Source organism: Leiobunum rupestre, chromosome 10 (genome assembly GCF_980474605.1).
Source record: "Leiobunum rupestre chromosome 10, qqLeiRupe1.1.hap1, whole genome shotgun sequence".
NCBI classification, from domain to species: Eukaryota; Metazoa; Arthropoda; class Arachnida; order Opiliones; family Sclerosomatidae; genus Leiobunum; species Leiobunum rupestre.
This window is the reverse complement of record NC_143393.1, coordinates 34,210,742-34,282,830: the sequence shown is the minus strand read 5'-3', so window position 1 is coordinate 34,282,830 and position 72,089 is coordinate 34,210,742. Positions and strand designations below refer to the sequence as shown.

Genomic DNA, 72,089 nt, shown 5'->3' with positions numbered 1-72,089 from the left:
TTTTGTTATGTGGTCGAACCCTAATGAAGAGATATATTTTTTCGTTTGTGTTCTTGAGTTCCAGAGTGCAATACGATAGTTGAAGGAATACGCCACTATTCCAATCGAGAGAATTGAGTTCCCGAGTGCTATACGATAGTTGAAGGAATACGCCACTATTCCAACCGAGAGAATTATTTCGTGGATTCTTTCGAATTATCTGGCCCCCACAGTCGCATGGGTTTCTTTTGTTATGTGGTCGAACCCTAATGAAGAGATATATTTTTTCGTTTGTGTTCTTGAGTTCCAGAGTGCAATACGATAGTTGAAGGAATACGCCACTATTCCAACCGAGAGAATTATTTCGTGGATTTTTTCGAATTATCTGGCCCCCACAGTCGCATGGGTTTCTTTTGTTATGTGGTCGAACCCTAATGAAGAGATATATTTTTTCGTTTGTGTTCTTGAGTTCCAGAGTGCAATACGATAGTTGAAGGAATACGCCACTATTCCAATCGAGAGAATTGAGTTCCCGAGTGCAATACGATAGTTGAAGGAATACGCCACTATTCCAACCGAGAGAATTATTTCGTGGATTCTTTCGAATTATCTGGCCCCCACAGTCGCATGGGTTTCTTTTGTTATGTGGTCGAACCCTAATGAAGATATATATTTTTTCGTTTGTGTTCTTGAGTTCCAGAGTGCAATACGATAGTTGAAGGAATACGCCACTATTCCAATCGAGAGAATTGAGTTCCCGAGTGCAATACGATAGTTGAAGGAATACGCCACTATTCCAACCGAGAGAATTATTTCGTGGATTCTTTCGAATTATCTGGCCCCCACAGTCGCATGGGTTTCTTTTGTTATGTGGTCGAACCCTAATGAAGAGATATATTTTTTCGTTTGTGTTCTTGAGTTCCAGAGTGCAATACGATAGTTGAAGGAATACGCCACTATTCCAATCGAGAGAATTGAGTTCCCGAGTGCAATACGATAGTTGAAGGAATACGCCACTATTCCAACCGAGAGAATTATTTCGTGGATTCTTTCGAATTATCTGGCCCCCACAGTCGCATGGGTTTCTTTTGTTATGTGGTCGAACCCTAATGAAGAGATATATTTTTTCGTTTGTGTTCTTGAGTTCCAGAGTGCAATACGATAGTTGAAGGAATACGCCACTATTCCAACCGAGAGAATTATTTCGTGGATTTTTTCGAATTATCTGGCCCCCACAGTCGCATGGGTTTCTTTTGTTATGTGGTCGAACCCTAATGAAGAGATATATTTTTTCGTTTGTGTTCTTGAGTTCCAGAGTGCAATACGATAGTTGAAGGAATACGCCACTATTCCAATCGAGAGAATTGAGTTCCCGAGTGCTATACGATAGTTGAAGGAATACGCCACTATTCCAACCGAGAGAATTATTTCGTGGATTCTTTCGAATTATCTGGCCCCCACAGTCGCATGGGTTTCTTTTGTTATGTGGTCGAACCCTAATGAAGAGATATATTTTTTCGTTTGTGTTCTTGAGTTCCAGAGTGCAATACGATAGTTGAAGGAATACGCCACTATTCCAATCGAGAGAATTGAGTTCCCGAGTGCTATACGATAGTTGAAGGAATACGCCACTATTCCAACCGAGAGAATTATTTCGTGGATTCTTTCGAATTATCTGGCCCCCACAGTCGCATGGGTTTCTTTTGTTATGTGGTCGAACCCTAATGGATAGATATATTTTTTCGTTTGTGTTCTTGAGTTCCAGAGTGCAATACGATAGTTGAAGGAATACGCCACTATTCCAACCGAGAGAATTATTTCGTGGATTTTTTCGAATTATCTGGCCCCCACAGTCGCATGGGTTTCTTTTGTTATGTGGTCGAACCCTAATGAAGAGATATATTTTTTCGTTTGTGTTCTTGAGTTCCAGAGTGCAATACGATAGTTGAAGGAATACGCCACTATTCCAATCGAGATAATTGAGTTCCCGAGTGCTATACGATAGTTGAAGGAATACGCCACTATTCCAATCGAGAGAATTGAGTTCCCGAGTGCTATACGATAGTTGAAGGAATACGCCACTATTCCAATCGAGAGAATTGAGTTCCCGAGTGCTATACGATAGTTGAAGGAATACGCCACTATTCAAACCGAGATAATTATTTCGTGGATTCTTTCGAATTATCTGGCCCCCACAGTCGCATGGGTTTCTTTTGTTATGTGGTCGAACCCTAATGAAGAGATATATTTTTTCGTTTGTGTTCTTGAGTTCCAGAGTGCAATACGATAGTTGAAGGAATACGCCACTATTCCAATCGAGAGAATTGAGTTTCCGAGTGCTATACGATAGTTGAAGGAATACGCCACTATTCCAACCGAGAGAATTATTTCGTGGATACTTTCGAATTATCTGGCCCCCACAGTCGCATGGGTTTCTTTTGTTATGTGGTCGAACCCTAATGAAGAGATATATTTTTTCGTTTGTGTTCTTGAGTTCCAGAGTGCAATACGATAGTTGAAGGAATACGCCACTATTCCAATCGAGAGAATTATTTCGTGGATTTTTTCGAATTATCTGGCCCCACAGTCGCATGGGTTTCTTTTGTTATGTGGTCGAACCCTAATGAAGAGATATATTTTTTCGTTTGTGTTCTTGAGTTCCAGAGTGCAATACGATAGTTGAAGGAATACGCCACTATTCCAATCGAGAGAATTGAGTTCCCGAGTGCTATACGATAGTTGAAGGAATACGCCACTATTCCAACCGAGAGAATTATTTCGTGGATTCTTTCGAATTATCTGGCCCCCACAGTCGCATGGGTTTCTTTTGTTATGTGGTCGAACCCTAATGAAGAGATATATTTTTTCGTTTGTGTTCTTGAGTTCCAGAGTGCAATACGATAGTTGAAGGAATACGCCACTATTCCAACCGAGAGAATTATTTCGTGGATTTTGTCGAATTATCTGGCCCCCACAGTCGCATGGGTTTCTTTTGTTATGTGGTCGAACCCTAATGAAGAGATATATTTTTTCGTTTGTGTTCTTGAGTTCCAGAGTGCAATACGATAGTTAAAGGAATACGCCACTATTCCAATCGAGAGAATTGAGTTCCCGAGTGCAATACGATAGTTGAAGGAATACGCCACTATTCCAACCGAGAGAATTATTTCGTGGATTCTTTCGAATTATCTGGCCCCCACAGTCGCATGGGTTTCTTTTGTTATGTGGTCGAACCCCAATGAAGATATATATTTTTTCGTTTGTGTTCTTGAGTTCCAGAGTGCAATACGATAGTTGAAGGAATACGCCACTATTCCAATCGAGAGAATTGAGTTCCCGAGTGCAATACGATAGTTGAAGGAATACGCCACTATTCCAACCGAGAGAATTATTTCGGGGATTCTTTCGAATTATCTGGCCCCCACAGTCGCATGGGTTTCTTTTGTTATGTGGTCGAACCCTAATGAAGAGATATATTTTTTCGTTTGTGTTCTTGAGTTCCAGAGTGCAATACGATAGTTGAAGGAATACGCCACTATTCCAATCGAGAGAATTGAGTTCCCGAGTGCAATACGATAGTTGAAGGAATACGCCACTATTCCAACCGAGAGAATTATTTCGTGGATTCTTTCGAATTATCTGGCCCCCACAGTCGCATGGGTTTCTTTTGTTATGTGGTCGAACCCTAATGAAGATATATATTTTTTCGTTTGTGTTCTTGAGTTCCAGAGTGCAATACGATAGTTGAAGGAATACGCCACTATTCCAATCGAGAGAATTGAGTTCCCGAGTGCAATACGATAGTTGAAGGAATACGCCACTATTCCAACCGAGAGAATTATTTCGTGGATTCTTTCGAATTATCTGGCCCCCACAGTCGCATGGGTTTCTTTTGTTATGTGGTCGAACCCTAATGAAGAGATATATTTTTTCGTTTGTGTTCTTGAGTTCCAGAGTGCAATACGATAGTTGAAGGAATACGCCACTATTCCAACCGAGAGAATTATTTCGTGGATTCTTTCGAATTATCTGGCCCCCACAGTCGCATGGGTTTCTTTTGTTATGTAGTCGAACCCTAATGAAGAGATATATTTTTTCGTTTGTGTTCTTGAATTCCAGAGTGCAATACGATAGTTGAAGGAATACGCCACTATTCCAACCGAGAGGATTATTTCGTGGATTCTTTCGAATTATCTGGCCCCCACAGTCGCATGGGTTTCTTTTGTTATGTGGTCGAACCCTAATGAAGAGATATATTTTTTCGTTTGTGTTCTTGAGTTCCAGAGTGCAATACGATAGTTGAAGGAATACGCCACTATTCCAATCGAGAGAATTGAGTTCCCGAGTGCTATACGATAGTTGAAGGAATACGCCACTATTCCAACCGAGAGAATTATTTCGTGGATTCTTTCGAATTATCTGGCCCCCACAGTCGCATGGGTTTCTTTTGTTATGTGGTCGAACCCTAATGAAGAGATATATTTTTTCGTTTGTGTTCTTGAGTTCCAGAGTGCAATACGATAGTTGAAGGAATACGCCACTATTCCAACCGAGAGAATTATTTCGTGGATTTTTTCGAATTATCTGGCCCCCACAGTCGCATGGGTTTCTTTTGTTATGTGGTCGAACCCTAATGAAGAGATATATTTTTTCGTTTGTGTTCTTGAGTTCCAGAGTGCAATACGATAGTTGAAGGAATACGCCACTATTCCAATCGAGAGAATTGAGTTCCCGAGTGCAATACGATAGTTGAAGGAATACGCCACTATTCCAACCGAGAGAATTATTTCGTGGATTCTTTCGAATTATCTGGCCCCCACAGTCGCATGGGTTTCTTTTGTTATGTGGTCGAACCCTAATGAAGATATATATTTTTTCGTTTGTGTTCTTGAGTTCCAGAGTGCAATACGATAGTTGAAGGAATACGCCACTATTCCAATCGAGAGAATTGAGTTCCCGAGTGCAATACGATAGTTGAAGGAATACGCCACTATTCCAACCGAGAGAATTATTTCGTGGATTCTTTCGAATTATCTGGCCCCCACAGTCGCATGGGTTTCTTTTGTTATGTGGTCGAACCCTAATGAAGAGATATATTTTTTCGTTTGTGTTCTTGAGTTCCAGAGTGCAATACGATAGTTGAAGGAATACGCCACTATTCCAATCGAGAGAATTGAGTTCCCGAGTGCAATACGATAGTTGAAGGAATACGCCACTATTCCAACCGAGAGAATTATTTCGTGGATTCTTTCGAATTATCTGGCCCCCACAGTCGCATGGGTTTCTTTTGTTATGTGGTCGAACCCTAATGAAGAGATATATTTTTTCGTTTGTGTTCTTGAGTTCCAGAGTGCAATACGATAGTTGAAGGAATACGCCACTATTCCAACCGAGAGAATTATTTCGTGGATTTTTTCGAATTATCTGGCCCCCACAGTCGCATGGGTTTCTTTTGTTATGTGGTCGAACCCTAATGAAGAGATATATTTTTTCGTTTGTGTTCTTGAGTTCCAGAGTGCAATACGATAGTTGAAGGAATACGCCACTATTCCAATCGAGAGAATTGAGTTCCCGAGTGCTATACGATAGTTGAAGGAATACGCCACTATTCCAACCGAGAGAATTATTTCGTGGATTCTTTCGAATTATCTGGCCCCCACAGTCGCATGGGTTTCTTTTGTTATGTGGTCGAACCCTAATGAAGAGATATATTTTTTCGTTTGTGTTCTTGAGTTCCAGAGTGCAATACGATAGTTGAAGGAATACGCCACTATTCCAATCGAGAGAATTGAGTTCCCGAGTGCTATACGATAGTTGAAGGAATACGCCACTATTCCAACCGAGAGAATTATTTCGTGGATTCTTTCGAATTATCTGGCCCCCACAGTCGCATGGGTTTCTTTTGTTATGTGGTCGAACCCTAATGAAGAGATATATTTTTTCGTTTGTGTTCTTGAGTTCCAGAGTGCAATACGATAGTTGAAGGAATACGCCACTATTCCAACCGAGAGAATTATTTCGTGGATTTTTTCGAATTATCTGGTTCCCACAGTCGCATGGGTTTCTTTTGTTATGTGGTCGAACCCTAATGAAGAGATATATTTTTTCGTTTGTGTTCTTGAGTTCCAGAGTGCAATACGATAGTTGAAGGAATACGCCACTATTCCAATCGAGATAATTGAGTTCCCGAGTGCTATACGATAGTTGAAGGAATACGCCACTATTCCAATCGAGAGAATTGAGTTCCCGAGTGCTTTACGATAGTTGAAGGAATACGCCACTATTCCAATCGAGAGAATTGAGTTCCCGAGTGCTATACGATAGTTGAAGGAATACGCCACTATTCAAACCGAGATAATTATTTCGTGGATTCTTTCGAATTATCTGGCCCCCACAGTCGCATGGGTTTCTTTTGTTATGTGGTCGAACCCTAATGAAGAGATATATTTTTTCGTTTGTGTTCTTGAGTTCCAGAGTGCAATACGATAGTTGAAGGAATACGCCACTATTCCAATCGAGAGAATTGAGTTTCCGAGTGCTATACGATAGTTGAAGGAATACGCCACTATTCCAACCGAGAGAATTATTTCGTGGATACTTTCGAATTATCTGGCCCCCACAGTCGCATGGGTTTCTTTTGTTATGTGGTCGAACCCTAATGAAGAGATATATTTTTTCGTTTGTGTTCTTGAGTTCCAGAGTGCAATACGATAGTTGAAGGAATACGCCACTATTCCAATCAAGAGAATTGAGTTCCCGAGTGCTATACGATAGTAGAAGGAATACGCCACTATTCCAACCGAGAGAATTATTTCGTGGATTCTTTCGAATTATCTGGCCCCCACAGTCGCATGGGTTTCTTTTGTTATGTGGTCGAACCCTAATGAAGAGATATATTTTTTCGTTTGTGTTCTTGAGTTCCAGAGTTCAATACGATAGTTGAAGGAATACGCCACTATTCCAATCGAGAGAATTGAGTTCCCGAGTGCTATACGATATTTGAAGGAATACGCCACTATTCCAACCGAGAGAATTATTTCGTGGATTCTTTCGAATTATCTGGCCCCCACAGTCGCATGGGTTTCTTTTGTTATGTGGTCGAACCCTAATGAAGAGATATATTTTTTCGTTTGTGTTCTTGAGTTCCAGAGTGCAATACGATAGTTGAAGGAATACGCCACTATTCCAATCGAGAGAATTGAGTTCCCGAGTGCTATACGATAGTTGAAGGAATACGCCACTATTCCAACCGAGATAATTATTTCGTGGATTCTTTCGAATTATCTGGCCCCCACAGTCGCATGGGTTTCTTTTGTTATGTGGTCGAACCCTAATGAAGAGATATATTTTTTCGTTTGTGTTCTTGAGTTCCAGAGTGCAATACGATAGTTGAAGGAATACGCCACTATTCCAATCGAGAGAATTGAGTTCCCGAGTGCAATACGATAGTTGAAGGAATACGCCACTATTCCAACCGAGAGAATTATTTCGTGGATTCTTTCGAATTATCTGGCCCCCACAGTCGCATGGGTTTCTTTTGTTATGTGGTCGAACCCTAATGAAGAGATATATTTTTTCGTTTGTGTTCTTGAGTTCCAGAGTGCAATACGATAGTTGAAGGAATACGCCACTATTCCAACCGAGAGAATTATTTCGTGGATTTTTTCGAATTATCTGGCCCCCACAGTCGCATGGGTTTCTTTTGTTATGTGGTCGAACCCTAATGAAGAGATATATTTTTTCGTTTGTGTTCTTGAGTTCCAGAGTGCAATACGATAGTTGAAGGAATACGCCACTATTCCAATCGAGATAATTGAGTTCCCGAGTGCTATACGATAGTTGAAGGAATACGCCACTATTCCAATCGAGAGAATTGAGTTCCCGAGTGCTATACGATAGTTGAAGAAATACGCCACTATTCCAATCGAGAGAATTGAGTTCCCGAGTGCTATACGATAGTTGAAGGAATACGCCACTATTCCAACCGAGATAATTATTTCGTGGATTCTTTCGAATTATCTGGCCCCCACAGTCGCATGGGTTTCTTTTGTTATGTGGTCGAACCCTAATGAAGAGATATATTTTTTCGTTTGTGTTCTTGAGTTCCAGAGTGCAATACGATAGTTGAAGGAATACGCCACTATTCCAATCGAGAGAATTGAGTTTCCGAGTGCTATACGATAGTTGAAGGAATACGCCACTATTCCAACCGAGAGAATTATTTCGTGGATTCTTTCGAATTATCTGGCCCCCACAGTCGCATGGGTTTCTTTTGTTATGTGGTCGAACCCTAATGAAGAGATATATTTTTTCGTTTGTGTTCTTGAGTTCCAGAGTGCAATACGATAGTTGAAGGAATACGCCACTATTCCAATCAAGAGAATTGAGTTCCCGAGTGCTATACGATAGTAGAAGGAATACGCCACTATTCCAACCGAGAGAATTATTTCGTGGATTCTTTCGAATTATCTGGCCCCCACAGTCGCATGGGTTTCTTTTGTTATGTGGTCGAACCCTAATGAAGAGATATATTTTTTCGTTTGTGTTCTTGAGTTCCAGAGTTCAATACGATAGTTGAAGGAATACGCCACTATTCCAATCGAGAGAATTGAGTTCCCGAGTGCTATACGATATTTGAAGGAATACGCCACTATTCCAACCGAGAGAATTATTTCGTGGATTCTTTCGAATTATCTGGCCCCCACAGTCGCATGGGTTTCTTTTGTTATGTGGTCGAACCCTAATGAAGAGATATATTTTTTCGTTTGTGTTCTTGAGTTCCAGAGTGCAATACGATAGTTGAAGGAATACGCCACTATTCCAATCGAGAGAATTGAGTTCCCGAGTGCTATACGATAGTTGAAGGAATACGCCACTATTCCAACCGAGATAATTATTTCGTGGATTCTTTCGAATTATCTGGCCCCCACAGTCGCATGGGTTTCTTTTGTTATGTGGTCGAACCCTAATGAAGAGATATATTTTTTCGTTTGTGTTCTTGAGTTCCAGAGTGCAATACGATAGTTGAAGGAATACGCCACTATTCCAATCGAGAGAATTGAGTTCCCGAGTGCAATACGATAGTTGAAGGAATACGCCACTATTCCAACCGAGAGAATTATTTCGTGGATTCTTTCGAATTATCTGGCCCCCACAGTCGCATGGGTTTCTTTTGTTATGTGGTCGAACCCTAATGAAGAGATATATTTTTTCGTTTGTGTTCTTGAGTTCCAGAGTGCAATACGATAGTTGAAGGAATACGCCACTATTCCAACCGAGAGAATTATTTCGTGGATTTTTTCGAATTATCTGGCCCCCACAGTCGCATGGGTTTCTTTTGTTATGTGGTCGAACCCTAATGAAGAGATATATTTTTTCGTTTGTGTTCTTGAGTTCCAGAGTGCAATACGATAGTTGAAGGAATACGCCACTATTCCAATCGAGATAATTGAGTTCCCGAGTGCTATACGATAGTTGAAGGAATACGCCACTATTCCAATCGAGAGAATTGAGTTCCCGAGTGCTATACGATAGTTGAAGAAATACGCCACTATTCCAATCGAGAGAATTGAGTTCCCGAGTGCTATACGATAGTTGAAGGAATACGCCACTATTCCAACCGAGATAATTATTTCGTGGATTCTTTCGAATTATCTGGCCCCCACAGTCGCATGGGTTTCTTTTGTTATGTGGTCGAACCCTAATGAAGAGATATATTTTTTCGTTTGTGTTCTTGAGTTCCAGAGTGCAATACGATAGTTGAAGGAATACGCCACTATTCCAATCGAGAGAATTGAGTTCCCGAGTGCAATACGATAGTTGAAGGAATACGCCACTATTCCAACCGAGAGAATTATTTCGTGGATTCTTTCGAATTATCTGGCCCCCACAGTCGCATGGGTTTCTTTTGTTATGTGGTCGAACCCTAATGAAGAGATATATTTTTTCGTTTGTGTTCTTGAGTTCCAGAGTGCAATACGATAGTTGAAGGAATACGCCACTATTCCAACCGAGAGAATTATTTCGTGGATTTTTTCGAATTATCTGGCCCCCACAGTCGCATGGGTTTCTTTTGTTATGTGGTCGAACCCTAATGAAGAGATATATTTTTTCGTTTGTGTTCTTGAGTTCCAGAGTGCAATACGATAGTTGAAGGAATACGCCACTATTCCAATCGAGATAATTGAGTTCCCGAGTGCTATACGATAGTTGAAGGAATACGCCACTATTCCAATCGAGAGAATTGAGTTCCCGAGTGCTATACGATAGTTGAAGAAATACGCCACTATTCCAATCGAGAGAATTGAGTTCCCGAGTGCTATACGATAGTTGAAGGAATACGCCACTATTCCAACCGAGATAATTATTTCGTGGATTCTTTCGAATTATCTGGCCCCCACAGTCGCATGGGTTTCTTTTGTTATGTGGTCGAACCCTAATGAAGAGATATATTTTTTCGTTTGTGTTCTTGAGTTCCAGAGTGCAATACGATAGTTGAAGGAATACGCCACTATTCCAATCGAGAGAATTGAGTTTCCGAGTGCTATACGATAGTTGAAGGAATACGCCACTATTCCAACCGAGAGAATTATTTCGTGGATTCTTTCGAATTATCTGGCCCCCACAGTCGCATGGGTTTCTTTTGTTATGTGGTCGAACCCTAATGAATAGATATATTTTTTCGTTTGTGTTCTTGAGTTCCAGAGTGCAATACGATAGTTGAAGGAATACGCCACTATTCCAATCAAGAGAATTGAGTTCCCGAGTGCTATACGATAGTAGAAGGAATACGCCACTATTCCAACCGAGATAATTATTTCGTGGATTCTTTCGAATTATCTGGCCCCCACAGTCGCATGGGTTTCTTTTGTTATGTGGTCGAACCCTAATGAAGAGATATATTTTTTCGTTTGTGTTCTTGAGTTCCAGAGTTCAATACGATAGTTGAAGGAATACGCCACTATTCCAATCGAGAGAATTGAGTTCCCGAGTGCTATACGATATTTGAAGGAATACGCCACTATTCCAACCGAGAGAATTATTTCGTGGATTCTTTCGAATTATCTGGCCCCCACAGTCGCATGGGTTTCTTTTGTTATGTGGTCGAAAACTAATGAAGAGATATATTTTTTCGTTTGTGTTCTTGAGTTCCAGAGTGCAATACGATAGTTGAAGGAATACGCCACTATTCCAATCGAGAGAATTGAGTTCCCGAGTGCTATACGATAGTTGAAGGAATACGCCACTATTCCAACCGAGATAATTATTTCGTGGATTCTTTCGAATTATCTGGCCCCCACAGTCGCATGGGTTTCTTTTGTTATGTGGTCGAACCCTAATGAAGAGATATATTTTTTCGTTTGTGTTCTTGAGTTCCAGAGTGCAATACGATAGTTGAAGGAATACGCCACTATTCCAATCGAGAGAATTGAGTTCCCGAGTGCTATACGATAGTTGAAGGAATACGCCACTATTCCAACCGAGATAATTATTTCGTGGATTCTTTCGAATTATCTGGCCCCCACAGTCGCATGGGTTTCTTTTGTTATGTGGTCGAACCCTAATGAAGAGATATATTTTTTCGTTTGTGTTCTTGATTTCCAGAGTGCAATACGATAGTTGAAGGAATACGCCACTATTTTAACCGAGAGAATTATTTCGTGGATTCTTTCGAATTATCTGGCCCCCACAGTCGAATGGGTTTCTTTTGTTATGAGGTCGAACCCTAATGAAGAGATATATTTTTTCGTTTGTGTTCTTGAGTTCTAGAGTGCAATACGATAGTTGAAGGAATACGCCACTATTCCAATCGAGAGAATTGAGTTCCCGAGTGCTATACGATAGTTGAAGGAATACGCCACTATTCCAACCGAGAGAATTATTTCGTGGATTCTTTCGAATTATCTGGCCCCCACAGTCGCATGGGTTTCTTTTGTTATGTGGTCGAACCCTAATGAAGAGATATATTTTTTCGTTTGTGTTCTTGAGTTCCAGAGTGCAATACGATAGTTGAAGGAATACGCCACTATTCCAATCGAGATAATTGAGTTCCCGAGTGCTATACGATAGTTGAAGGAATACGCCACTATTCCAACCGAGAGAATTATTTCGTGGATTCTTTCGAATTATCTGGCCCCCACAGTCGCATGGGTTTCTTTTGTTATGTGGTCGAACCCTAATGAAGAGATATATTTTTTCGTTTGTGTTCTTGAGTTCCAGAGTGCAATACGATAGTTGAAGGAATACGCCACTATTCCAACCGAGAGAATTATTTCGTGGATTCTTTTGAATTATCTGGCCCCCACAGTCGCATGGGTTTCTTTTGTTATGTGGTCGAACCCTAATGAAGAGATATATTTTTTCGTTTGTGTTCTTGAGTTCCAGAGTGCAATACGATAGTTGAAGGAATACGCCACTATTCCAATCGAGAGAATTGAGTTCCAGAGTGCTATACGATAGTTGAAGGAATACGCCACTATTCCAACCGAGAGAATTATTTCGTGGATTCTTTCGAATTATCTGGCCCCCACAGTTGCATGGGTTTCTTTTGTTATGTGGTCGAACCCTAATGAAGAGATATATTTTTTCGTTTGTGTTCTTGAGTTCCAGAGTGCAATACGATAGTTGAAGGAATACGCCACTATTCCAATCGAGATAATTGAGTTTCCGAGTGCTATACGATAGTTGAAGGAATACGCCACTATTCCAACCGAGAGAATTATTTCGTGGATTCTTTCGAATTATCTGACCCCCACAGTCGCATGGGTTTCTTTTGTTATGTGGTCGAACCCTAATGAAGAGATATATTTTTTCGTTTGTGTTCTTGAGTTCCAGAGTGCAATACGATAGTTGAAGGAATACGCCACTATTCCAACCGAGAGAATTATTTCGTGGATTCTTTCGAATTATCTGGCCCCCACAGTCGCATGGGTTTCTTTTGTTATGTGGTCGAACCCTAATGAAGAGATATATTTTTTCGTTTGTGTTCTTGAGTTCCAGAGTGCAATACGATAGTTGAAGGAATACGCCACTATTCCAATCGAGAGAATTGAGTTCCCGAGTGCTATACGATAAATGAAGGAATACGCCACTATTCCAACCGAGAGAATTATTTCGTGGATTCTTTCGAATTATCTGGCCCCCACAGTCGCATGGGTTACTTTTGTTATGTGGTCGAACCCTAATGAAGAGATATATTTTTTCGTTTGTGTTCTTGAGTTCCAGAGTGCAATACGATAGTTGAAGGAATACGCCACTATTCCAATCGAGAGAATTGAGTTCCCGAGTGCTATACGATAATTGAAGGAATACGCCACTATTCCAACCGAGAGAATTATTTCGTAGATTCTTTCGAATTATCTGGCCCCCACAGTCGCATGGGTTTCTTTTGTTATGTGGTCGAACCCTAATGAAGAGATATATTTTTTCGTTTGTGTTCTTGAGTTCCAGAGTGCAATACGATAGTTGAAGGAATACGCCACTATTCCAATCGAGAGAATTGAGTTCCCGAGTGCTATACGATAGTTGAAGGAATACGCCACTATTCCAACCGAGAGAATTATTTCGTGGATTCTTTCGAATTATCTGGCCCCCACAGTCGCATGGGTTACTTTTGTTATGTGGTCGAACCCTAATGAAGAGATATATTTTTTCGTTTGTGTTCTTGAGTTCCAGAGTGCAATACGATAGTTGAAGGAATACGCCACTATTCCAATCGAGAGAGTTGAGTTCCCGAGTGCTATACGATAATTGAAGGAATACGCCACTATTCCAACCGAGAGAATTATTTCGTAGATTCTTTCGAATTATCTGGCCCCCACAGTCGCATGGGTTTCTTTTGTTATGTGGTCGAACCCTAATGAAGAGATATATTTTTTCGTTTGTGTTCTTGAGTTCCAGAGTGCAATACGATAGTTGAAGGAATACGCCACTATTCCAATCGAGAGAATTGAGTTCCCGAGTGCTATACGATAGTTGAAGGAATACGCCACTATTCCAACCGAGATAATTATTTCGTGGATTCTTTCGAATTATCTGGCCCCCACAGTCGCATGGGTTTCTTTTGTTATGTGGTCGAACCCTAATGAAGAGATATATTTTTTCGTTTGTGTTCTTGAGTTCCAGAGTGCAATACGATAGTTGAAGGAATACGCCACTATTTTAACCGAGAGAATTATTTCGTGGATTCTTTCGAATTATCTGGCCCCCACAGTCGCATGGGTTTCTTTTGTTATGAGGTCGAACCCTAATGAAGAGATATATTTTTTCGTTTGTGTTCTTGAGTTCCAGAGTGCAATACGATAGTTGAAGGAATACGCCACTATTCCAATCGAGAGAATTATTTCGTGGATTCTTTCGAATTATCTACCCCCACAGTCGCATGGGTTTCTTTTGTTATGTGGTCGAACCCTAATGAAGAGATATATTTTTTCGTTTGTGTTCTTGAGTTCCAGAGTGCAATACGATAGTTGAAGGAATACGCCACTATTCCAACCGAGAGAATTATTTCGTGGATTCTTTCGAATTATCTGGCCCCCACAGTCGCATGGGTTTCTTTTGTTATGTGGTCGAACCCTAATGAAGAGATATATTTTTTCGTTTGTGTTCTTGAGTTCCAGAGTGCAATACGATAGTTGAAGGAATACGCCACTATTCCAATCGAGAGAATTGAGTTCCCGAGTGCTATACGATAAATGAAGGAATACGCCACTATTCCAACCGAGAGAATTATTTCGTGGATTCTTTCGAATTATCTGGCCCCCACGGTCGCATGGGTTACTTTTGTTATGTGGTCGAACCCTAATGAAGAGATATATTTTTTCGTTTGTGTTCTTGAGTTCCAGAGTGCAATACGATAGTTGAAGGAATACGCCACTATTCCAATCGAGAGAATTGAGTTCCCGAGTGCTATACGATAATTGAAGGAATACGCCACTATTCCAACCGAGAGAATTATTTCGTAGATTCTTTCGAATTATCTGGCCCCCACAGTCGCATGGGTTTCTTTTGTTATGTGGTCGAACCCTAATGAAGAGATATATTTTTTCGTTTGTGTTCTTGAGTTCCAGAGTGCAATACGATAGTTGAAGGAATACGCCACTATTCCAATCGAGAGAATTGAGTTCCCGAGTGCTATACGATAGTTGAAGGAATACGCCACTATTCCAACCGAGAGAATTATTTCGTGGATTCTTTCGAATTATCTGGCCCCCACAGTCGCATGGGTTACTTTTGTTATGTGGTCGAACCCTAATGAAGATATATATTTTTTCGTTTGTGTTCTTGAGTTCCAGAGTGCAATACGATAGTTGAAGGAATACGCCACTATTCCAATCGAGAGAATTGAGTTCCCGAGTGCTATTCGATAAGTGAAGGAATACGCCACTATTCCAACCGAGAGAATTATTTCGTAGATTCTTTCGAATTATCTGGCCCCCACAGTCGCATGGGTTTCTTTTGTTATGTGGTCGAACCCTAATGAAGAGATATATTTTTTCGTTTGTGTTCTTGAGTTCCAGAGTGCAATACGATAGTTGAAGGAATACGCCACTATTCCAATCGAGAGAATTGAGTTCCCGAGTGCTATACGATAGTTGAAGGAATACGCCACTATTCCAACCGAGATAATTATTTCGTGGATTCTTTCGAATTATCTGGCCCCCACAGTCGCATGGGTTTCTTTTGTTATGTGGTCGAACCCTAATGAAGAGATATATTTTTTCGTTTGTGTTCTTGAGTTCCAGAGTGCAATACGATAGTTGAAGGAATACGCCACTATTTTAACCGAGAGAATTATTTCGTGGATTCTTTCGAATTATCTGGCCCCCACAGTCGCATGGGTTTCTTTTGTTATGAGGTCGAACCCTAATGAAGAGATATATTTTTTCGTTTGTGTTCTTGAATTCCAGAGTGCAATACGATAGTTGAAGGAATACGCCACTATTCCAATCGAGAGAATTGAGTTCCCGAGTGCTATACGATAGTTGAAGGAATACGCCACTATTCCAACCGAGAGAATTATTTCGTGGATTCTTTCGAATTATCTGGCCCCCACAGTCGCATGGGTTTCTTTTGTTATGTGGTCGAACCCTAATGAAGAGATATATTTTTTCGTTTGTGTTCTTGAGTTCCAGAGTGCAATACGATAGTTGAAGGAATACGCCACTATTCCAATCGAGAGAATTGAGTTCCCGAGTGCTATACGATAGTTGAAGGAATACGCCACTATTCCAACCGAGAGAATTATTTCGTGGATTCTTTCGAATTATCTGGCCCCCACAGTCGCATGGGTTTCTTTTGTTATGTGGTCGAACCCTAATGAAGAGATATATTTTTTCGTTTGTGTTCTTGAGTTCCAGAGTGCAATACGATAGTTGAAGGAATACGCCACTATTCCAATCGAGAGAATTGAGTTCCCGAGTGCTATACGATAGTTGAAGGAATACGCCACTATTCCAACCGAGAGAATTATTTCGTGGATTCTTTAGAATTATCTGGCCCCCACAGTCGCATGGGTTTCTTTTGTTATGTGGTCGAACCCTAATGAAGAGATATATTTTTCGTTTGTGTTCTTGAGTTCCAGAGTGCAATACGATAGTTGAAGGAATACGCCACTATTCCAATCGAGAGAATTGAGTTCCCGAGTGCTATACGATAGTTGAAGGAATACGCCACTATTCCAACCGAGAGAATTATTTCGTGGATTCTTTCGAATTATCTGGCCCCCACAGTCGCATGGGTTTCTTTTGTTATGTGGTCGAACCCTAATGAAGAGATATATTTTTTCGTTTGTGTTCTTGAGTTCCAGAGTGCAATACGATAGTTGAAGGAATACGCCACTATTCCAATCGAGAGAATTGAGTTCCCGAGTGCTATACGATAGTTGAAGGAATACGCCACTATTCCAACCGAGAGAATTATTTCGTGGATTCTTTCGAATTATCTGGCCCCCACAGTCGCATGGGTTTCTTTTGTTATGTGGTCGAACCCTAATGAAGAGATATATTTTTTCGTTTGTGTTCTTGAGTTCCAGAGTGCAATACGATAGTTGAAGGAATACGCCACTATTCCAACCGAGAAATATTTCGTGGATTCTTTTGAATTATCTGGCCCCCACAGTCGCATGGGTTTCTTTTGTTATGTGGTCGAACCCTAATGAAGAGATATATTTTTTCGTTTGTGTTCTTGAGTTCCAGAGTGCAATACGATAGTTGAAGGAATACGCCACTATTGCAATCGAGAGAATTGAGTTCCCGAGTGGTATACGATAGATGAAGGAATACGCCACTATTCCAACCGAGAGAATTATTTCGTGGATTCTTTCGAATTATCTGGCCCCCACAGTCGCATGGGTTTCTTTTGTTATGTGGTCGAACCCTAATGAAGAGATATATTTTTTCGTTTGTGTTCTTGAGTTCCAGAGTGCAATACGATAGTTGAAGGAATACGCCACTATTCCAATCGAGATAATTGAGTTCCCGAGTGCTATACGATAGTTGAAGGAATACGCCACTATTCCAACCGAGAGAATTATTTCGTGGATTCTTTCGAATTATCTGACCCCCACAGTCGCATGGGTTTCTTTTGTTATGTGGTCGAACCCTAATGAAGAGATATATTTTTTCGTTTGTGTTCTTGAGTTCCAGAGTGCAATACGATAGTTGAAGGAATACGCCACTATTCCAACCGAGAGAATTATTTCGTGGATTCTTTCGAATTATCTGGCCCCCACAGTCGCATGGGTTTCTTTTGTTATGTGGTCGAACCCTAATGAAGAGATATATTTTTTCGTTTGTGTTCTTGAGTTCCAGAGTGCAATACGATAGTTGAAGGAATACGCCACTATTCCAATCGAGAGAATTGAGTTCCCGAGTGCTATACGATAAATGAAGGAATACGCCACTATTCCAACCGAGATAATTATTTCGTGGATTCTTTCGAATTATCTGGCCCCCACAGTCGCATGGGTTACTTTTGTTATGTGGTCGAACCCTAATGAAGAGATATATTTTTTCGTTTGTGTTCTTGAGTTCCAGAGTGCAATACGATAGTTGAAGGAATACGCCACTATTCCAATCGAGAGAATTGAGTTCCCGAGTGCTATACGATAATTGAAGGAATACGCCACTATTCCAACCGAGAGAATTATTTCGTAGATTCTTTCGAATTATCTGGCCCCCACAGTCGCATGGGTTTCGTTTGTTATGTGGTCGAACCCTAATGAAGAGATATATTTTTTCGTTTGTGTTCTTGAGTTCCAGAGTGCAATACGATAGTTGAAGGAATACGCCACTATTCCAATCGAGAGAATTGAGTTCCCGAGTGCTATACGATAGTTGAAGGAATACGCCACTATTCCAACCGAGATAATTATTTCGTGGATTCTTTCGAATTATCTGGCCCCCACAGTCGCATGGGTTTCTTTTGTTATGTGGTCGAACCCTAATGAAGAGATGTATTTTTTCGTTTGTGTTCTTGAGTTCCAGAGTGCAATACGATAGTTGAAGGAATACGCCACTATTCCAATCGAGAGAATTGAGTTCCCGAGTGCTATACGATAGTTGAAGGAATACGCCACTATTCCAACCGAGAGAATTATTTCGTGGATTCTTTCGAATTATCTGGCCCCCACAGTCGCATGGGTTTCTTTTGTTATGTGGTCGAACCCTAATGAAGAGATATATTTTTTCGTTTGTGTTCTTGAGTTCCAGAGTGCAATACGATAGTTGAAGGAATACGCCACTATTCCAATCGAGAGAATTGAGTTCCCGAGTGCTATACGATAGTTGAAGGAATACGCCACTATTCCAACCGAGAGAATTATTTCGTGGATTCTTTCGAATTATCTGGCCCCCACAGTCGCATGGGTTTCTTTTGTTATGTGGTCGAACCCTAATGAAGAGATATATTTTTTCGTTTGTGTTCTTGAGTTCCAGAGTGCAATACGATAGTTGAAGGAATACGCCACTATTCCAATCGAGAGAATTGAGTTCCCGAGTGCTATACGATAGTTGAAGGAATACGCCACTATTCCAACCGAGAGAATTATTTCGTGGATTCTTTCGAATTATCTGGCCCCCACAGTCGCATGGGTTTCTTTTGTTATGTGGTCGAACCCTAATGAAGAGATATATTTTTTCGTTTGTGTTCTTGAGTTCCAGAGTGCAATACGATAGTTGAAGGAATACGCCACTATTCCAATCGAGAGAATTGAGTTCCCGAGTGCTATACGATAGTTGAAGGAATACGCCACTATTCCAACCGAGAGAATTATTTCGTGGATTCTTTCGAATTATCTGGCCCCCACAGTCGCATGGGTTTCTTTTGTTATGTGGTCGAACCCTAATGAAGAGATATATTTTTTCGTTTGTGTTCTTGAGTTCCAGAGTGCAATACGATAGTTGAAGGAATACGCCACTATTCCAACCGAGAGAATTATTTCGTGGATTTTTTCGAATTATCTGGCCGCCCACAGTCGCATGGGTTTCTTTTGTTATGTGGTCGAACCCTAATGAAGAGATATATTTTTTCGTTTGTGTTCTTGAGTTCCAGAGTGCAATACGATAGTTGAAGGAATACGCCACTATTCCAACCGAGAGAATTATTTCGTGGATTCTTTCGAATTATCTGGCCCCCACAGTCGCATGGGTTTCTTTGGTTATGTGGTCGAACCCTAATGAAGAGATATATTTTTTCGTTTGTGTTCTTGAGTTCCAGAGTGCAATACGATAGTTGAAGGAATACGCCACTATTCCAATCGAGAGAATTGAGTTCCCGAGTGCTATACGATAGTTGAAGGAATACGCCACTATTCCAACCGAGAGAATTATTTCGTGGATTCTTTCGAATTATCTGGCCCCCACAGTCGCATGGGTTTCTTTTGTTATGTGGTCGAACCCTAATGAAGAGATATATTTTTTCGTTTGTGTTCTTGAGTTCCAGAGTGCAATACGATAGTTGAAGGAATACGCCACTATTCCAATCGAGAGAATTGAGTTCCCGAGTGCTATACGATAGTTGAAGGAATACGCCACTATTCCAACCGAGAGAATTATTTCGTGGATTCTTTCGAATTATCTGGCCCCCACAGTCGCATGGGTTTCTTTTGTTATGTGGTCGAACCCTAATGAAGAGATATATTTTTTCGTTTGTGTTCTTGAGTTCCAGAGTGCAATACGATAGTTGAAGGAATACGCCACTATTCCAACCGAGAGAATTATTTCGTGGATTTTTTCGAATTATCTGGCCCCCACAGTCGCATGGGTTTCTTTTATTATGTGGTCGAACCCTAATGAAGAGATATATTTTTTCGTTTGTGTTCTTGAGTTCCAGAGTGCAATACGATAGTTGAAGGAATACGCCACTATTCCAACCGAGAGAATTATTTCGTGGATTCTTTCGAATTATCTGGCCCCCACAGTCGCATGGGTTTCTTTTGTTATGTGGTCGAACCCTAATGAAGAGATATATTTTTTCGTTTGTGTTCTTGAGTTCCAGAGTGCAATACGATAGTTGAAGGAATACGCCACTATTCCAATCGAGAGAATTATTTCGTGGATTCTTTCGAATTATCTGGCCCCCACAGTCGCATGGGTTACTTTTGTTATGTGGTCGAACCCTAATGAAGAGATATATTTTTTCGTTTGTGTTCTTGAGTTCCAGAGTGCAATACGATAGTTGAAGGAATACGCCACTATTCCAATCGAGAGAATTGAGTTCCCGAGTGCTATACGATAATTGAAGGAATACGCCACTATTCCAACCGAGAGAATTATTTCGTAGATTCTTTCGAATTATCTGGCCCCCACAGTCGCATGGGTTTCTTTTGTTATGTGGTCGAACCCTAATGAAGAGATATATTTTTTCGTTTGTGTTCTTGAGTTCCAGAGTGCAATACGATAGTTGAAGGAATACGCCACTATTCCAATCGAGAGAATTGAGTTCCCGAGTGCTATACGATAGTTGAAGGAATACGCCACTATTCCAACCGAGATAATTATTTCGTGGATTCTTTCGAATTATCTGGCCCCCACAGTCGCATGGGTTTCTTTTGTTATGTGGTCGAACCCTAATGAAGAGATATATTTTTTCGTTTGTGTTCTTGAGTTCCAGAGTGCAATACGATAGTTGAAGGAATACGCCACTATTTAACCGAGAGAATTATTTCGTGGATTCTTTCGAATTATCTGGCCCCCACAGTCGCATGGGTTTCTTTTGTTATGAGGTCGAACCCTAATGAAGAGATATATTTTTTCGTTTGTGTTCTTGAGTTCCAGAGTGCAATACGATAGTTGAAGGAATACGCCACTATTCCAATCGAGAGAATTGAGTTCCCGAGTGCTATACGATAGTTGAAGGAATACGCCACTATTCCAACCGAGAGAATTATTTCGTGGATTCTTTCGAATTATCTGGCCCCCACAGTCGCATGGGTTTCTTTTGTTATGTGGTCGAACCCTAATGAAGAGATATATTTTTTCGTTTGTGTTCTTGAGTTCCAGAGTGCAATACGATAGTTGAAGGAATACGCCACTATTCCAATCGAGAGAATTGAGTTCCCGAGTGCTATACGATAGTTGAAGGAATACGCCACTATTCCAACCGAGAGAATTATTTCGTGGATTCTTTCGAATTATCTGGCCCCCACAGTCGCATGGGTTTCTTTTGTTATGTGGTCGAACCCTAATGAAGAGATATATTTTTTCGTTTGTGTTCTTGAGTTCCAGAGTGCAATACGATAGTTGAAGGAATACGCCACTATTCCAATCGAGAGAATTGAGTTCCCGAGTGCTATACGATAGTTGAAGGAATACGCCACTATTCCAACCGAGAGAATTATTTCGTGGGTTCTTTCGAATTATCTGGCCCCCACAGTCGCATGGGTTTCTTTTGTTATGTGGTCGAACCCTAATGAAGAGATATATTTTTTCGTTTGTGTTCTTGAGTTCCAGAGTGCAATACGATAGTTGAAGGAATACGCCACTATTCCAATCGAGAGAATTGAGTTCCCGAGTGCTATACGATAGTTGAAGGAATACGCCACTATTCCAACCGAGAGAATTATTTCGTGGATTCTTTCGAATTATCTGGCCCCCACAGTCGCATGGGTTTCTTTTGTTATGTGGTCGAACCCTAATGAAGAGATATATTTTTTCGTTTGTGTTCTTGAGTTCCAGAGTGCAATACGATAGTTGAAGGAATACGCCACTATTCCAACCGAGAGAATTATTTCGTGGATTCTTTCGAATTATCTGGCCCCCACAGTCGCATGGGTTTCTTTTGTTATGTGGTTGAACCCTAATGAAGAGATATATTTTTTCGTTTGTGTTCTTGAGTTCCAGAGTGCAATACGATAGTTGAAGGAATACGCCACTATTCCAACCGAGAGAATTATTTCGTTGATTTTTTCGAATTATCTGGCCCCCACAGTCGCATGGGTTTCTTTTGTTATGTGGTCGAACCCTAATGAAGAGATATATTTTTTCGTTTGTGTTCTTGAGTTCCAGAGTGCAATACGATAGTTGAAGGAATACGCCACTATTCCAACCGAGAGAATTATTTCGTGGATTCTTTCGAATTATCTGCCCCCCACAGTCGCATGGGTTTCTTTTCTTATGTGGTCGAACCCTAATGAAGAGATATATTTTTTCGTTTGTGTTCTTGAGTTCCAGAGTGCAATACGATAGTTGAAGGAATACGCCACTATTCCAACCGAGAGAATTATTTCGTGGATTCTTTCTAATTATCTGCCCCCCACAGTCACATGGGTTTCTTTTGTTATGTGGTCGAACCCTAATGAAGAGATATATTTTTTCGTTTGTGTTCTTGAGTTCCAGAGTGCAATACGATAGTTGAAGGAATACGCCACTATTCCAATCGAGAGAATTATTTCGTGGATTCTTTCTAATTATCTGCCCCCCACAGTCACATGGGTTTCTTTTGTTATGTGGTCGAACCCTAATGAAGAGATATATTTTTTCGTTTGTGTTCTTGAGTTCCAGAGTGCAATACGATAGTTGAAGGAATACGCCACTATTCCAATCGAGAGAATTATTTCGTGGATTCTTTCGAATTATCTGGCCCCCACAGTCGCATGGGTTTCTTTTGTTATGTGGTCGAACCCTAATGAAGAGATATATTTTTTCGTTTGTGTTCTTGAGTTCCAGAGTGCAATACGATAGTTGAAGGAATACGCCACTATTCCAATCGAGAGAATTGAGTTCCCGAGTGCTATACGATAGTTGAAGGAATACGCCACTATTCCAACCGAGAGAATTATTTCGTGGATTCTTTCGAATTATCTGGCCCCCACAGTCGCATGGGTTTCTTTTGTTATGTGGTCGAACCCTAATGAAGAGATATATTTTTTCGTTTGTGTTCTTGAGTTCCAGAGTGCAATACGATAGTTGAAGGAATACGCCACTATTCCAATCGAGAGAATTGAGTTCCCGAGTGCTATACGATAGTTGAAGGAATACGCCACTATTCCAACCGAGAGAATTATTTCGTGGGTTCTTTCGAATTATCTGGCCCCCACAGTCGCATGGGTTTCTTTTGTTATGTGGTCGAACCCTAATGAAGAGATATATTTTTTCGTTTGTGTTCTTGAGTTCCAGAGTGCAATACGATAGTTGAAGGAATACGCCACTATTCCAATCGAGAGAATTGAGTTCCCGAGTGCTATACGATAGTTGAAGGAATACGCCACTATTCCAACCGAGAGAATTATTTCGTGGATTCTTTCGAATTATCTGGCCCCCACAGTCGCATGGGTTTCTTTTGTTATGTGGTCGAACCCTAATGAAGAGATATATTTTTTCGTTTGTGTTCTTGAGTTCCAGAGTGCAATACGATAGTTGAAGGAATACGCCACTATTCCAACCGAGAGAATTATTTCGTGGATTCTTTCGAATTATCTGGCCCCCACAGTCGCATGGGTTTCTTTTGTTATGTGGTTGAACCCTAATGAAGAGATATATTTTTTCGTTTGTGTTCTTGAGTTCCAGAGTGCAATACGATAGTTGAAGGAATACGCCACTATTCCAACCGAGAGAATTATTTCGTTGATTTTTTCGAATTATCTGGCCCCCACAGTCGCATGGGTTTCTTTTGTTATGTGGTCGAACCCTAATGAAGAGATATATTTTTTCGTTTGTGTTCTTGAGTTCCAGAGTGCAATACGATAGTTGAAGGAATACGCCACTATTCCAACCGAGAGAATTATTTCGTGGATTCTTTCGAATTATCTGCCCCCCACAGTCGCATGGGTTTCTTTTCTTATGTGGTCGAACCCTAATGAAGAGATATATTTTTTCGTTTGTGTTCTTGAGTTCCAGAGTGCAATACGATAGTTGAAGGAATACGCCACTATTCCAACCGAGAGAATTATTTCGTGGATTCTTTCTAATTATCTGCCCCCCACAGTCACATGGGTTTCTTTTGTTATGTGGTCGAACCCTAATGAAGAGATATATTTTTTCGTTTGTGTTCTTGAGTTCCAGAGTGCAATACGATAGTTGAAGGAATACGCCACTATTCCAATCGAGAGAATTATTTCGTGGATTCTTTCGAATTATCTGGCCCCCACAGTCGCATGGGTTTCTTTTGTTATGTGGTCGAACCCTAATGAAGAGATATATTTTTTCGTTTGTGTTCTTGAGTTCCAGAGTGCAATACGATAGTTGAAGGAATACGCCACTATTCCAATCGAGAGAATTGAGTTCCCGGGTGCTATACGATAGTTGAAGGAATACGCCACTATTCCAACCGAGAGAATTATTTCGTGGATTCTTTCGAATTATCTGGCCCCCACAGTCGCATGGGTTTCTTTTGTTATGTGGTCGAACCCTAATGAAGAGATATATTTTTTCGTTTGTGTTCTTGAGTTCCAGAGTGCAATACGATAGTTGAAGGAATACGCCACTATTCCAATCGAGAGAATTGAGTTCCCGAGTGCTATACGATAGTTGAAGGAATACGCCACTATTCCAACCGAGAGAATTATTTCGTTGATTCTTTCGAATTATCTGGCCCCCACAGTCGCATGGGTTTCTTTTGTTATGTGGTCGAACCCTAATGAAGAGATATATTTTTTCGTTTGTGTTCTTGAGTTCCAGAGTGCAATACGATAGTTGAAGGAATACGCCACTATTCCAATCGAGAGAATTGAGTTCCCGAGTGCTATACGATAGTTGAAGGAATACGCCACTATTCCAACCGAGAGAATTATTTCGTGGATTCTTTCGAATTATCTGGCCCCCACAGTCGCATGGGTTTCTTTTGTTATGTGGTCGAACCCTAATGAAGAGATATATTTTTTCGTTTGTGTTCTTGAGTTCCAGAGTGCAATACGATAGTTGAAGGAATACGCCACTATTCCAATCGAGATAATTGAGTTCCCGAGTGCTATACGATAGTTAAAGGAATACGCCACTATTCCAACCGAGAGAATTATTTCGTGGATTCTTTCGAATTATCTGGCCCCCACAGTCGCATGGGTTTCTTTTGTTATGTGGTCGAACCCTAATGAAGAGATATATTTTTTCGTTTGTGTTCTTGAGTTCCAGAGTGCAATACGATAGTTGAAGGAATACGCCACTATTCCAATCGAGATAATTGAGTTCCCGAGTGCTATACGATAGTTGAAGGAATACGCCACTATTCCAACCGAGATAATTATTTCGTGGATTCTTTCGAATTATCTGGCCCCCACAGTCGCATGGGTTTCTTTTGTTATGTGGTCGAACCCTAATGAAGAGATATATTTTTTCGTTTGTGTTCTTGAGTTCCAGAGTGCAATACGATAGTTGAAGGAATACGCCACTATTCCAATCGAGAGAATTGAGTTCCCGAGTGCTATACTATAGTTGAAGGAATACGCCACTATTCCAACCGAGAGAATTATTTCGTGGATTCTTTCGAATTATATGGCCCCCACAGTCGCATGGGTTTCTTTTGTTATGTGGTCGAACCCTAATGAAGAGATATATTTTTTCGTTTGTGTTCTTGAGTTCCAGAGTGCAATACGATAGTTGAAGGAATACGCCACTATTCCAATCGAGAGAATTGAGTTCCCGAGTGCTATACGATAGTTGAAGGAATACGCCACTATTCCAACCGAGAGAATTATTTCGTGGATTCTTTCGAATTATCTGGCCCCCACAGTCGCATGGGTTTCTTTTGTTATGTGGTCGAACCCTAATGAAGAGATATATTTTTTCGTTTGTGTTCTTGAGTTCCAGAGTGCAATACGATAGTTGAAGGAATACGCCACTATTCCAATCGAGAGAATTGAGTTCCCGAGTGCTATACGATAGTTGAAGGAATACGCCACTATTCCAACCGAGAGAATTATTTCGTGGATTCTTTCGAATTATCTGGCCCCCACAGTCGCATGGGTTTCTTTTGTTATGTGGTCGAACCCTAATGAAGAGATATATTTTTTCGTTTGTGTTCTTGAGTTCCAGAGTGCAATACGATAGTTGAAGGAATAGGCCACTATTCCAATCGAGAGAATTGAGTTCCCGAGTGCTATACGATAGTTGAAGGAATACGCCACTATTCCAACCGAGAGAATTATTTCGTGGATTCTTTCGAATTATCTGGCCCCCACAGTCGCATGGGTTTCTTTTGTTATGTGGTCGAACCCTAATGAAGAGATATATTTTTTCGTTTGTGTTCTTGAGTTCCAGAGTGCAATACGATAGTTGAAGGAATACGCCACTATTCCAATCGAGAGAATTGAGTTCCCGAGTGCTATACGATAGTTGAAGGAATACGCCACTATTCCAACCGAGAGAATTATTTCGTGGATTCTTTCGAATTATCTGGCCCCCACAGTCGCATGGGTTTCTTTTGTTATGTGGTCGAACCCTAATGAAGAGATATATTTTTTCGTTTGTGTTCTTGAGTTCCAGAGTGCAATACGATAGTTGAAGGAATACGCCACTATTCCAATCGAGAGAATTGAGTTCCCGAGTGCTATACGATAGTTGAAGGAATACGCCACTATTCCAACCGAGAGAATTATTTCGTGGATTCTTTCGAATTATCTGGCCCCCACAGTCGCATGGGTTTCTTTTGTTATGTGGTCGAACCCTAATGAAGAGATATATTTTTTCATTTGTGTTCTTGAGTTCCAGAGTGCAATACGATAGTTGAAGGAATACGCCACTATTCCAATCGAGATAATTGAGTTCCCGAGTGCTATACGATAGTTGAAGGAATACGCCACTATTCCAACCGAGAGAATTATTTCGTGGATTCTTTCGAATTATCTGGCCCCCACAGTCGCATGGGTTTCTTTTGTTATGTGGTCGAACCCTAATGAAGAGATATATTTTTTCGTTTGTGTTCTTGAGTTCCAGAGTGCAATACGATAGTTGAAGGAATACGCCACTATTCCAATCGAGAGAATTGAGTTCCCGAGTGCTATACGATAGTTGAAGGAATACGCCACTATTCCAACCGAGAGAATTATTTCGTGGATTCTTTCGAATTATCTGGCCCCCACAGTCGCATGGGTTTCTTTTGTTATGTGGTCGAACCCTAATGAAGAGATATATTTTTTCGTTTGTGTTCTTGAGTTCCAGAGTGCAATACGATAGTTGAAGGAATACGCCACTATTCCAATCGAGAGAATTGAGTTCCCGAGTGCTATACGATAGTTGAAGGAATACGCCACTATTCCAACCGAGATAATTATTTCGTGGATTCTTTCGAATTATCTGGCCCCCACAGTCGCATGGGTTTCTTTTGTTATGTGGTCGAACCCTAATGAAGAGATATATTTTTTCGTTTGTGTTCTTGAGTTCCAGAGTGCAATACGATAGTTGAAGGAATACGCCACTATTCCAATCGAGAGAATTGAGTTCCCGAGTGCTATACGATAGTTGAAGGAATACGCCACTATTCCAACCGAGAGAATTATTTCGTGGATTCTTTCGAATTATCTGGCCCCCACAGTCGCATGGGTTTCTTTTGTTATGTGGTCGAACCCTAATGAAGATATATATTTTTTCGTTTGTGTTCTTGAGTTCCAGAGTGCAATACGATAGTTGAAGGAATACGCCACTATTCCAATCGAGAGAATTATTTCGTGGATTCTTTCGAATTATCTGGCCCCCACAGTCGCATGGGTTTCTTTTGTTATGTGGTCGAACCCTAATTAAGATATATATTTTTTCGTTTGTGTTCTTGAGTTCCAGAGTGCAATACGATAGTTGAAGGAATACGCCACTACTCCAATCGAGATAATTGAGTTCCCGAGTGCTATACGATAGTTGAAGGAATACGCCACTATTCCAACCGAGAGAATTGAGCTCCAGAGTGCTATACGATAGTTGAAGGAATACGCAACTATTCCAACCGAGAGAATTGAGCTCCAGAGTGCTATACGATAGTTGAAGGAATACGCCACTATTCCAACCGAGAGAATTGAGTTCCAGAGTGCTATACGATAGTTGAAGGAATACGCAACTATTCCAACCGAGAGAATTGAGCTCCAGAGTGCTATACGATAGTTGAAGGAATACGCCACTATTCCAAACGAGGGAATTGAGTTCCAGAGTGCAATACGATAGTTGAAGGAATACGCCACTATTCCAACCGAGAGAATTATTTCGTGGATTCTTTCGAATTATTTGGCCCCCATAGTCGCATGGGTTTCTTTTGTTATGTGGTCGAACCCTAATGAAGAGATATATTTTTTCGTTTGTGTTCTTGAGTTCCAGAGTGCAATACGATAGTTGAAGGAATACGCCACTATTCCAATCGAGAGAATTGAGTTCCCGAGTGCTATACGATAGTTGAAGGAAAACGCCACTATTCCAACCGAGAGAATTGAGTTCCAGAGTGCTATACGATAGTTGAAGGAATACGCAACTATTCCAACCGAGAGAATTGAGCTCCAGAGTGCTATACGATAGTTGAAGGAATACGCCACTATTCCAAACGAGGGAATTGAGTTCCAGAGTGCAATACGATAGTTGAAGGAATACGCCACTATTCCAACCGAGAGAATTATTTCGTGGATTCTTTCGAATTATCTGGCCCCCACAGTCGCATGGGTTTCTTTTGTTATGTGGTCGAACCCTAATGAAGAGATATATTTTTTCGTTTGTGTTCTTGAGTTCCAGAGTGCAATACGATAGTTGAAGGAATACGCCACTATTCCAATCGAGATAATTGAGTTCCCGAGTGCTATACGATAGTTGAAGGAATACGCCACTATTCCAACCGAGAGAATTATTTCGTGGATTCTTTCGAATTATCTGGCCCCCACAGTCGCATGGGTTTCTTTTGTTATGTGGTCGAACCCTAATTAAGATATATATTTTTTCGTTTGTGTTCTTGAGTTCCAGAGTGCAATACGATAGTTGAAGGAATACGCCACTATTCCAATCGAGATAATTGAGTTCCCGAGTGCTATACGATAGTTGAAGGAATACGCCACTATTCCAACCGAGAGAATTATTTCGTGGATTCTTTCGAATTATCTGGCCCCCACAGTCGCATGGGTTTCTTTTGTTATGTGGTCGAACCCTAATGAAGAGATATATTTTTTCGTTTGTGTTCTTGAGTTCCAGAGTGCAATACGATAGTTGAAGGAATACGCCACTATTCCAATCGAGATAATTGAGTTCCCGAGTGCTATACGATAGTTGAAGGAATACGCCACTATTCCAACCGAGAGAATTATTTCGTGGATTCTTTCGAATTATCTGGCCCCCACAGTCGCATGGGTTTCTTTTGTTATGTGGTCGAACCCTAATGAAGAGATATATTTTTTCGTTTGTGTTCTTGAGTTCCAGAGTGCAATACGATAGTTGAAGGAATACGCCACTATTCCAATCGAGAGAATTGAGTTCCCGAGTGCTATACGATAGTTGAAGGAATACGCCACTATTCCAACCGAGAGAATTATTTCGTGGATTCTTTCGAATTATCTGGCCCCCACAGTCGCATGGGTTTCTTTTGTTATGTGGTCGAACCCTAATGAAGAGATATATTTTTTCGTTTGTGTTCTTGAGTTCCAGAGTGCAATACGATAGTTGAAGGAATACGCCACTATTCCAATCGAGAGAATTGAGTTCCCGAGTGCTATACGATAGTGGAAGGAATACGCCACTATTCCTACCGAGAGAATTATTTCGTGGATTCTTTCGAATTATCTGGCCCCCACAGTCGCATGGGTTTCTTTTGTTATGTGGTCGAACCCTAATGAAGAGATATATTTTTTCGTTTGTGTACTTGAGTTCCAGAGTGCAATACGATAGTTGAAGGAATACGCCACTATTCCAATCGAGAGAATTGAGTTCCCGAGTGCTATACGATAGTTGAAGGAATACGCCACTATTCCAACCGAGAGAATTATTTCGTGGATTCTTTCGAATTATCTGGCCCCCACAGTCGCATGGGTTTCTTTTGTTATGTGGTCGAACCCTATAGAAGAGATATATTTTTTCGTTTGTGTTCTTGAGTTCCAGAGTGCAATACGATAGTTGAAGGAATACGCCACTATTCCAATCGAGAGAATTGATTTCCCGAGTGCTATACGATAGTTGAAGGAATACGCCACTATTCCAACCGAGAGAATTATTTCGTGGATTCTTTCGAATTATCTGGCCCCCACAGTCGCATGGGTTTCTTTTGTTATGTGGTCGAACCCTAATGAAGAGATATATTTTTTCGTTTGTGTTCTTGAGTTCCAGAGTGCAATACGATAGTTGAAGGAATACGCCACTATTCCAATCGAGAGAATTGAGTTCCCGAGTGCTATACGATAGTTGAAGGAATACGCCACTATTCCAACCGAGAGAATTATTTCGTGGATTCTTTCGAATTATCTGGCCCCCACAGTCGCATGGGTTTCTTTTGTTATGTGGTCGAACCCTAATGAAGAGATATATTTTTTCGTTTGTGTTCTTGAGTTCCAGAGTGCAATACGATAGTTGAAGGAATACGCCACTATTCCAATCGAGATAATTGAGTTCCCGAGTGCTATACGATAGTTGAAGGAATACGCCACTATTCCAACCGAGAGAATTATTTCGTGGATTCTTTCGAATTATCTGGCCCCCACAGTCGCATGGGTTTCTTTTGTTATGTGGTCGAACCCTAATTAAGAGATATATTTTTTCCTTTGTGTTCTTGAGTTCCAGAGTGCAATACGATAGTTGAAGGAATACGCCACTATTCCAATCGAAATAATTGAGTTCCCGAGTGCTATACGATAGTTGAAGGAATACGCCACTATTCCAACCGAGAGAATTGAGCTCCAGAGTGCTATACGATAGTTGAAGGAATACGCAACTATTCCAACCGAGAGAATTGAGCTCCAGAGTGCTATACGATAGTTGAAGGAATACGCCACTATTCCAACCGAGATAATTGAGTTCCAGAGTGCTATACGATAGTTGAAGGAATACGCAACTATTCCAACCGAGAGAATTGAGCTCCAGAGTGCTATACGATAGTTGAAGGAATACGCCACTATTCCAAACGAGGGAATTGAGTTCCAGAGTGCAATACGATAGTTGAAGGAATACGCCACTATTCCAACCGAGAGAATTATTTCGTGGATTCTTTCGAATTATCTGGCCCCCACAGTCGCATGGGTTTCTTTTGTTATGTGGTCGAACCCTAATGAAGAGATATATTTTTTCGTTTGTGTTCTTGAGTTCCAGAGTGCAATACGATAGTTGAAGGAATACGCCACTATTCCAATCGAGATAATTGAGTTCCCGAGTGCTATACGATAGTTGAAGGAATACGCCACTATTCCAACCGAGAGAATTATTTCGTGGATTCTTTCGAATTATCTGGCCCCCACAGTCGCATGGGTTTCTTTTGTTATGTGGTCGAACCCTAATGAAGAGATATATTTTTTCGTTTGTGTTCTTGAGTTCCAGAGTGCAATACGATAGTTGAAGGAATACGCCACTATTCCAATCGAGATAATTGAGTTCCCGAGTGCTATACGATAGTTGAAGGAATACGCCACTATTCCAACCGAGAGAATTATTTCGTGGATTCTTTCGAATTATCTGGCCCCCACAGTCGCATGGGTTTCTTTTGTTATGTGGTCGAACCCTAATTAAGAGATATATTTTTTCGTTTGTGTTCTTGAGTTCCAGAGTGCAATACGATAGTTGAAGGAATACGCCACTATTCCAATCGAGATAATTGAGTTCCCGAGTGCTATACGATAGTTGAAGGAATACGCCACTATTCCAACCGAGAGAATTGAGCTCCAGAGTGCTATACGATAGTTGAAGGAATACGCAACTATTCCAACCGAGAGAATTGAGCTCCAGAGTGCTATACGATAGTTGAAGGAATACGCCACTATTCCAACCGAGAGAATTGAGTTCCAGAGTGCTATACGATAGTTGAAGGAATACGCAACTATTCCAACCGAGAGAATTGAGCTCCAGAGTGCTATACGATAGTTGAAGGAATACGCCACTATTCCAAACGAGGGAATTGAGTTCCAGAGTGCAATACGATAGTTGAAGGAATACGCCACTATTCCAACCGAGAGAATTATTTCGTGGATTCTTTCGAATTATCTGGCCCCCACAGTCGCATGGTTTTCTTTTGTTATGTGGTCGAACCCTAATGAAGAGATATATTTTTTCGTTTGTGTTCTTGAGTTCCAGAGTGCAATACGATAGTTGAAGGAATACGCCACTATTCCAACCGAGAGAATTATTTCGTGGATTCTTTCGAATTATCTGGCCCCCACAGTCGCATGGGTTTCTTTTGTTATGTGGTCGAACCCTAATGAAGAGATATATTTTTTCGTTTGTGTTCTTGAGTTCCAGAGTGCAATACGATAGTTGAAGGAATACGCCACTATTCCAATCGAGAGAATTGAGTTCCCGAGTGCTATACGATAGTTGAAGGAATACGCCACTATTCCAACCGAGAGAATTATTTCGTGGATTCTTTCGAATTATCTGGCCCCCACAGTCGCATGGGTTTCTTTTGTTATGTGGTCGAACCCTAATGAAGAGATATATTTTTTCGTTTGTGTTCTTGAGTTCCAGAGTGCAATACGATAGTTGAAGGAATACGCCACTATTCCAATCGAGAGAATTGAGTTCCCGAGTGCTATACGATAGTTGAAGGAATACGCCACTATTCCAACCGAGAGAATTGAGCTCCAGAGTGCTATACGATAGTTGAAGGAATACGCAACTATTCCAACCGAGAGAATTGAGCTCCAGAGTGCTATACGATAGTTGAAGGAATACGCCACTATTCCAACCGAGAGAATTGAGTTCCAGAGTGCTATACGATAGTTGAAGGAATACGCAACTATTCCAACCGAGAGAATTGAGCTCCAGAGTGCTATACGATAGTTGAAGGAATACGCCACTATTCCAAACGAGGGAATTGAGTTCCAGAGTGCAATACGATATTTGAAGGAATACGCCACTATTGCAAACGAGAGAATTGAGTTCCAGAGTGCAATACGATAGTTGAAGGAATACGCCACTATTCCATTCGAGAGAATTGAGCTCCAGAGTGCTATACGATAGTTGAAGGAAAACGCCACTATTCCAAACGAGATAATTGAGTTCCAGAGTGATATACGATAGTTGAAGGAATACGCCACTATTACAATCGAGAAAATTGAGTTCCAGAGTGCAATACGATAGTTGAAGGAATACGCCACTATTCCAATCGAGATAATTGAGTTCCAGAGTGCAATACGATAGTTGAAGGAATACGCCACTATTCCAATCGAGATAATTGAGTTCCCGAGTGCTATACGATAGTTGAAGGAATACGCCACTATTCCAACCGAGAGAATTATTTCGTGGATTCTTTCGAATTATCTGGCCCCCACAGTCGCATGGGTTTCTTTTGTTATGTGGTCGAACCCTAATGAAGAGATATATTTTTTCGTTTGTGTTCTTGAGTTCCAGAGTGCAATACGATAGTTGAAGGAATACGCCACTATTCCAATCGAGATAATTGAGTTCCCGAGTGCTATACGATAGTTGAAGGAATACGCCACTATTCCAACCGAGAGAATTATTTCGTGGATTCTTTCGAATTATCTGGCCCCCACAGTCGCATGGGTTTCTTTTGTTATGTGGTCGAACCCTAATTAAGAGATATATTTTTTCGTTTGTGTTCTTGAGTTCCAGAGTGCAATACGATAGTTGAAGGAATACGCCACTATTCCAATCGAGATAATTGAGTTCCCGAGTGCTATACGATAGTTGAAGGAATACGCCACTATTCCAACCGAGAGAATTGAGCTCCAGAGTGCTATACGATAGTTGAAGGAATACGCAACTATTCCAACCGAGAGAATTGAGCTCCAGAGTGCTATACGATAGTTGAAGGAATACGCCACTATTCCAACCGAGAGAATTGAGTTCCAGAGTGCTATACGATAGTTGAAGGAATACGCAACTATTCCAACCGAGAGAATTGAGCTCCAGAGTGCTATACGATAGTTGAAGGAATACGCCACTATTCCAAACGAGGGAATTGAGTTCCAGAGTGCAATACGATAGTTGAAGGAATACGCCACTATTCCAACCGAGAGAATTATTTCGTGGATTCTTTCGAATTATCTGGCCCCCACAGTCGCATGGTTTTCTTTTGTTATGTGGTCGAACCCTAATGAAGAGATATATTTTTTCGTTTGTGTTCTTGAGTTCCAGAGTGCAATACGATAGTTGAAGGAATACGCCACTATTCCAACCGAGAGAATTATTTCGTGGATTCTTTCGAATTATCTGGCCCCCACAGTCGCATGGGTTTCTTTTGTTATGTGGTCGAACCCTAATGAAGAGATATATTTTTTCGTTTGTGTTCTTGAGTTCCAGAGTGCAATACGATAGTTGAAGGAATACGCCACTATTCCAATCGAGAGAATTGAGTTCCCGAGTGCTATACGATAGTTGAAGGAATACGCCACTATTCCAACCGAGAGAATTATTTCGTGGATTCTTTCGAATTATCTGGCCCCCACAGTCGCATGGGTTTCTTTTGTTATGTGGTCGAACCCTAATGAAGAGATATATTTTTTCGTTTGTGTTCTTGAGTTCCAGAGTGCAATACGATAGTTGAAGGAATACGCCACTATTCCAATCGAGAGAATTGAGTTCCCGAGTGCTATACGATAGTTGAAGGAATACGCCACTATTCCAACCGAGAGAATTGAGCTCCAGAGTGCTATACGATAGTTGAAGGAATACGCAACTATTCCAACCGAGAGAATTGAGCTCCAGAGTGCTATACGATAGTTGAAGGAATACGCCACTATTCCAACCGAGAGAATTGAGTTCCAGAGTGCTATACGATAGTTGAAGGAATACGCAACTATTCCAACCGAGAGAATTGAGCTCCAGAGTGCTATACGATAGTTGAAGGAATACGCCACTATTCCAAACGAGGGAATTGAGTTCCAGAGTGCAATACGATATTTGAAGGAATACGCCACTATTGCAAACGAGAGAATTGAGTTCCAGAGTGCAATACGATAGTTGAAGGAATACGCCACTATTCCATTCGAGAGAATTGAGCTCCAGAGTGCTATACGATAGTTGAAGGAATACGCCACTATTCCAAACGAGATAATTGAGTTCCAGAGTGATATACGATAGTTGAAGGAATACGCCACTATTACAATCGAGAAAATTGAGTTCCAGAGTGCAATACGATAGTTGAAGGAATACGCCACTATTCCAATCGAGATAATTGAGTTCCAGAGTGCAATACGATAGTTGAAGGAATACGCCACTATTCCAATCGAGATAATTGAGTTCCAGAGTGCTATACGATAGTTGAAGGAATACGCCACTATTCCAATCGAGAAAATTGAGTTCCAGAGTGCAATACGATATTTGAAGGAATACGCCACTATTCCAATCGAGATAATTGAGTTCCAGAGTGCAATACGATAGTTGAAGGAATACGCCACTATTCCAATCGAGAGAATTGAGTTCCAGAGTGCTATACGATAGTTGAAGGAATACGCCACTATTCCAATCGAGAGAATTGAGTTCCAGAGTGCTATACGATAGTTGAAGGAATACGCCACTATTCCAACCGAGAGAATTGAGTTCCAGAGTGCTATACGATAGTTGAAGGAATACGCAACTATTCCAACCGGGAGAATTGAGCTCCAGAGTGCTATACGATAGTTGAAGGAATACGCCACTATTCCAAACGAGGGAATTGAGTTCCAGAGTGCAATACGATAGTTGAAGGAATACGCCACTATTCCAACCGAGAGAATTGAGCTCCAGAGTGTTGAACGATAGTTGAAGGAATACGCCACTATTCCAAGCGAGATAATTATTTCTTTTGTTATGTGATCGAACCCTAATGAAGAGATATATTTTTTCGTTTGTGTTCTTGAGTTCCAGAGTGCAATACGATAGTTGAAGAAATACACCACTATTCCAACCGAGAGAATGGTTTCGTGGATTCTTTCGAATTCTCTGGCCCCCATAGTCGCATGGGTTGGTTTATTAATGCCTATGTACTCTGACGAACAAATATACTTTAGAGCTCGTTCGTCATCTTGAGCTTCAGAGTTTTGTTCGATAGTTGAAGGGACACGCCACTATTCTAACCGAGATAATTATTTCGAGAGTTATTTCGATTTATTTTATAGAACACACCTCCAATAATTTAACAGCGCAGGGTAAAATGACTAATTTTTAAAATACTAATCGTAAACAAAGTTAAAACCTAATACTACGTGATATAACTAATTTAAATAAACTACAATAGGTTTTCTTTAAAACTAATTTCGGCTATTTATTCTAATACTGGAAATGCTTTTTCCTGCTATGTGAAATAAAGCAACACACGATGATGAGATTTGTCTTTGGCCATTATTTATTGGATCTAGAAATATCTGATTATAGTTTGATTCTAAAATAATTTTTAACCGTATTAATAGGAAAAATTATAGAAATTTTATAATGAATAAACGAATAATTTTGTCTGAATAAAATTTTTACCTGATTATCTATAGGAAAACATTAACCGATTCTCGAATATTAATCGCTAGACTCCCAGTTCACTTTCTAATGTCCAAATATACATTGAAGTCCACAGAACGTCTTGATTCCATTCGAAATTTTTCCTAACTCCTATTATGTATAATTCTTATAATAATATAAGACTTTAAAAATATTTTGATTAATATTTATAATTGTTGACTCTTTGTATACGTATGTCTATGAAACACACATAACATCCTTTATGAAACTCGGTATACCGCGCAAGTAATATAAAAATAGATAATAAATATATCTAAAACCGTCATAAATAAATCTTAACAATTTCCTTTCAATGAATTACCACTGAATATTTTTCAATTTAAATTAAAAAACATTCCCATTCGAAAAAAATCATACTTTCTCTAAAAGTAAACAAAAGACATCAGTTAAATTATTCATAAATCTCTTTCTTTGAGTTATTTTGGCATCGTTGCGCAATGTCCATCCAGATCCAGCCCCCGGGTTTTTTAAAACAACTATATAATGACCACCTTCGCAATTATCTCCTAAATGAACTAAGGCGATTTTGTTTTAAAAATAAAATTATTAATTTTTACCTTGTCTGCAACGAATCCTCTAATTGGATTATCAATTTTAAATCTTTCACCATTTCTATAAGAAAACCTCGCTAAATTTAGAAAGAGGTACTTACTACAAGAAAATAAAATCGCCCGACGCTCTTTCGTTTCATTTTCACATTGAACACATGTATTTTCAAACAATTCCCAGTGGTCCAATAATTTGTTAAATATTAAATTGGATCTGTCGGCCAGTACATTAACAATATACACATAACCATCTTCGGGGATGTGGTTAAGAACTACGCATTGAGAACACTTTGGACATCGGTCTTGATATTGAATTCGACGTAAAAATAAATTATCGAGGAGAACATTTTCACCGTGAAGTTTCTGTAAAAGAGCAATAAGAAATTCCACAGGATCCTCTTGATTGAAGTGATGAAACCGATTGTCAATCGTCATTCTAACGTTAGTAGTTTGCAAATGCGGAATGTTGATATCTGTTCGCCCAATTAACAAGTCTTGCATTGCCGCAGTTGCTGGTCCCGGGAAAATAACGTTTTCATGAATATTTCTTACAAATTCCGGAATATGACACAGAACTATAGCATAACACGAATTGTCGTTGTTCAGAAAACCCTTAACTGCAATAGGTATTTTTTCATTCTGAACACTAACATCATTCTTAAAAATTGGAGGCTCGGAAAAGCAGATTTATTACGAACTCCACCATCAGTATAGTTATCAGTGACATTCTTTATTCCGGCTGAAACAGCTACACATGCTGGAACATTCGATTGTTTTCTTTCCCTAGGAATAAACTTAATTTGAGGTAAGTCCCGCCGAAATTCACTTCTTAGTCTATTATACTCTGATATAGCTGGACATGCATCAGATTTATAGTCCGGTGTACCGGTAAGATTGAAACCACACCACCGGAGGTCCATCATCAAATGCCCTACGCCAGCGTCCACAAAACCAACATGGGTAGCAGAACCCTACTACTGACGGTCGCACCTTCGACGCAAGCCGCTCAACCCAGCAGAAGGTGCAGCAATGGGCCGACCAACGCGCCACTTCGCACACAGCAGTGGGAATAAGAGCGGATGCTCTGGCAACGCCAGCCGACACCCTACCTAGAAAGGTAGAGAGCCTAGCCCTTTGGAAAGAGCGCCTAAAGGGGAACGGCGGGCACACGGCAGACCGCATAACCCGGCACAGCTGGCACCGGAAATCCCGGTGGAACCCCAAAAGGCCGGGAGATGGGCGCCGTGCCCTCATACGGAGGCCCGCAGCCCCACAGCAGGCAACTCAATCCGCCGAGACGGCCAGTTTGCCCGGCCCCTCTCCGTTAGCCTGGGCCGAAGCCCAGCTACCAGCCCACACCGGACCGAAGTCGGAGGCGGAGATAGGACCATTTGGACGGAGCTAACATCTCCCAGTGCGCCACCGCCCGTGCTGGGTTACAAGAGCCGGACCCCGACTCCCCGGTAAAGCCACCAGTTATTGCACACTCCGACCCCTCGTGGGCCACTCTGATATAGCTTTCCAGTTTGCGTATATTTTGGAAGGGTCTAAATAAAGTAAGTGAAGACCATCTAATGAAGTAACTCTAGAAAGAGCAACATACGCCATTCCACTTTGAAAAACCGTTGCTCCAATATTTATCATAGCGCAATCTGTACTTATACCTTGGCTTTTATGAATGGTAACTCCATAAGCTAAAATCACATTAAATTGAGATCTTTGAACAAAAACATTTGTTACAATTTCAAACTTCACCTTATCTCTTTCAACTGTCTCTTCAGTAGTATGGCCATCGAATAAAACCATCAACTCTGAAATAATGCCATCCGCATTCTTCTTAAACATTTTCACAGTACCCATGGCCCCATTAACGTTTATCTATATTTAGATTTCTTCTCAACATTATGCGAGCATCAATACAAAGCAAAAGTCTAGATTCCAAACCCGCTGTAGCAGAGACATTTTTCTCCAATTTCTTTAACTGATCTTTAACGTTTTTTGCATCTCTTTGTGTCCAGGAACCTTATCATCACTCAATACTTCGAAAATAGAATTGTTACATTTTTGAAGCATAATTTTGTTAATGGCTTCGCACATTTTGTTAGTCGGTAACAAACAAACCGGTCTTTTTCCTTCTTGACATAACCTATCGTAGTAGCTTGCAATTTCTTCCATATCTCCCATTTTGGGAATTAAGCGCGTTTTTAACACTTCGACATCTGTTCATTAACCTCACCCACGCGTATTCAGACAAGCATTTCTCCATAAACCAAGTCACATTTTTGTCGCTTATTAATTGTCAATTCATCAAATTTAAAAAATTTACGAAATAAATTAAATTCGCCGACTGAACCAATAAGTTTTCTCGCTTCTTGGTGACTTAGCGTAGAAAATACATGGTAACCCTTAACAGGCTGTAGCTGCAACAAATCTCCTAATGCTAAAATTGAAATTCCACCAAAAGGTTTATCTTCCCCTGTTTCTTCACAAAGCCTCAAATGAATATAACTCAGCAAAGCCGAAGAGACCATCTAGAGGTAGGGGATGGTTAACTTTTATTCAATAGATAAAGCTCTCAAAATTATTCGTAAAACGTTTTGATCAAGTAATTTATATTTCTGTATTATCCGATTAATTTTTTGATAAATTTGTAAAATTAATCGGAAAAACGACGTTTTTTTCGATAAAAAGCTCAAATTTTACGAATAATAAATGTTTTTTAATCATTTTCTGAAATATTAACCGGTAAATTTCTTTGTTTACATTTTTTTGCCGAAAAAATCAATTTAATTATGGATAATAATTAACCGTCACCGACCTCTAAGACCATCGATATTTTATCGATTATTAATAATTTCACATGACTTAAAGTGTTTCGCATTACTTGCAAGCTCTCGGATCACAATTTATGATATGTGGCTGTTTTTCCTCGTTGTACGGGTAACATTAACAATCTATGCAAAGTAACTCCACCTATATTGCACGCAGCCAATCCAGTAGGTGCTGCCAATGCCACCGCTAGTTTGTCTTTAAAATGACCGCAAAGAACTATTCTCAGAACTTTAATCAAAAAACGTTTCCCAGTGCCTCCATAACCACTTACAAACATATATAAGCCATCTTTAGAAGGATTCGAACCACAGAAATTTACGCATACATTCTCAAGGAAAGTTCTTTGATCTGTATGCAGAGGTATAAGCTCACTGACTAGGCTTTCAGGAGTTAAAATAAAATTTTCATTCTGAGCTGCTATAATTTTGTTCATTGCATTTTCAGCTTCTATCTTTTCCTTGTCGATAACAGGACTATCAGTGAAAATTGGCCTATTTTTCACTGAGATACGAGGAAATGAATAACAAGACATACGATGGTCAAAATACACACAATCATTCTGATGTGTTAAGTTTGTTTGAGCTATTCACAGCAACCGGTAACACAACCAATATATATCCACGGTCACACTTAATTGTATTTACACTTATTTGTTACTTCTGTGGTCACACGTTGAAAGCGACAAACCCACATTCGACCAGTGTCACACTTAATTGTTACTTCTGGTGATACGTTGAAAGCGTATGAGGGGGTACATTGTACCTCTGTACCGCCCCGTTCCTACGCCACTGTTGTCCTCGTATCTCAGTGAAATTAGGGCTTTTTTTCACAGATCAAATTTTATTTTATGTTTTAGAGTATGCGCTACAAGTTTATCATTAAGACTTTTCCGCTACCACCTAATGATAAATTGTTTTTTCAAACCCGGGAAAAACGATTAGTTTTTTCTGAAAAATCATAATTAAAGCATTTTTTACTGTCTTCTTGGTGAAATAGTTTTTGAGAAAAATGCACTGTTCCAGCAATTTGGGACACCCTATATAATACAAAAAGCCATATTTTCAAGGGAAAAGCGACTAGGCACTTGCTTGATTTAATTAATAATAATAATTAAATTTAATTTCAATATAATATTTTTCCACGATATGGGATTCGATCCCACAACCGTGTGGTGTGAGGTCCTAAAACAACGCCCTTATCCTCTCGGCCGCGCTTATATAGAAGAGTAGCTTTGTTTTTTTTTCTAGTAATCAATATGGTATCCAAGGCTTAGTTAAAAATAGAGCTTCTGCATCGAAGACAGCCATTTTATTTTTCACAATAAGTGAGGCTATCTTATAATAAGAGGCCTGTTCAGTAACAATAATTTCTTTGGATGTCGTCGCGCAATCGCCATCTGGTTATAATTATACACAATAATTTTATTTAAAAATTATTTTCTATATCTTAAAATTATTTAAAATTAATAAGATTAAAAATGTCCTTAGATAATTCAATAATGAACCTTGGTTTAAAATTTCAAACGTTACAATCCAGCCGTTTTTCCCCTACAGTTGTCTAGAGCTCAACAATTTTAATTTTTCGATTCCTATGTTAAAAACTTCGTTAGCTATATATACCAAGCGACTACGCGCTCGCTGCGCTGGCTACGTCGCTTGGTATAATATAAATAAATTCTCATTTTAAAAGCATATAAATCTTGTAGAACCTTAACTGTGGGTACGTTCAGCAGAGCTCATCGGACTCACCGATTACTAATCGGTGACATCGGTTTCCTACTGTACGCTTTGTGGCGTTTCCGGTTTTGACGTCACGATAGTCATCGGTTACTCACCGAAGTCATCGGCTGGAAGAGTCGGTTTTTCCGATGACTGACGTCATTTCTGACGTAAAACTACTAAAAAAGCTACGGCATTTTAAAAAACACCGATGACTGAATAAAAGCGTTCAGCAACTTACGACGTCATTATGACGAAAAAGCTCATCGGTGGAAAATATCAAATCCATCGGGTTTTTTCCCGTTGACTGCTGCTGAACGTAGCCGATGTTTAAATTTCAGTCTTTTCCCGCCAATTTACCTAGTAGTAAAAAGTACACATGCATTCGGAGAAACTACACTCCATTAAAAATTCCAAACCATTCCCTGCTTCTGTCTTGCCTAATATTCCAATAAAAAGTACTGAAAATTTAAAATACTGATGGGTAGCTTTTGGAGGATAAAACTAGAATGGAAGCTGGGACTTTTCCAAGCTTTTTACTTAAGACAGGGTGACAGAGAAAGGCTATGCTAATTTATCTTTTTTTTTTTTCAACGTTTTTTCACTTTATCTGTTAAATTGTGAGAATAGCATAGGTCACTGTACTAATTTATAGTTCTAATTAAATTTTGATTTCAATATTTTAAACAAATAAACAAGTTTGCCAGGTGGGGAACCAAAAACTTTAACGACTCAACAAGAGCAATAATGAGAAAGCACCTTTCTCGTGAGATTTCTCTTTCTGGCCATTGGAAGGGTGCTAATGGCCAATTCGAAGATCTGAAGCTGAAGTGTGTAATAATAGATATGATTGATTTTACCAGACTTTTATCAATTCAGCAAAGTGACTTCAGTTATTTATTCGTAGATGCTGTTTAAGTTAGCGCAAACCTGAAAGTTGTGAAGGAAATAGAGGTTGGAAATACTATCAAAACATGATTAAACCTGCAAAGAACAGACAAAAGTGGTCGTCAAAGAAGAAGTTGAAAAGAAAAGGGTGCATACAACACTATTGCATATGGCAAAGATAAAGTGGAAACTAGCTAATGAAAAAAAAACACAATTTCAGTATTTTAGTACGGTTAATACAGCTTAATATTGAAAGATAAAACATTTTGTTATAATAATATAGTACGTTTTATGAAGAGCATATTTTGTGATACAATTAGTGCCGAATATGAATGTGGCCCCCAAAACCACATTGCCCGGAAGATTTCATTTATATTATTTTTTTATTTTCAATATTAGTCTTAGAAAACATTTTTTGATGAGCTTTATAAAAACGATATTTTTCTTTATGACTTTATAAAACAAGCCTATATGTATAATTTTGTGTAGAGAAGACAAAACTTAATTGGTCGGCAAGACGGTAGGGCCGACTGATAAACAAGATGAATGAATAATGGTAGGGCCGACTGAGAAAAAGTTGTGAATTAAGAGTTGGCGGGCTAACATTTATTGGGGTGGGCCACCTGTCCAAATATTAGTCGGGCCGACAACGACATAATGACTCGAGGCCGACCTAAAACCGGGCAGTCGGCCGACGGTGACATTTGGACTGGGTAGCCCACTACGATCCGACTTAGTCGGCCGACCCTTTTTAGACGACGTCGGCCCGACCAAAATTTGCTACTGGGGTTACGTCGAGAGAGACGATGTGGATTTTTAAGAAGAAGAAGTACTTAATGTCATTGATTTCTTTAAAAGGGTCAAAGCCCCGGGTTTCGATGGCATTGTAGCGATTTCCCCGGCTACCCCTAAACCGAACCCAGAGGCTACCAGCCCAAGGGAGAACGCTGGACAAATACTGTTTAAATTAAGCAATAAGGATCTCGAAGGGTTAGGTATTTAATAAAGTTTTAATGAACTAACAATGAAGTTAACGTACAAACTATAAAATAGTATGCCTAACACAATGAACTAAGGAACGAGTAAGGTATGGCCTAAAACTATACAACGTTTAACCTACGGTTACGTATCCAACTACTTCACCCAGTGCACTGGAGCTAAATAATCGGGGTTATGCCACCGAACATACCGAACCTATGGTCACGGTCTAATTAAAAGTTCTTATTTCTTCTAAACGAAATATCACCCACCGCACCTATCTAACACCACTTAGCGGCACGAAGCCTTGGCTGATGCCAGTGGGATGATTATTTAATAGTACTTATCTCATTGATGAGGTTGCTTTTGTCTTGGTGGAGCTGATGGCGGTGGCCGGGAGTCCGAGCGTCCTTACGGCATGGTGGAACGAGGCACGGACACCGTCACTGTCGCGCTGCAAACGTGAACGAACATTCCAACGCGTTGTTTTCGGGAGTTTCACAATTCCCGCACTTTGTTTTTTTTTTGTTTCGTCACAAGCAAGGTTTTATCGAGGAGCTCGGGCCATCTTGGCACTGAGAGCGAAAAACTGCTCCTTTATACGTCCTTCACTCTTATTTATAACCTTCTTCGTGTCGCTCTTCGAGCCACCCACCAGACCACCTGGCGCAACCACGTCACTGGTATTTCGTGGGAAAACCACACTCGAAAATAAAACACGTGTTGGAAAGTTTTTGGACATTCCAGAACTCTTAAATACAAAATAACTACCAATAGAGTGTTGTCGTCTGAAACCCTGCGACGTCACCATTGTAATTTGCCTATTGATAAAAAACGGTAACTGTCATGGCGGCCACTATTAACACTACAGCTGTGACGTTACAAGTTTTCAATCATATCAGACGACAACACTCTATATACAATTTTACAAAGCGTTTGACCCTCGAGATCCCTCTTGAAATATATATATACAATGGGGGTTAGCGAAATGGTCTATTCCCCCAGCAGGCTGGTGCCACTAACATTCGGAGGGAAACAATTTGGCCTAGCCCCATAACATATACCAACTTATAATATTAAAATAAGTTGACTTAATAATTAGTCACAGCATTACTATCGAATTTTTTAAGATTATAATTTTAGTCTGTCCCTTGTTTTTCGCGCACCCATGTTTAGCTTTCAAACATGTTTAGATGTTAAAAACCTAAACACCTTTTTTTTTCTGCGAGGGTTAGAGATTTTTCCCAATGGTTCGCTATCGGAGAATGCCGCAGCTGCGGCATTTGTTGTTTACTCAAATGGATTGGAACTCTTGTCAAAGACATTCCGTATAGACATTAGTTATAATCCAAGTATTTTTTAAATAGAGCTTTACTCCATATTGGCGAGCATTAAGTGGTTCGCTGGGGAGCGGCCCCACGATGAAAAGGTAGCTATCTTCAGTGATAGACTTATCTTCTCCACGAGCCATTGGCAATCCTTCCGCCCTTAATGGTATGAGTGCAAACATTAGGGATTTTATTTTAAATCATGGCGCTAAAATCACTCTAACTGGGTTAAAGCACACAGTGGTATTTTAGGTAACGAGAGAGCGGATGCGCTGGCTAAGGGCGCATTAACGAATCGGGTTATTCATTCTATTAAACCCGATAAGGGCAGTATTCAAAATATTTTGAGGGGCATTACCAAGTTAGAGGTATTGGCAGAGTATTTGGAGCGACAGCACTAAAGGCATTGTAACTAGGAATTTTAATTCTAGGGTGGGCGACAATGGGGTCAACCCAGTGTCGTAACGATGGTGCAGTAGACCCCGCGACTGCGGGGTGGCCCTTGAGGTTTAGGGGGCCCTTTACATTTTGGGTTTCATTAGCCCGAGACGGGCCGGAAGGCGAGGAACTCAGCAAAGTGAGTGAGGTTTGCTGAAAGTTTAAAAACGAAGATTTCTATGATTCTTTACAATTACCGGAAAACCCATTTCGAAATCGTGAACTCGATCGCAATTGTCCAAACACTCATTTTGCCTTCGTGTATCCGTCTGTAACGTACTATGTGTGGTTTCTAATATTTAGCACTTTTAGGCGGCAATAAAAGCCTATTTATTATTATTATTTAGTTTTCCTAGAATCTGAAATTTCTTTGGACTTAGTTTGAACAGGTGGGAACTACTGGCGTTATTTACTGGACAATCGTCAATGACGTTAAAGAAATGAAATCCGACACTCTGGTCTGGCCGTCTTCTTTCGCTTCTTGCCATAAAAGAACGGTACAACGATATTCTTAAAGCACTTGCAAAAATTAAAGGGCAACGCAAGTGATCATGCAGGGGGGAACTATGTTTTCTTCAACAAGCCGTAAGTAGGTTTTCCAAGGATGATTTTATACAGCGCGAAAGCCTTATTCTCGTTGGTGTAGCCACGTGGCGCAATTTCGCTCTCATTCGCGAATTTTTCGATTTTCTTCGCTGAGTTAGCTCGCAATTTATTTATTATGGAGAAAAGAACTGGGTTAGTTTCCGAGAGTTGGACTTTGATATTTTCGATTTAACAATGTTTTGGAATAAATTTTTTTGTGAATTGAATATTTTTAATAATGTAAGTTGAAACATTAGGCCTTGGACGCGGTAAATCTCTGCCGCTAGCCTCACATTGGAGTAAGAAAATTCAACACCACACACACACTCCTATATCCCGTCTCCCTTAACAATTTCCCTATCATTATACCCCGACAGATTAGTTTGTTATTTGTAGACCCCTGCTCCACGAGCAAATGTATAGCTCATACTACAGGGGTACTAGTGACTAGATGGAAAGTCCATATCCTTTATTTTTCTTTTCTTTTTATAGTGTAGAATGATTTAATTTCAGTATGAATAGTGAACGGAGAAGATTGAAGTGCGGAAATCAGTCGGGGGCGGTCTGGTACCATAATAAGATGAAGTGGCGAGCAAGAAATGGGTTAGACGTCGTAAGACAAAGTTACTCCGCGGTATCGCCAGTACTGGAGTAGTGAGTGTCCGAAGACGAATCCAATGGTGCGGCATGGGCAGAGATAATATCCTCAAAATTATAAATGACTCGTCTCATGAGAGAATGAAAGTGCTTAAAATTGTTCTTAGTAAGAACCACAGCCCCTTGGGGGCTAAGAATGCTCGCACGGAAGCCTTCAGTGAGAGGGCATTCCTTTAAGTAGTGTTCCGCATCAGCCAACTCCTTACCGCAGTAGCAGGAGGGCTCCACACAATGCGAAAGATTGTAAAGGTAAGCCGGGAATTTGCCGTGCCCGCTTAAAATTTGTGTCGTAAAATGGTCAACATCATTCGCAAGGAAATCAACTCTGGGAATAAGGGCATGAGTAAAGCGGCCCTTAGCAGAGAGATCCCACTGCAATTGCCATTGGTGCTTAGAGAGGTCCCGGAAGACATGCCGGAAGTAATTTCTGGTCAGTTGAAGAGTGACCGCAGTCCCGTCACCCAAGGCCGCAGCCTTAGCCAGTGTGTCAGCGCGCTCATTACCACGGAAACCCGCGTGAGCCTTAATCCAAGAAAGACTTACAACGTCAGTACCAATATCAAATATCAGTTGCTTAATATCGTGACCCATTGAGTTGTCAGAGACAGGGTTACGGATGGATTGAATTGATGATAGGGAATCAGTGAATAAAGTGACGGGAGCGACAATCATCTCTTCCTTGACCCAAGTGAGAGCTCGAAAGATGGCAAATAATTCGGACTGAAAAATATCAGTCTCTTTGTTCAAATGGAATTGGAACGAGGTCTGTTCATGACCGTTCCAGTAAACCACAAACGCACAACCGACATGGGAGTCTTGCTTCGACCCATCGGTGTAGAGTTCGTAGTGGGTGTTAGTAGGGTCGCTAGCGGGGCAGGGAATACCGAGCCTGCTAGCGGGATGGGTAGTCCAAATATCGAATGAGCGAAGGAGGTTGTGAGGAACAACAGTTGTATCGCAATGAGAAGTCGGCGCGCCTATGTGAAACAGGCGGAAAATGCAAGCCTGGCGGCTCGCAACCAAGTCAACAGGTTCTAACCGTGCAAGTACTAGAAGGGCATCGGTGGAGATAGTGCGATAACCCTTGGTTATGCGCAGCGCAAAAATACGCTGGATAGTCCGAAGCTTTTGGACCATTTTGACATTGCCTGTCTCCTTCCACCAGGCACCGACCCCATAGACGATAATGCGTTCGATCCCACGCTTGTAGATTTGTCTTAGGGCAGCCCCAGTAATTCCCCAGTTTTCGTGGGCATACTGGGCAATACTTTGGGTAAGGGCTGCCACCTTAGTTTGAACTGCTTTAAGGTGAGGCAACCAGCTGAGCTGATTGTCAATTATAACCCCGAGCAGTTTAATTTGAGTTACGTGGTGAATAGGATTTCCGTCGAGGCGGAAGATCGGCAAGCGGTCAGGAGCGCCCAGACCATGATATGTGATACAACCCGCCTTCTCAGGGGAGAAGGTAAGCTTATAAGTTTTGCTCCAAATATTAATAAGTTCCAGAGCTGAATTTCCCCTGAACTCCAACTCCCGTCGGGAGGGGGCACGAACCAGCAGAGTTGTGTCATCAGCGAATGCCTGCGAATCACAGGCATCTGGCAATGTGAGTCGTAGCAGGGAGTCTATCACAATGTTCCAAAGAACCGGACCCGCACAGGAACCCTGGGGGACGCATCGTGTGATAGGACGAGTAAGAACATTATCAGCCGTTGGTACAAAAACGTGTCGATCTGAGAGAAAACTCTCAAAACAGCCATAAAGATTGGCTGGGCAATCAGCTTGCTTAAGACGATGTAGGATGCCAGGAATCCACACCCTGTCGAAAGCCCCCTTGATGTCAAGGGATACGAGAGAGATGTATTCTCGTGAATTGGTACTCTCCTTAATGGAGGTAACTATAGCATTAAGTGCATTGACAGTCGATTTGCCGTGGCAGAATCCGTACTGAGCCCCATGAATGAGGTTATTAGCAGATAAGTGAAAGTACAAACGTTGGGTAAGGAATTTATCAAGTATCTTCCCCAATACGCACAGAAGGCTAATAGGGCGGTAAGACGACGGGTCAGAGGGATCACGACCTGGTTTGAGAAGTAAAATTACGTGAGCAATTTTCCAATCTTTAGGAAAGTACTGAAGCAATAAACATGCGTTAAAGAGATTCAGTAATAGGAGCGGCATCGCTCGGAAAAGTACCAGGATGATTTCTAAGGAGAGCCCGTCGAGGCCTGGGGCCTTATGATGTGGCATTGAGTAGAGTATTGTCTCAAGTTCGGGGAGAGTCATTGGAATGTCGTGCGGTGTCGTAGGTGCTGTAAGGGAGTCGTCCCTTATACGGCTTTGATCATCAGATTCATCGTCAATGGTATCATTGATAAAAAGGGCGTCGAGAATTGCGGAGCAAGTTTCGGTAGCGGTCTCCGTTAGGGAGCCGTCGGTGCGCTTAACAGCCTGTAAGGCCTGTTTACACCGCAACTTGTGCGAAGCCATTTTATATGGCAGGGTGAACGGGTTCGAAGAATCCACGTTTGTACAAAAGTCCCTCCAGGATGTTTGTTTGGAAGTATTCATGAGTTTTTTATAAACCGCAATTTCCCTATTGTACAGGGTTTTGTTCTGGGCTCGTTGGAGAGGATCTCTGATCCTTTGACTCCGAAGAGCCTGAACCTTGCTCCTTTGAGCAGTGAGCTGCGGAGTCCACCATGGGACAGATTTAAATTTACGACCAGATTTAGGACGCATGTGCAAGTCACAAATCTGGCGCGCGGTATCGGTGTAAAGAGTCACAAAGGAGTCCAATTCGACCGTGGTAGAAAGTGGAAGAGTACCAAGTGAGAGGAAAGCCTCACTGGCCGAAGCCTCGAAGGCGATCCAGTCCACTCCCTTCAGATTGTACTGATGTTTACGGTATTCATCTGCCAGTGGGGGAACAGCAGTAGTTCCGATGGACCATGATAAATAGCGGTGGTCACTTAGTGAAGGCTCGTCCAAAACCGCCCAATCTGAGATCAGGGGGGCTAGGTCATTGGAGACAACAGTTAGGTCGATCCAGCTGGAACGATCGTTGTGGAAAAAGGTAGGAAGATAATGTGGGTTGTTTTGTATATAAAAGTCCGTTTGGTTGAGAAATTCGATAACGGAATCACCACGGTTATCAGACGTTGGGGAACCCCAAAGAGCATGTTTTGCGTTAAAATCCCCACAAACGCAGTGTTTAGAGGTTTTGTAAGAGCGAGAAAGCTCAGTGATTTTAGATAAAATCGGTTCAATGTCCTCAGACGGCGGACAATATACACTATATACAATTAGGGTGGTGGACCCAGTTGCGATAAGTGCAACGGAAATATTTACATCACAATAAAGGACCACTACATCAAAGGTAGGGTTGAAAACAGCAATACCACATTTGGTTACTGCGGCGTGACAGAGGCGACAGGTCAGGGGAAACCCCAAAACCTTCGAATCTCGAAACATAGGTTACTGGAAGAACAGAATATCAATTTTATGATTAAGGACGAATTCTCGAGCAGCCGCTGTGGCAGCCCGACAATGCGCCAGATTAATCTGGGCGCAAGAAATCATATTTAGAGTACCTAAGTAAAGATTGATGGTGTACCCCTATATAGGTGGTTGACCATAATCAGTGCGTAATTTTCGAAGTTCGACTTCGCGCTTAAAAAGCGGGCAGTTCGAATCAATGGATTGATGAGTGGTTCGGTACTTCGTACCATTTGATTTATTATGTTCCGCGCAAGCACGGCAACACTTAGTCTTGGATTTACAGTCCTTGTAGGAGTGTTCGTCACTACAGTTAGTACAAAATTGGGTCGCTGAGCCCTTCAGTGGACAGTCTTTCTGTTGGTGTCCCACCAAACAACATTTAAAACATTTAGGTACATAAATATACTCCTTGACCGGACAATTAGTCCAGCCAATAAAGAGTTTGCATATACCGGTCAGTACAAACCACCTGACTACCCCAGACTCAGGGGTCAAAGCGACGTATTATCTTAAAATAGCTGGGCCTAGAGCGCCGCAGTCAAATTTCGCGACTCAGTCACCAGAACACCCTTCGCCCGAGTTACAGGACGCCACCTACGGAAAACAGGTGGGTTGCAAAGAAGCAACTGGCCGCTGCGCAGCCCGACCCCAACGATGACATGGGCCGACACCGCAAGACAAAGGGAATCTAACTACCATATAGAGTGTTCGGAGAAGTGATGAGTGCATTAGCTGAAATCCTGGCGATCCCCATCTCGAACGTCGTTGGCGGGGTACCGGGACGTTGGATGATGAAATTGAAGAGACTAGTAGTCTTGAAATTGTGCCGTGCGTATTTTTTTCCCCTGGGGGGTAATTTATATTTTTCCAAAAAAGCAATAAAAAATTTTGGTGAAAAAATTTCTTCCGGAACCCATCCCTCACTATTCCGGGGTAAGGTTAAGGTAGTGCGTGTTGTCGAAAATCGAAAAAATTTCAAAGTTGAAAAGTCTTCCCGAACACTTATATGGCAGTTCTCAACCGGTAGTCGGAGACGGTTGAATTTAGTCTGACGCCCATAGTGGCCTGTCTGCCTTGGGTGGCCCTACCAGGAGACGAGCTCCGGACAGCGTAGCCCACTATGAATGGGCGCACGCAAGCCCCCTCACCACGACAAGGTATCAACCGTGAGGGGATTATACCCCGACATAATATTTATCATTTTTTATTATATTTATTTTGTAGAAGTTTAGGATCCGATTTGTCGGTAAGCACGGAGACTTCACTTTCCTCGGCCATTTTCGCGACTAAATAATGCATGGATTTTGCGTAAAAACCGCGAGAGGCGCATTTATACAAAATAAATTCGGCAAATATTGTTCTGCTTTTTTTACAGAGGGAAAGGCTATGGCAGATAGCGCATGCGCAGTCGTTCTTTTTATCTATAAGATAATTTACCCCCCTGCATGGTCACTTGCGTTGCCCTTTAATTTAGAAACTGCAAAGAAAGACGAAGGGGACGAAGCTTCTAGAATTCGTAAAACTATGGAAACTTTCGAATTTGCCCCCCCCCCCCCCCTGGTTCCTACGCCCCTGGCCAACGGTCAACCTTTCTTTGTCCGTTGTCTAAATTCCACTACACAATAATCAAACCAAAACTTTAAATTTCAAAAGTATAACATAGGGCTAATGAAAATAAGATTTTTACTGACAGTGACTCGCTGTTAGGTTTTAGAAATTGTAGGTACCGTATGATACGCGATGTGGCGGTGAGTCAAATTACTTTAGACGTAACTAAAAGATACGTAATAATAAATGAGCATAAATAATATTTAACTAACTAAAACCTTATCTCTAGAGTAGAGGCTGTATGGTCAGCCTTTCCGGGGCCCCAAAACTGGCTGGGGGCCCTGGGCTGTTGCCCATTTAGCCCATGCCTTAAGACGGCCCTGCTAAGGAATAGTTACGATGCTCTTAAAGGAGAAAAATGGAACGTGTCTCCTTTATTCAAAAATAAGAGACAAAAAATAGCTAAAATGCAGTACGACGAATTAGCCGAAGATTATCGGTTTAGTGACGCCGAATCTCATTTTAAACTAACGGTATATTATAAAATTACCGATCTGGTAAGCTGCCAAATTGAGTCGCGTTTTGAATTACTTAAATCTGTAGCGAACAGGTTTTCATTCCTCGAACCCCAAACGTTGCTGTCTTTTTCGGATACGGAATCGGTAAAGAAAGCTGAAACGATTCAAAAGCAATATAACGAAGACTTGTCCGAGGCATTGAACATTCAACTTGTTTTATTTGTAAATACTCTTAAGACTGAAATAGTTAAGGCTACGAGTATTCGTGACTTAGCCAATTTAAGTATGGTGACGTGTATATAGAGCATAGCGCCGAACCAATTTTCAACGGCGGCGGCGGGAACGATAATTAGTTCGGCGGCGGCGTGGCGCGCCGATTTTCAGAAAATAATCGGCGGCGTTGAAAAAAATCGGCGGCGGCGGCGCCTAAGGGGAAAAACTGCCCCCCCCCCCCTCGGAAATAGCGCCAGCCTTTTAGACCGCTAGAGCTTAAACTGTTAAACACATTATAAAAAAATACATGTTTAATAGGATGTATTTTATTAAAATAGGAACCACTTGTTTCCAAAACAAAGAAGAGGTAACTTTGGTTACATACTATCAGATGTAACTTATTTAATCATAAGTGTGCCTGAAAGAATTTTTTCATAATGATACCTTGTTGCAAGGATATGACGTTATTGACGTCACTTCCCAGTCGATGACGGTTTTATCGTCATCAAAACCAGTTCTCGCGTAGGGGGGAAGGAAGTTAAAACCAGTTTTACGCGACGTTAGTGCTGTATTTTCTTTGGTGGCTGTCAAAGACTATATAAAGTTACGCGTAGCTTTATATAGTCTTTGACAGCCACCAAAGAAGGTCTCTGTGAAAACTCACATTTCGAATTCTTTTTTTTTTAATATGTTATGTATAATAAAAATAAATGTAAAATAAAAATTGAGCATGTAAATTAAAACTAAACGTTAAAAATGTAAAATTAAAATACCATCACATGTAAATTTTAATGTAAAATTTCCGAAATACATCAAACTTAACAGTGAACCAAACTTTAAAAACAAGATAGACTTTTGGTATTAAAAAACCGTTGTAATTTAAAATTTACTCTATTGTAAGGAGAAAACGCTGGCGACAGACAGTCGGAGAAAAAGGATTATCTTTTCGGCCGGGTTTCAACCGTCCACATTCTTTTGACCTGACTCATATCCTCGCCGGCCGTAGCTAGCGTTTCCTCTATAAACTTTGTAAATGGAAAATTTAGCTATCAGGGCAGTGATTGGTCGAACCCTTTCACTACCTTGCGAAATTTGTATTTTGAAGAGAGGAAAGTTGGAGGTTCGCTGGGCCAAAGAATATACACCCCAGGAATGGAAAGTCGGATCCTATTGGCCGCGGCTTTCGGGTGTCGTGGGAACTTCCGGTATTAAAAATCGTCTGCTCAATAATTTTTTTTTCGTACTTTTACGGGCCTAGGTTTCTTTAGTTCGGCATGGTTTTGTAAAATACATTTTTTGATTTCGGCCAAGAATCTATTGTACTTTTATGAAATTGTTTTCAAAAAATATGATGAATACCAAAAGAGAAGGTAAAAAACCCTTAATGTTTAATAATGACAAATAATTTTAATTAATTTTATTTCTTGCATAGATGCTTGTATTGCTGCACTGAAATCCACTCTGAAATATATGAAGCAACAATCGAAGGACTTTTCCCATTTGAAAGCAGTTTCTTTCTTCAATGTTCTATTTAATTATGAAGAAGTGTCATTTGAGACCACTTTCTACTCATTGAACAATTTTTTGAATTCAATTGTCACATCTAACGTGATGAGCAGTAAAACTCGTGAGGATTATTTTGTGGAAGTCCACAAAATATGTATGAATGAAAATATTAGTAATCAGTTAAAAACCATATTTGAAACACTTGAATCATACGATTGCATGACTATCAATTTGAAAAGGTTCTGTATTAGCTTATTTCTACAAGACTATTTCCACAAACTAATGTTAGAGCTGAAAATTGGTGTTGAAAATGCAGTTTTAATCAGTATTAAAAAGAAGCAAAAAGAATCAAAATTAAGAGAAGAATTAAATATTCCTCTATATGAAAATTTCAACGAGGATGCTGAAGAACGGAAGACAAATCTAGATACGTTGCATTATGTAGCAGGCTTTGTAATTCAGCGATTACACGAACATAAATGTCCACCATTTATAATAAAAGCATTAGTTAAAGATAAAACGAGCTGTTCAATGTCAAATTCAAATGAAGAGTGGACTCGAGCATTAAGTAGAGGAAAATTAAGGATCGCGACTGAAGACTGTTTAGGATTATTTGAAAAGATTAAAAATATTTCGGATAGTTATTATGACTACAATTTGTCACAACAAAGAGGCATGAACATTAAAGAACTGGCTATGAAGTCAATAATATTGGAGCTAACAAATGATTGGATACAATTAACTAATGGAGACCAAAAATGGTTTCAGAAATTAGTAGATGTTTTTCTCAATACAAGGGGCAAGGTTTTAGTAAAAGATTGCAAGGAGGAATACCAATTTTTGCACAAAGAAGCCATCAGGAGGAAATTATCATTAAGAAAAGCGTTAAAAGAAACAAATAAACAAGAAAGTGTAAAAACAAACTACCCCAAATCTGGAAAAGAAAATTCCCCAAAGAAAAAATTTCATAAAAGAGTAATTCAGACTACAGTTTTTTAAATGATGATCCTGATGCAGATTTATATTTGCAATATATGTAACATAGTCAAACAAAAATGAGTATTGTGATAAAAAGGTTCCTAAATGCATTAAAAATAGTACAAATTTATGCATTGATTTTTGTATTTCCACCTATGGCTTCAAGGACCAATCCTTTCAATGATTTAAGTTTATCGATATTGCATTGATATTGCCATACTGATGGATTACTATTCCGCCCACCAGCAGCACGGTGTCGCCCAAACTCCTGTTCCAAAACATCTTGATTTAAATGTTGCGTTAAAACATATGACGCTCCCTTGTTTAGTAGAAATTTTACCATCGCTGATGTTGATAAAGCTAGATAAAATAAATATAGAATTTATGTAATATAAAGTTTTATTAAGAGTAAGGCTCATTAAGTACCTGTCATTTTCAACCCCTCTATAGTTTCCCGAGAAAGCAACATGTTTAGTCTTTCTGATTTAGAAAAATCACCTGGTCTGCTTAGAACTTCTTTTTCCCAATCATTTAAGTAATTAATTAGGTCAACTTCTAACCACTATGAGAAAATACCTGTTAACAAAAGTTTTACTTAACATAAATATGACAACTGACCTTCAGTCTTTCATCATTAACTGAACAATAAGGAGCTTTATTTTCTTTAAGGTATCTAGATGCCTCGTTACAGTTCTTTACGTTACATAAGTCAAAAAATTTATTGAAGGTTCTGAGAAATTTCACAGTTTCTTTATGGCTAGTCTTATCATTTTTAAAGATCAATTCTATGGCAGAAGCGACTGTTTCACTGATAACTTGTGTGGCATAAGATACCTAAGGGAAAGTGTACATATTAGAATTTTAATAATTAACTACTATGACCTAATATACCTTACCTTCATTTTGGATTGATTACTCAGAAACACATGGGAGTATGTTAACTTTGGAATGTGTTTAAATTCTCCTTTATCCCTGAGTAGTTGGTAGTATAACCTAAAAATTACTTTTGCGTTAATTGTTTCTCCGTTCTTCCACATTTTCCTACTTAATGAAAACAAAGCATTTCGAATAGTTTTCATGAGATGTGGAGCGTCAGAAATAAAGAATATTGGACGGTCTTCATCAAGAGAGTAAATATTTTTGGTATAGTAAGGAACGTTTGCGTTTTCTCCTTCAAAATTTGCATGACAAGTGTGAAAAAATTTGCGATTGGTTGAAGCTCCATCAGCAACTATACCGAGAATCCTAAATCCATGCGATTCTAGTCTTCTTATAGCGTCCCAGATGATTGTGTACAATGCGCTAGATGTAGCAGTGGTTGTTGGAAAGTGCGCAAAAGGTATTTTGATATTAGTAGTAATTCCTCTTAGCATGAATTGTAAGATGTGGGTAGCCAGTGGGGGACTTGAAGATTCTTTTGCTTCTTGCTCAATATCATCCAATTTGTTATGTTCAGGTGAAATGTCTTTAAAGCCCGTCAATAGTCCGGAATTTTTGTGGCTTACCAAATCTGGTTTTATATCAATTTCATCTAGTAGCAGCACAAAATATTTTTGGTGTTCTTGAAGTTCATGCAGCTTTGTTTCAGTAACCATTTGAACAAATTTCTCGTGATTAAATCCACTTGAGTTATTGATGGTGTGGCTGTGGTTGTATAAAGTTCTGGACGTGGGCATAGGTATAATATTCGATTTCCTCATAACTTCATAAGCGGCTTTTGATTTGTTTTTGACATAACAACACCAGTTTAAAAAAGAGCGGTCCCACCTCATACCATATTTGGATGTAGTCATTGCCTTTATTTGTTCCTTTAATACTATAGACACAAATGAATCCGGATTTTCTTTTTGAAGTCTTGCTTTGCATAAAGTTTCAATCAACTGTCTGTTTCGTTTTGTTCTTGATATTTCAATTACTTTCTTTGTTGAACGTTTAACTGCAGTCTTGGCTTTTAAATGTTTGGTCATAGCCCGAAACCTCATTTTCCGCAAGGCTGCTCTGTAAACTGAACACTCCGGACAACGTTTTGAGTTTTGTTGAATTTCATAAAACGAAAGCAGTTGACGCTATGGACAGATTTAAGTTTATCATTGTAGGCACCTTTCTTCCTACGATCTTGACTATCATCCTTATTATTTTTTCTAAACAATGCTACCAAATCTTTATCCACATTTCCAGGACATAATTTAAATTCATCGACTTTTTTCAAAAGATTAAAAATATCACTGTTACACTTGATATCAATATTTTGGAATATCTTATTTGAGGGAAATTTATCACCCAAAATATTAATTGAAAACTCTGGTTTTGCTTTTAAATCAATTAAACACTCAATAACTTTAAAGTCATTCTTGTGTTTAGAAAATGTCACACTTTTATCCGAAACTTGCATCGCCCAGCCTGATGGAGGAAATAAATTTTCTATTTCCAAGTTAATACTTGTATTAACAGTTGGTCTCTGAAAGTAATAAAACATCAGTTAATTATCTATGAAACTGAGGTACTAAATTTAACAATCAAAATCTTACTTCTAATCTTTCAGTCATGTGGTGATCTAAAAATAATTCTTTTCTTCGAAATGGCACGGGTTTAGTTTTTGGTGTTACATAACCGTTTTGGGTTGATTCCGATGATATTTCACTGGAGTGTTTATTTACTGAAGGTGTTTTTAACATGGATGGAGTCAATACGTCCAACAGAGGGATAGGATCTGGATAATTAGGAGTTGGTCCTTGGAATCCATGAAACTTTGAACAAATATGACTCCATTTGTTTATCTTTGCAATAGTAATATCTGTCCTACCGCAGGCAAACACCCATTTTTGACAACGTTCCGGTTCTGTCTTGGGAGAAGGAAACTTAACAAAAAATATGCCAGATGCCCCATTGACTCTTTTCGTTTTGGGGTTTTCCTTTGATGTACATGGCCCATAAAAACAGGTTTTCACCATTTTGAATTAATATCCTAGCAATAAATAGGAAATACATTGAAATGCTTCATAGAATCATAGGCGTAGGTTTTATATTATTAATGCATACCTTGAGCAAAGAAGATATTATTTGTCTTCAGTATGTTGTGAAATGTTTTCAATAATAGTATAAAAATATTATTATTATTATTTATCAATAATGATAACTATTAATTTCGTTTATATTTAAATTCAAAAGAATTACCAAGGACCCTTTTTACTTTCAAAAAAGAATATTTTTCGTTATTAGCAGACCAAACTACCCAAATCATTTTAAAAATTTTGACCAATCACAGAAATCGGAAATAGCGACGACAACCTTCCCTCCATTGAAGACTAGGGACAAATAATATCCACTAGAGGAAGCTACACCTTCCATTCCTGGGGTGTATATTCTTTGGCTGGGCAGTTGCTACTTGGGCTCCGCTAAGAAAGGACCGCAAGAAACTAAATAAAATAAAATAAGTGTTCCGAGCAAACAGTCTCATCTTTAAAATAAAATAAGTTAGCTACTACATTTTTCAGTCAGTGTGGTAGTAAGAAGAAATAAGTCTCTCCCCAAGAGCGCGAACCTGAAAACTTACAATTAAAAAACAAAATAAATTAGGCGGGTTTCTTCATGGTGCCGAAACCCGGGAATCAATTAACGGTAATTAAGAACAGTTAATTATCAAGTCGCGAAATAAGAATTTAAACGAAAGAATAACCGAGAAACAAAGCGAATCATGGCTGACGAAGCCACTCGAGGAAACGAAATAAAGAAGCTGAAGGCGCTGAGAACGCCAGTCAGGGCGAATACAACCTACGCTGTTAATACCCTGACATCATTGCTGAATGCCATACCGGCCGATCTGAATATCGAAGAGGTGGAAGATCAACTTACCATCATCGAACTAAAAGAAGCGATGTTATTGAAGCTGGACACCCAAATCTACGACCTGATGACCGGAGATGACATCGAACTGTCGAAGGAGTGCGAAATGGTGGAGAAATATAACCAAGAAATTCTCGTCGCGAGAGCAAAGGCGAAGAGGAAACTTCGAGACGCCGGAGTCATCCCCGACGACGCCCGCAGCAACACGAGTTCTTCCGTGGCATCGAACAGTGATGTTAGGCCCAATTTCTAGCTCCAGGGATTTGGTTGCGTTAAGAAAATTTCACGACGAATGCCAAACTAACATTCGTAGTTTAAAATCGTTAGGGTATGATACCGCAAAAAATGGGGTGTTTCTTTGCCTTAAATTAGAAGAATGCCTCCCGAAAGATATTCGCTTAGAATATACAAAACAAAGGGGGTTAGCGGGAGACTTGAATATTGACTCGTTTATTGAGTTTCTACGAATGGAATTAGAATACAGAGAAGCGTGTGATTTTATGGGCCCCCAAAAATCTGTTAAAGAAAGTGAGCCTTCGCGGGAAAAACAGAAGCCATTTTATAAGCCCCCCACGATGGACGTTAGATCAAGGTCTGGTTCGAATATGCCTAGTAGACTTAATCCCAGCGCGTCTGTTTTCGCCGCCAACGCTAGAGTTAAAAATATTTTTTGCATCTTTTGCAAAGAAACGTCGCACCCAACGTTCAATTGTAGGAATTTCAGCTTAGAAGATAAGAAGCGCATGGTAAATGACGCGAACCGGTGCTTTATTTGCACGCGCTTCGGACACGACGTAAAGGACCGTCCATCACCCTATTATTTATGTAAAATATGTACTAGGAAGCGTAATATCGCATTATGTCCAGAAAATGAGGCTAATAAGGCAAAAATCAAATCAAAAGAAATTAACAAGGAAAAACAAGAAGTCGCGAAAGACGAAAAAGTAAAGGTGGGAAACAATCTAGTAACCTGCGGCCAAACAGTTCCGCTACAGACTGCCAGAGCATTAGCCAGAAACCCCAACAGCGGTAAGGGGGAAGAAATAAGATGTCTGTTAGATCCGGGAAGCCAAGCTAGCTTCGTAAAGGAAGATATATCGCAAAGATTGAATTTGCCGGTAGTAGGAATCTGTCCAGTCGAAATAACAAACTTTGGGAATCAAACTCCGATCGAAGCTGTCAGAAGATGAGTGAAAATAAGCCTAGAAAACGCTTCAAACCCGAGCGAAAGATAGAAATCACAGCCGTCGAAGTTCCTTACGTCTGCGAGGCAGTAACCATGTCACGATGCAAAGATATTGAAAGATTAATGGAAGGCAGAGGGTTCCAAATAGCCGACAAATCAGTTTCAGGACACTCTGAGGATCTGAGCGTAGGAATTTTGATAGGAGGCGATAGTTATTGGGAATTCGCCACGGGCAAAACAGAGCGGCTTTCAAAGTCTTTAGTCGCCGTAGAAACGACCCTAGGCTGGGCCGTGCAAGGACCGGCACGGATCGGAGAGATAGCCGTCGGTACGTACGCCGTTAGCGTATTGCGAGTAAGCGTAGATAGCTTGACAATATCAAAGGCCTTGGAGTCATTCTGGAGCCTAGAAGGAATGGGCATCCACGAGGAGGCGCGAACTGATCCCACAGCGGACGATTTTATGAAGAAATTTAAAAGGGAAATAAAGATAGCCAACGGAAGATACAGCGTTAACTTCCCGTGGATCACGGATAAAAGTAAACTTCCAGATAACTTGACAGTAGCGAAGAAAAGAATGGACGGGCTAGTACGAAGATTCAAAAGGGAACCGCAACTCTATGAAGAGTACAAAGCGGTGATTGAAGGTCAACTCTCCGAAGGAATAGTAGAAAGGGTCGAGCGTCCCGAATTAGCGCCACAGGGAACTTATTACATCCCGCATCAAGCGGTGGTCAGGCAATCGAGCTCCACTACAAAGTTAAGAGTAGTTTTTGACGCTTCATCGAATGTCAAGGGTTGCCCTTCTCTAAACGATTGCCTGTCGAACGGCCCAAATCTTAATCCGCACCTGCTGACCTTGCTCCTAAAATTTCGAGGGCATCGAGTAGCGGTGACTGCTGACATAGAGAAAGCCTTCTTACAGGTGGCTTTGGAGCCAGAAGACAGAGATTCAACGCGGTTCCTGTGGACAATAGAAGATAAGGACGGCAAAATTTGTGAAAATACGCATCAAGTTTTAAGAATGGCTAGAATACCGTTTGGAGTAAAATCATCGCCATGCTTATTAGCGGCCACAATAAAAACTCATTTAGAAAAATACAAAACAAGCTACCCACAAACCTACGAAGTATTAAACGAGCAGCTCTACGTAGACGATCTGCTGGGAGGTGAAGAAGACGTTCAAGGACCGTACGAGCTGTCAGAAAATTGCTCTAAAATAATCAGGGAAGCGAAAATGCACCTACGCAAAAGGCAAACAAATTCATCGGATTTAAGAAGATTATGGGCCTTTTCTCGCGGTCGTTTGACCGCGAGAAAAGGCACGATTGACCGCGAGAAAAGGCACGATTGACAAGTTCGATGGAGAAGCCAAACCTGTAAAACAAAAGGTTTTAGGCCTAATCTGGAATCCGGAAACGGATGAATTATCCGTAGATTTTTCAAAACTACTAACCGTTGTAGAAGCTAATCAAAAAACGAAAAGATTTCTCTTAAGCACTCTCGCGCAAATTTTCGACCCTGTAGGAATTCTCACACCATATACCATCAGGGCGAAAATAATGTTCCAGAAACTTTGGAAATGTCAAGAAGATTTGAAAAAACAAAAGAAAATACTCGCGTGGGATGACAGTCTTCCGGAAGAAGTTAGTAAAGAGTTCAGCTCCTGGTGCGAAGAGATGGGTGACATCAAAGAAATAAAAATACCGAGATGCATTTACCAAAATCGTCAGTCGGAAGGAGTAATTGAAAAGGAGCTACACTGTTTTACAGACGCGAGTATAAAGGCATACTCCGCAGTAGTATATTTACGATACGTCACCGACCATGATGAAACTAGAATCGCTTTCGTTGCGTCAAAAACGAGGGTGTGTCCAACCAAGGAGCTTTCGCTGCCAAGGTTGGAGCTGATGGGTTGCCTCCTAGGCGCTAGGTTAGTCGCGAACATAAAACAAATATTCAAAAGGGAGAATCTGGCGATCAAGATGTGGTCAGATTCGAAAATAGCGATATACTGGATTAATAAACCCCCAAAGGAAAACAAGCCTTTCGTCCAAAATCGCGCCGTGGAGATAAACAAGCTGGTAGACCCCGAAAACTGGTCGCACTGCCCGGGCTCGCAAAATCCCGCTGATATTCCTTCGCGCGGAGCCAAGGCCAAACAAATACAAAGGATCACCTATGGTTCCACGGACCCCCCTGGTTGGCCGAAGGAAGGGAACAATGGCCTCGCGAGAAAATAAGCGAAAATGAAATAGCCGAACTCGACGAAGTTCAGCGCGAAAAAAGAAAGTCTGTTTTGACGGTTCAAGTAAAGGACTCTATCGGCATACAAAGAGTCGTGGATTTAAAAAGATATAGCAGCTTTAATAAGGCATTAAGGGTAATATCCTATCTCTATCGTGTCGCGGGCAAGGCCAAAACGAAGAAAATGGAGAAGGGAGAAATCAGCGCGGATGAAATGAACCACGCTGAAACAAGATTAATTAAAGACATCCAACTTGAAGATTACGGAAAAGAAATGAAAGCGCTACAAGAAGAGAAATCTCTACCGAAAGATTCAAGCATAGCTACTTTAAAGCCAAAATTGAACGAAGAAGGAGTCTTATGTCTAGGCGGCAGATTAGATGAAGGGTGTTTTAGTTACGAGCGTAAACACCCAATCATAATCAATAGAAATCAGGAAATAGCCAGACATTTAATGACGAGAAGTCACGAAGAAATGAAACATTGCGGAATTCAGGCTACCGCGAGCCAGTCACGCGAAAGATATTGGATAACTGCGGGGAGGCAGTTGGCTCGAAATATAGTGAGGTATTGTCATCGCTGCAAAAGACACAACGCCAAGCCCCACGAAGCCCCTACTGGGCTGCTTCCAAAAGATAGAATTACGGAAGCCGACGCGTTCACTGCCGTAGGAGTGGATTTCGCCGGTCCCTTGTTAGTTAAAATGGGAAAAGAAGAGGTAAAGGCCTACGTTTGTTTGTTTACCTGCAACGTAACGAGAGCGTGTCATTTGGAACTGGTTCCATCGCTGACGACCTACGAATTCCTAATGGCATTTCGACGTCTGATTGCGCGGCGGGGGTGCCCCTCAGTCGTGTATTCGGACAATGCAAAAACTTTTAAAAGAGCGAAACAAGACTTAAACTCCATGTGGGAAAATATCAACGACAAACAAGTGAGCCAATTTTTTGGAAATAAAGGAATAAGGTGGAAATTCATTGTGGAGAAGGCGCCGTGGGCAGGCGGATATTACGAAAGAATGGTCAAAACTACAAAAAACATCTTAAGAAAAATTCTAGGAAAGGCTTCACTATCATATCAAGAAATGGAAACGGTCCTCCTTGAAACCGAAGCGGTAATAAACTCCAGACCCATCACGTATCTCTACAACGATCACCAAGAGCCCGAGCCATTATCACCCGCTCACTTCTTAACAGGTAGAAGATTAACCAGTCTCCCGCCCCAAAAGTTAAATATCGCGAAGCTTCCCAAAACGCAAACCGAATTCGCTAGGAGGGTACGGTATAGGGAAACCTTAATGCAAAGATTATGGCAAAGATGGAGGCAAGAGTATATTTTAGAATTAAGAACGGCCCATCACGTACAATTAGCTAAACAAAACCAAAAAATTCGTGTGGGTGATGTTATGATGGTCCACGAGGAGAAAATTCCAAAACATATGTGGAAACTAGGAGTTATTGAAGAGGTAAATGAGGGACGAGATGGGGAAATAAGATCTTGCTTAATAAAATTAGGAAAAAATACCAGAATAAGGCGTCCAGTGCAACACCTCTACGCGTTAGAGATTAATAGATTTTGTAATAATGAAAATGTTTAAAGTTTTTTTTTAATTTTCTCGGAAAATACTACGTATTTTCGCGGGGAGTGTGAAAACTCACATTTCGAATTCTTTTTTTTTTAATATGTTATGTATAATAAAAATAAATGTAAAATAAAAATTGAGCATGTAAATTAAAACTAAACGTTAAAAATGTAAAATTAAAATACCATCACATGTAAATTTAAATGTAAAATTTCCAAAATACATCAAACTTAACAGTGAACCAAACTTTAAAAACAAGATAGACTTTTGGTATTAAAAAACCGTTGTAATTTAAAATTTACTCTATTGTAAGGAGAAAACGCTGGCGACAGACAGTCGGAGAAAAAGGATTATCTTTTCGGCCGGGTTTCAACCGTCCACATTCTTTTGACCTGACTCATATCCTCGCCGGCCGTAGCTAGCGTTTCCTCTATAAACTTTGTAAATGGAAAATTTAGCTATCAGGGCAGTGATTGATCGAACCCTTTCACTACCTTGCGAAATTTGTATTTTGAAGAGAGGAAAGTTGGAGGTTCGCTGGGCAGTTGCTACTTGGGCTCCGCTAAGAAAGGACCCCAAGAAACTCCATAAAATAAAATAAGTGTTCCGAGCAAACAGTCTCATCTTTAAAAATAAAATAAGTTAGCTACTACATTTTTCAGTCGGTGTGGTAGTAAGAAGAAATAAGTCTCTCCCCAAGAGCGCGAACCTGAAAACTTACAATTAAAAAACAAAATAAATTAGGCGGGTTTCTTCAGTCTCATTTAAATTTTTAATACAGATATGGCTTAGCAGTACATGTAAACACGGAAGAAAAACACGAGATTGATTGGAACTCAACAAAAGTAGTTGCCAGGAGACAGGCTGGTATAAACGCTGTTTTAAGGAAGCTATCTATATAAAAGATAGGGGGGAATTGAATTTGGATACAGGAACCGTAAACATAATGGGATGGGGGGGTTTTAAATTAAAAAGTAATAATATAATGATAAAACATATATATATATATATATAAAAAATAATTGGGGTAAAAAATGTGTAATCTTTCAACGATGTTCTTATTGTAAACTAGTATTACTCGACGCTTGGCTGAGGAAGGACCGCGGTCCGAAAGCTCCCAAAGAAAAAGATTTAAATAAATTATGTTTTTAAACAACTCCATGCAGTAGCAGTTCTTTTTAAAATATTTTTAACAATTTTTAATAAGTTTACCATGGAACAGAAATTAAATATTTATATGTTTAAATGTTTTAAATGTTTTTTAAATATTTTTAAATGTTTTTAAAATATTTTTAAATGTTTTTAAAATATTTTTAAATGTTTTTAAAATATTTTTAAATGTTTTTAAAATGTTTTTAAAATATTTTAAAATATTTTGAAATGTTTTTAAAATATTTTAAAATGTTTTTAAAATATTTTAAAATGTTTTTAAAATATTTTAAAATTTTTTTAAAATATTTTAAAATAAACTCACCATAAAGTATCCGTCGACGTAAATTATTTCTAATTAATTATAGTTTTAACCACCGTAAAAAAATTCAATTTATACTTTTAACGGTGAGAATTATTAACAGGAAACTGTACTTTGCTCATACAGCCCAAATTTTTCAATCATTAAATCTGTTAACTATTTTTCAAATATATGAATATTTTTGCCGTGTATAAATTTTTAAATAGTATAATTAATTTAAATGAAGTAAATCTGTCAAAGTAACCGCCGTTTTCATTTAAACATAGATGCTTTTATATCACTAGCGAGCAAATTTATATTAGGAGATTCAAGTACTAATTTATAATAATAATAATTGCTTTAAACTATGTTTACATTACATGTTTTAAATATCTTTTATTAACATTTTCTTAAAGTTTCATCTAGGGCTAAAAGTCGTTTTTCGACTTGACCTTTTTAAAAAATGTTACGAATTAATCTCTATGAATAAAATATATTATTATTATCATCAATATTAACGCTATAACCTCTATGTATTATTGTCGCCAAACCAAAAAACCTAAAAATGTTTTGGAACTCATTGACCCCCCCCCCCCCCCTAGAAAAAATCCTGGGTCCACCACTGATTTTAACCAAGCTCTCCTATAACGGTGGACGCTGTTAAGTGGTATTTTCGTAGTCTCCCTGAGATTGAAGGAAATCTTACGGATTGGAGCGTATAACTTTTCACAGTTCAAGAATAGCACCCTGCCGCGTTGTTAAATGTTTAAACTACTAGTTGAAATTCATTGACTAGGCGTCACCGAAAAAATAAAATAAACTTTATTACAATAAACGCATTACTTAATTTAGTTTTCTTTCACGTAGTTTAATATTAAATTTCTTCAGATCAACGGTGCCTCCGGTTTTTTTCGCTAATATTCAATTTGTTCAGATCAACGGTGCCACCGGTCTTTTTCGCTAATATTCAATTTCTTCAGATCAACGGTGCCACCGGTCTTTTTCGCTAATATTCAATTTCTTCAGATCAACGGTGCCTCCGGTCTTTTTCACTAATATTCAATTTCTTCAGATCAACGGTGCCTCCGGTCTTTTTCGCTAATATTCAATTTCTTCAGATCAACGGTGCCTCCGTTCTTTTAGGCTAATATTCAATTTCTTCAGATCAACGGTGCCTCCGGTCTTTTTCGCTAATATTCAATTTCTTCAGATCAACGGTACCTCCGGTCTTTTTCGCTAATATTCAATGTCTTCAGATCAACGGTGCCTCCGGTCATTTAGGCTAATATTCAATTTCTTCAGATCAACGGTGCCTCCGGTCTTTTAGGCTAATATTCAATTTCTTCAGATCAACGGTGCCTCCGGTCTTTTTCGCTTTAGAAATTTAATACTTGTTTTTTTTTTCATTTAAATTACTATTCTTCGTATTTTTAAATACTAATTGAAAATTTTACTACCGAACGCGCTATATTCCCTTTAATTTTGAATGCAAATTGACAGTTTTAAGACTGGTGGCGCTATTATCTATGTGGAGGTCAGAGTATTTGTGACGTAATGAAAGGGGTGTTTCCATTTGTTAATAGTGGGAAGGGAGGAGTCTACAATGACGTTTGGGTTGGGTAATTTGAGACCGACCATAGTGTGCTCCTAATTAAAACAATTTTTGACCTCCAGGTTAAAGACGATTTCAGGCCAATGGCTAAACACATTCGATGTGAAATAACATTTTGTCTTGTTTAAGAACAGGGCTCCCAGCAATTCTATAATCACAAATTTTCCGAAATTTCTGAAATGCTCCTATAAAATCCTAGTATTCCATTTTTTATTCTGTTTCCTATATTTTTAGCATGTTCTGATAAAATTAAAAAAAAGATTTACGCAGTGTTATGTATTTAGATGATACAAACAAACCATTATAAAATAGAAACAATTTATTATCTTATCGGTGGTTTCTTCCGATGTTGTGGCTCGATCCGGTACTGAAAGTAACATTGTTTCTAAATGTTGATTCATCTGTGTTGTTTGTTGTTTGGTCTTCGTTGTTTTCGCACTCGACGACGACTGTGCTTGTAGTGGATCTACATTCGGAATGATTCGTTCTTCTGCTGGCGGCTGGTTCTCAGGGAGGGCTACTGAAGGAACGTCTCGTGAGGCGTCGTTGATCTCAGGGATAACCCGCGTTGAATCTGTCCCAGCTTCTTCTGGTTGGCCGTATATAATGACTGGTGACTCTGATGGTTGGACCTCGTTGTCTCTGATCGTGGAGCGTTCAACGTGATTTGGTTCAGGGACATCGGTCATCGAAACTTTAGGATTGATTGAAGTTCTCACGTTTACGTACGGTACGTTCTCCATGACGAACTTGATACATGTTGTTTCCAATGATCTTGGTACCGTTGCCAGGAACCCATTTAGAACCTCTTCGGAAGTTGCGAATGTAAACGTCGTCGTCAGCTTTAAAACGTTGCGACTTCTTTGCGGCTGTTTTTCCGGCAGTGACTTCTGAGCGAGGATAACAGAGATCGATAGTTGTCGTGCCGTCTCGCCCCAAAAGTAGCTGCGCTGGTGGTAGGCCATTTGATAATGGGGTTCTTCGGTATCACATCAAGATTTTGTTGATTCTTTCTTCAAGACTGCCAACTCTGAAGACTTCCAAGCCCATTTCGAAGATTTTGGTTTCAGCACTCGTTCCACCAGACCATTTCTTCAAAGAACATTTTACGATACGGACTGTTCTTTCCACCTGCCCATTGGATTGAGGGTGAAATGGTGCAATGGTTAGGTGGTTGATTCCGTAATTTCTCGTGAAGGCGGCGAATTCGGAACTGGTGAAGCAAGTACCATTGTCAGATACCAACGGGTTCATAATTCCGAACCTGGATATCATTGGACGAAGCGAGCGTATGACAGCATCTGACGTTGCTGAATTGACCACTTCGCACTCGACCCATTTTGAATGAGCGTCAATGACGATGAATAACATCTTTCCTTCCACTGGTCCCGCAAAGTCCATTTGAACTCTTTGCTAAGGAAGACCTGGGATTGGCCACGAAATTAATGTCTTTTTCGGATCGGGAGTGAGTGCTTGACAGGTTTTGCATTGGCGTACGATGTCTTCGATATCTTTATCAAGGTGTGGCCACCAGAATGTTGATCTCGCTACGTCTTTCATTTTCACCATTCCTTGATGCGTTTCGCGAAGGTTCCGTAGCATCAATTGTTGTAGACTGTTCGGGATAACGACTCTTCTCCCCATCATTAGAAGGCCTTTAAGCGTAGATACTTCGGCGCGTCGTTTAATGAAAGTTTCGAAGTTTCCCGTTGTGTTTTGAGATTTCCATCCGGTTCGTAGATGTTGCAGTACCAACGACAGTATTTGGTCGTTCTTTGTTGCTTCTCGTAGGAGTGTCGTAGTTACTGGTCCTGAGTCTAACTGCTGATTCGACTGGTAGTGGAACTTCGGCTGGTGTAGTTGGTAAAGGTAGTCAACTAAGAGCATCAGCGTTAGCGTGAAGTACTCTTTTCTTGTACACGATAGTATAACGATACGGTGATAAGGTTAAGGCCTATTTGCGGTGGCCCACGAGGGGTTGGACTGTGCAATAACTGGCGGCTTTACCGGGGAGTCGGGGTCCGGCTCTTGTAACCCAGAACGGACGGTGGCACGCTGGGAGATGTTAGCTCCGTCCAAATGGTCCTATCTCCACCTCCGACTTCGGTCCGGTGTGGGCTGGTAACTGGGCTTCGGCCCAGGCTAACGGAGAGGGGGCGGGCAAACCGGCCACCTCGGCGGATTGGGTTGCCTGCTGTGGGGCTGCGGGCCTCCGTATGAGGGCACGGCGGACCCACACACAGAGGAAAAACGCTGTTTTTTCAACAGCAAGGTAGTGGCGTTCGTAGATGCCAGTAAAGTGCTGTTTTTATAACAGTGAATCGACATTGTTAAAATAACAGAGGAAATTACAGTTTATTTTTAAACAACCTCGCTGTTTTTGCAACAGCATTTTGGTAGATTTTTAACATCAAATGCAGTATAATAAAGGGTTACATATACTGTTCCAATAGTGTTTGCTGCGGTTTGGTTGACTGTCGATTACTGTTTTTTTTTAAATAACTCGCTGTTGTTACAACAGCTTTTTGGTACATTTTTAACATCAAATCAGAATAATAAACGGTTGCATATATTGTTCGAATGGTGTTTGCTACTGTTTGGTTAACTGTCGATTACTGTTTTTTTTTTTAAATTCATCGCTGTTGTTACAACTGCTTTTTGGTACATTTGTAACATCAAATGCCGTATAATAAACGGTTGAATATACTGTTCCTATGGTGTTTGCTGCTGTATGGTTAACTGTCGGTTACTGTTTTGTTTTCTAAATACCTTGCTGTTTTTATAACAGCTTTATGCTGTATTTTAACATCACCTGCAGTTCAATAAACCGTTGCATATACTGTTTCAATGATGTATACTATTCTAATGGTGTTAGCTGGTGTTTAGTTAACTGTCAATTACTGTTTTTTTTAAATACCGATAGCTTCATTATTTACAATGCTCACTTTTTCTTGGGGCTGTTTGCTGTTTTAAGAACAGTAGATTGTTACTATTGTAACTAATTAGGCAATGTTTATTGCACGTTGTCTGCTGTTTTCAAAACAGTTTATTGCCCAATTAACGATAACTACCGTTCTTAAAACTGTTGAATGCAAATTTGTTACTACTCAGGGGCGGCGATATAGGGTACGCAGGGTACGCAACTGCGTGGGGGCGCAAGAGGTTTGGGGGCGCATATTTTCGAGGACTATAAAGTGAGTAAGTTTTATAGTTGTCGCCAAAAGTAGGTAAAGACTGGTTTAAATTTGATGTAGTTCAGGCTTTAAACACGAGTAGTTTATTTAAATGCGTTACGAGTTTTACGCTACTTCATTTTAACTTACTCTTCGAAGAACTAGTTCATAACGCAAGGTACACGCCGGAGACTTTTTAGATTATCTAGTCGCGTTACGAGATTTACTCTACTTTACTTTAAGTTTTACTGCTTAGAATTAGCTCATAAGGCAGGATACACAATGGACACGTTTTTATTCTATGTTAAATTTCTATGTTGGAGAGCTTAATAAGGAGACGTGTTGTTTAAATTTAAAGTAACATATAATGTGATATTCGCAGTGGCGGCGCCAGGATATTACTATGGGTAGGCTACTTAATTCTTTAATTTGGGCCCCCCCCCCCTTTACATACACTAACTAACCAAAACTGTGACAAAACCGGTTTATTTTTAATAATTTACAAAATAAATGTACATGACTGTTTAAATGTACTCGGAAGTTATTTTTTTTGTCGATGAGCATAACAATGCACATATGGGCAACATCCTCCAACAGCATTCTCCATTTTCACTTACAATTGTTGCAAAAACACTTGCCAGTTGCCACGCTTTATTTTATCTTTATTTTGGAAATTGGGACTCGGAGAGTCGGAAAACCGCGCAATTTATCACCTGTCTAACCTTGGAGGAATAAAACAAGTATACTTGTTTTATTCCTCCAAGGTCTAACCACGGCCGTCGATGCAACACTTTTAGAAGTAGCTAGTTTAGCAACTACAACGAATCAAGGCTGCGTTCGAAAAAAATATTAGAAATCACTGTTCAGTGTTCGCAACTTAAAAACAGCAGGCTTTTAATTCGGATTTTGATATTTCTAGTTTCGCAAATCATTTTAGGGGGCTGTTCGGGGCCCCTTCATCTGGATTTGGGGCCCCTACAAGCGAAATAAAAGTAGGTTGTAGCCTGCGTAGCCTACCCCTGGCGCCGCCACTGGATATTCGATGTAGTTTTGTCTAAGAACCGTCACGTACCCTACATCATTTTTGTTGAACAATGCTATATGCTAGGAACCAGAACCGGAACCGACAAAGCGCAAATTTAAAAACCGGAACCGAGATAGTCCGAAAACATGGAACCGTTGCATCCCTAATATCTATATACTTATATATATATATATCTATATACAGGGTGTTAACTAAAAAACGATACAGAGCCAATTACTCAAAATGTGTTTTATGTAAGAATTTTACATTTTTCAAGTTACCTAGAGGGTGCAGGGGGACAAATGTTAATGCAATTTTCAATGACCTTGAACCAGGTGTTCAAGGTCATTCAAATTTTATCTCGAGAACCATTAGGATTAGAAGATTGGTTCCAATTAGACATGTGTTCTACGTTTAAATTTAAGTCTAAACAACTGTGACTCGATCTAATTTGACCATTGGGAAGCAGAGAAATGTTAGACCAAAAACCAAAGGTCGTGTGTGGTATTCAAATAAAGACACGACATTTAAGGGCTTATAAATCAAAAACTACCAGGGATAAAATTTGAATGACCTTGAAGACAGACCTGGTTCATTTGTCCCCCTGCACCCTCGATGTAACCTGCAAATTTCAAATTCTTACATAAAACACATTTTGAGTAATTGGCTCTGTATCGTTTTTTACTTAACACCCTCTATATATATATATATATATAAG

The 72,089-nt window shown here is 40.1% G+C and overlaps 2 protein-coding genes across 2 annotated transcripts; both read left to right on the top strand.

Moving 5' to 3' along the window:
• Positions 1 to 60,284: 60,284 nt before the first annotated feature.
• On the top strand, positions 60,285 to 61,637 carry LOC149925491 (uncharacterized). Its single transcript, XM_090161763.1, has one exon. It carries the CDS (start codon positions 60,285 to 60,287, stop codon positions 61,635 to 61,637), a length of 1,353 nt encoding a protein of 450 aa, XP_090017889.1.
• A 1,077-nt stretch (positions 61,638 to 62,714) lies between these two features.
• On the top strand, positions 62,715 to 64,127 carry LOC149925490 (uncharacterized). Its single transcript, XM_090161762.1, has one exon. The coding sequence runs from the start codon at positions 62,715 to 62,717 to the stop codon at positions 64,125 to 64,127; it is 1,413 nt and encodes a 470-aa protein (XP_090017888.1).
• The last annotated feature ends 7,962 nt before the right edge of the window (positions 64,128 to 72,089 follow it).

Excerpts from the sequence above, each read along its gene's own strand:
- LOC149925491 (XM_090161763.1), top strand. The coding sequence starts at position 60,285 with ATGAGTGAAAATAAGCCTAGAAAACGCTTCAAACCCGAGCGAAAGATA.
- LOC149925490 (XM_090161762.1), top strand. The coding sequence starts at position 62,715 with ATGGAGAAGGGAGAAATCAGCGCGGATGAAATGAACCACGCTGAAACA.